Here is a 72,089-nt window from a genome sequence, read left to right on the forward strand (position 1 = left end):
AGAACCTCCTGGGGAATCGAGTCCCAAATCTCATCAGGAATGACAGTCAGATGCCATTCCTACTGCCATGCCTCACAGCTCAGCTCCATGTTGAAGGTTTCATAGTTCAAAAACATATTGTAGTTGACCATGATTGTGTTGGTATGAAGAAAAGGAGATTGAGTTTGTTAGAAAAGAATTGATGTATAGGCTGATGTGAAGTGTTGGTTTATATAGGCAAGAGAATGCCAGGAGACGCAAGGAAATTTAATGCTAACAGGTAGAAATAATTCTACCTCGTCTCCCTAGACTTGGAAGAAGAAAAAACAGTCATTGGAAAGGTAAAACAGGGTTTAATGCGCACAAGAAACAAGTAAAAATTAATGTGCATGTACGTGTACCACTATCCCTAATTTTATTGACTGTTAATATTCTGCCCAAACATATTCTGATTTAAAATGAGACTGTTTTTAAATTTTATCCATAAATAAGTCAAGTAAATGATCAGAATTTTAATATCAGAACTTAGACTTATATCAGAACTTAACAGTCATCAGAACATGATTTCTTAACTCAAAAAATGAATGTTTATCTTTGTAATTCTTCACACAAATTCTGATATAGATTCTTCAGAACTTAATCATCAGAACGTTCAATAGAACTTGTCCTCAGAATTTATGCAATCTGACACATAAACTGTTCATCTAAAATAACATAGATCACCACAGTAATTTTCATCATTCATATGGAGTGTTTAGTGTGTGCATTAAGCTAAATATCAGACAAAGAGTAAAGTCTGATTCGCTTCAGTACATCTTAGAAATAAGGCATAACTAAAACTTTACTAAAAATCTGTCATTATTCTGAAGCCTACTATTGAATGAGTTCATGCTTGAGTCCACCTCAACTGTTTTGTGCTAATTTTGTGCATGTTTTTAAATTCCATGTTACAGTGGCTTCTCAGTGTAAGTGAGTCACGACTGCTTATCAGAATTTATGCTATTATCAGAGTGTTTCTCCAGTAATCATAGAGTGTGAAAAGTCACCAAGGAAAAATGTTTATTTGCTTTTCTGATGCATATTACTTAATACCAGTAATGCACCTGGGTCGTCCCTTCCACATTTTTACTCTAGACCTCAAAGGAGTACCTGATTTTTTTTTTCTTTTGATAAGTGAGGTTTATCAGCACTTAGCACATTCAGCAGATTTACTAACATCAGAACTTAACAGATGAGAAGCATTATTCTAGTTTTTGACTTAGTAATAAGATAGACAGAGTAAACTTAACTAAGCTCAATATCAGAATTTGCTTGTGTCAATGGATTTCAACAGAAATAATTACTTCTAACATGGGATCTCTAGTATATTGAAGACTACTAGGTCAGCATCTAGCACAGGTATGCTCATAGGATTGAATAGTTACATAAAAAGTCATATCACTATCAGAGTTTAGAAGTTTAGAAAGTCACATAGACAACAGTCAGTACTTAAGCAATTTTTAATTAAGCACAGAATACACAAAGAGAGTAATTTCTGTAAATACTGATCATAAAGTCTGATGCATTAGAACAAAACTAAGCAGATTTAGAGAAAGAACCTGAAACCATTCCAAGTTCATTTACCAATCTTGTAAAAGTAGCTTCACACAGTGGTTTTGTGAAGATCTCTGCTAGTTGTTGATCTGTTGGAACAAAGTGCAATTCCACTGTACCTTCATCCACATGTTCCCTTATGAAGTGGTACCTGATGCTGATGTGCTTTGTCATTGAGTGTTGAACTGATTACCTATCATAGCAATAGCACTTTGATTATCACAGTAAATAGGGATTTTAAAATATATTAACCCATAATCCAGTAACTGATTCTTCATCCAAAGAGTCTGTGCATAACAACTTCCTACAGCAATGTACTTTGCTTCTGCAGTTGATGTGGAAATTGACTTTTGTTTCTTGCTAAACCAAGAAACTAATCTGCCTCCAAGAAATTGGCAGCTTCCACTTGTGCTTTTCCTGTCAATTTTACAACCTGCAAAATCTGCATCTGAGTAACCTATTAGTTTAAAATCTGATTCTCTGGGATACCACAATCCCAGATCAGCTGTTCCCTTAAGATACTTGAAAATTCTTTTCACAGCTGTTAAGTGAGGTTCTCTTGGATCTGCTTGAAATCTTGCACAAAGACAGGTAGCATACATGATATCAGGTCTACTAGCAGTTAGATAGAGTAGTGAGCCAATCATACCTCTGTAATTAGTAATATCTACTGATTTACCAGTATCCATATCCAGTTTTGTTGCAGTGGCCATGGGAGTGGATACACTTGAACAATCTTGCATTCCAAATTTCTTCAGCAAATTTCTGGTGTACTTAGTTTGACAAATAAAAGTGCCTTCTTCATTTTGTTTGACTTGAAGGCCCAAAAAATAGCTAAGTTCTCCCATCATACTCATTTGATATCTTGACTGCATCAGTTTGGCAAACTTCTTGCAAAGTCTGTCATTTGTAGAACCAAAAATGATATCATCAACATAAATCTGGACCAGAAGTAAGTCCTTTCCATGGTTGAGGTAGAACATTATTTTTTCTATTGTTCCTCTATTAAATCCACTTTCTAGAAGAAACTGAGCTAAAGTCTCATACCATGCTCTTGGAGCTTGCTTAAGTCCATAAAGTGCTTTATCAAGCTTGTAGACATAATCTGGATATTTGGAATCTACAAAGCCTGGAGGTTGTTCAACATATACTTCTTCCTCCAATTCTCCATTGAGAAAAGCACTTTTCACATCCATTTGCAAGACAGTAAACTTTTTGTGAGCAGCATAAGCCAAAAATATCCTTATGGCTAATGTTTCATCATAATCAATTCCCTCCTGTTGAGAATATCCTTTTGCAACCAGCCTTACCTTATTCCTTGTAATTATGCCATCACTATCAGTTTTGTTTCTGAATACCCATTTTGTACCAACAACAGATCTGTTTTTTGGTCTTGGCACTAGGGTCCAGACTTTGTTTCTTTCAAATTCATTTAACTCTTCCTGCATTGCTTGCACCCAATCAGCATCTTGAAGAGCTTCTTCCACTTTCTTTGGCTCATTCTGAGAAAGAAAAGAATTGTAAAGACATTCACTTGAAGTAGCTGTTCTAGTTCTGACACCTGCATCAGGATTTCCAATTATCAATCAGGTGTATATGATTTAGTCCACTTCCTTGCAGATGGAAGGTTCTCTCTAGAACTGGATTCTCCCTCATGATCCATGTTGTCTTCATTAACATTTTCTGATGCTCCCCCTGAAACTATGCTCTCTGAGTTGGATTCTTCAAAATTTAGATTTTCAGAACTATCAGAACTTGGCTTATCAGAACTTGACGAATCAGAACTTGAAGAGCCAGATGTATGTTCTGATGCTTCTTGAGATGTGGTTAGATCTTTAGTATGCTCCCCCTGCATAGGTGCATCTTCCTTTGGCGTAGTCACCACAGTTTCAATAACATAAGAGTTTAATCCATCAGAGTTTGCAGTATCAGGATTTAGATTGTCAGGATTTTCAGTATCAGAATTTGAGTCTTCATTTTCAAATCTCAGCTAATCATGATCAATAAAATCTTCAAGTCCAGTAATCTTCTTATCATCAAAAGAGACATTGATAGATTCCATGACCACTTTTGTTCTCAAGTTATAGACTCTGAAGGCTTTTGTGGAAAGTGGGTATCCAACAAAGATTCCTTCATCAGCTTTTAGATCAAATTTGGATAGCTGTTCAGGATGAGTCTTCAGAACAAAACACTTGCATCCAAATACATGAAAATACTTCAGATTTGGCTTCTTTTTCTTCACCATCTTATATGGTGTCTTTCCTTGCTTGTTAATGAGTGTTGCATTCTGAGTAAAACAAGCAGTCTGCAGAGCTTCAGCCCAGAAATAGGTTGGAAGCTTTGCTTCATCAAGCATTGTACGTGCAGCTTCAATGAGAGTTCTATTCTTCTTTTCAACAACTCCATTTTGCTGTGGAGTTCCAGGAGCAGAGAATTCCTGGTTGATTCCATGGTTTTTGCAGAACTCTTCCATTATCAAATTATTGAACTCAGTACCATTATCACTTCTTATTATCTTCACTGAGTCTTTGACCAATTTATCCAGTTGCTTGACATGATCAATCAAGAGAGATGCAGTTTCACTTTTTGTGTGCAAGAAATACACCCATGTGTATCTGGTGAACTCATCTACTATGACCATAGCATTTTCTTCTTCGCAATAGACATGACATTTACTGGACCAAATAGATCAACATGTAGAAGGTGATAAGGCTCAAGAATTGATGATTCAGTCTTGCTCTTGAATGAGGATTTCCTTTGTTTAGCCTTCTGACAAGAATCACAAAGGCCATCAGGAGCAAATACTGACTTTGGCAGTCCTCTCACAAGATCTTTCTTGACTACTTCATTTATATTGTTGAAATTTAAATGAGAGAGTTTCTTGTGCCAATTCCAGCTTTCTTCAATTGATGCTCTACTCATCAGACAGATTGCAGAACCATTGATACTTGTTGAAAGCTTGGCTTCATAAATGTTACCATGCCTGTATCCTTTCAGAACAACTTTGCCTGTAGATTTACTTACAACTTCACAGTGTTCTTCAAAGAAATCCACATGATAACCTCTGTCACAGATTTGACTGACACTTAGCAGATTGTGTTTAAGTCCTGAGACCAGAGCTACTTCTTTAATGATGACATTCTCAAGATTGATATTGTCATATCCCAATGTTTTTCCAATGTTGCCATCTCCATAAAAAACACTTGGGCCAGCCTTCTCCACAAAGTCTGATAGCAGGGCTTTATTTCCAGTCATATGTCCTGAGCATCCACTGTCCAGAACTAGGATGTTTTTCCTGTTGCCCTGCAATCACAAAGACCACTAATTATTAGTTTTAAGGACCTAGACATGCTTGGATCATTTGGCCTTATTAAGTCTGTTAACATATGCAGCGGATTTAGCATCAGAGTTTATGTTAACATTTTTCTTATCAGAATTTACACTATCAGACTTTGAATCAGAACTTACACTAGAAGGAACAATGGTAACTTTCTTTAAAAAAGGTTTTATTTGATAATAATCATAGTACAAACTATGATATTCCTTACAAGTATAAATGGAATGCCATAAACTACCACAATGAAAATAAGGATTTTTTGGCTTATATCTAACAGACTGACTCTTAACTCCTGACTTTGAAGGTAAGGATTTTATGTTCTCATTCTTCCTGCAAAAAGAAGCCAGATGGTTAGAACTTCCACAGTTATGACACATTTTCCTAGGAGCTTCAGGAACAGGCTTATAATCATTGCTTTTATTCACACCTTCATTTCCATTCCTATTTTTCCTAGGTGATTTTACCTTGTTTGCATTCTTAACATCTTTCAGCTTATGCTTAAGCTGCTTCTTAGTCATTAAGCCTACGTTTACTTCAGTTGTCTTTTCCTGTTTTAGTTTGTTAGAAGTTAATTCCTTTTTAACTTCCGATTTCTCATTATCAGACTTTACAGCTACAAACTTAACAGGTTTTAACTTTGGCTTTTGTTTAACAACTACAGGCTTAATATCTACAGTTCCTTTATCATTCTTATCCTCTCCATAACCTAAGCCCTCTTTCCAGTTTTCACTACTTAACAAATTCTGAGTTGTTCTGCCAGAGTTAGTCCAAGTCCTGATAATCTCTCTTTCCTTTTCTAACTCAGCTTTTAGAGATTCATTCATTTTAAGCACTTCATCCCTAACATAGAAAGCATCATCTCTATTTTTCTGAGTTTGATGGAACATGACTAACTCTTTTTCTAAATAATCATTCCTCTTTTTGCAAGCAAGATTTTCAGAAGTTAATCTTTCACATGTTAAAGTTTGATCTCTATAACTAATAAACATGGTTTTAAGATATCTTCTCAACTCATTAATATCATCAGTATGAAAGGCATAAGTAGTTTGAGGTACCTTTAATTCAGCGGCTTCAGAACTGCTTTCAGCACTTGCCTTATCAGCATTTGCCATCAAGGCATAATTCTCCTCACTTTCAGAATCTGAGGTGTCTATCCAGCTTTTCATCTTTGTGACAAGAGCCTTGCCTTTGTCACTCTTCATTTTCTTGCAATCAGGAAATATGTGGCCTTTCTCACCACAGTTTTAGCATTTGACATTTGTATAATCTCCTATGTCAGACTTTCCAGCTCAGCCCTCAGATTTTCTGAAATTCTTCTTATCAGAACTCTTGTCTTTCCTGGAAAACTTCTTTCCCTTCCTGAACTTCCTGTATGCAATCTTTGTGATCCCTTTCACCATAAGAGCACACAACTTCATCATCTCTTCATCAGCATCCGTCTCAGGCAAGCTTTCAGATTCTGAGTCATCATCACTTTCAGAACTTGATGACTCAGTATCAGACTTTGTGAAGAGAGCTTTACCCTTGTCTTTCCTTGAGATAGCTGCCTTGGGGGATTCTTCTTCAGCCTTAAGAGCAACTGTCCTTGACTTTCCTCCTTTCCTTTTGCTTCTTTGTTCCATCTCAAGTTCATGAGTCTTGAGCATTCCATAAATTTTATCAAGAGTTATTTCATCAAGATTATAGTTGTCTCTTATTGTTGTTGCCTTCAAATCCCAGCATTCAGGAAGAGCTAACAGGAATTTAAGGTTTGAATCTTCAAGATCATACTCCTTATTAACCAGTGACAAATCATTCAAGAGTTTGACAAATCTATCATATAAATCAGTCAATGACTCATTAGCCTTTGAGTCAAAGTGTTCATACTCTTGAGTGAGTATTGTCTTCCTGTTCTTCTTAATCATATCCATTCCCTGACATCTTGTTTCCAAGGCATCCTATATCTCCTTTGTAGTCTTGCAGTTTATTACCCTGTTTGACATTACATTATCAATAGCACTATGCAGTAAGTGTCGTACCTTAGCATCCTTAGCAATTGATGCGATATCTTCAGCAGTGTAATCACTCTTCTCCTTTGGTACAGACTTTGCTGCTTCACCTGCAACTGCAACAGCGAGCTTGGTTGGTTTGTGAGACCCTTCCTTGATTCTATCAAGATATTTAGGATCTGTAGCTTCCAGAAACATGGTCATCCTCACCTTCCATATGGCATATTCAGATGGTCTCAATATGGGAACTCTAATAGTCTCATATCGGCTTTGAATTTGTGTCTTTGGAGGTTCTTTAGCTTTGGTGGGCTTAGTTGGAGTTTCTGCTTCAGACATGATTGTATTTGGATCTTAAACTGTTTGTGTGTTAACAGATAGGCTCTGATACCACTTGTTAGGTCACACACACACTGTAGAGGGGGTGAATACAATGTATAGCACAATCAAATCGAACTTTAATAACTCAAGTAACAGAAAACAAACTTTATTGAAACAATAAACTCTGTTACAATATGGAATTGTTCTCTCTCAGTGATGAACAAATATCACGAGAGCTGCTAGGGTTACAATGAATAATCTTCTCGATTGTGATAACACTTTTAGTGTAAACCCTATGTCTGTGTTTATATACTACATAGTTACAAGATAATCACTAATTGATATGGAACTTAATTCTGCTTCCTAAAATATATCAATCAGATATCTTTTCTTCCAAGTATTCTATTCTTCATAGAATTCCTTCTTCATGCATATCTCTTCTTATATTTGTCTCGATCTTCTTTCCTTTAACCAGCTGCCTTCCTTATCTGAACGTCCTTCAGTACTTAAGTTCTGATATCCATCTTCTGATGATTATCTCCTGATAATATAAGTACTGATATCCTTAAGTCCTGACTTCCAGTAAGTACTGATTTATCCTGTTTAAGTAAGATCTGAAAACTAAACATAAATCACATTAGCCATGACATTATCAAATATATCTAACATAAGAGCTCTAGTAGTTTCTAGTAAATGCTTGTGTTTTCTCTCAACCCTACCATTCTGTTGAGGATTACCAGGTGCAGACTTTTGATGAATGATTCCTTTATCAGTAAAAAGAGAAGTACAAGATTTCTGAACAATTTCTGTACCATTATCACTTCTTATTATCTTGACTGAAGTTCAAAACTGGTTTTCTATATGAGCAAGAAACCCAGCCATAATATGGGGAACCTGTGTTTTATTATGAATCAAATATGTCCAAGTAGTCCTAGAATGATCATCTAATATTGTGAGGAAATAAGATGCCCCATTCAAAAAAACAGTTCTGTATGGACCCCATAGATCAATGTGCACTAATTCAAAACATGTGAAAGCTCGGGAAAGTGATGCAAAAAATGGCAATTTATGATGTTTGGCTAGCATACAAGCCTCACAATTAAAATCAGAAATTTTATTAGTAGAAATAAAGCCAGACAAATGCTAAAATTTAGTCATAGACATATGCCCAAATATGGCATGAAAAGTATCAAAAGAAAGTTCACAATTATTACATTGTTTGATAAAAGATTGTTAAGAATCTGAAGATACTAAGGAAGCAGAAGAAATACAATGTTGAACTGATATTGCATCTGACAAGAGTTGTATAAACCCCCATGTCTGATGCCAATAGCTTTGACATTAGCAGAAAGGTCCTGGAATGAATAAGAATATGATTGAAAATTAGCAACTAATTGATATTGATCAAGTAGTCTTGCTACAGAAAGCAAATTATGCTTGGATTCATGAATATAGAAAACATTTGATAATGTGATAAAAGAGTTTAAAATAACAAAACCATTATTATGAACAAGTCTGATACTACCATCTGGTAATGCAATGTGCAAAGGTCGATCAAGTTTTTGTATGCTTGAAAAAACATCTAAAGAAGTTGCCATATGATCACTTGGCCCATTATCAACTATCCATACATGTTTATCATTGAAAACTGATGCACAAGATATAGCATTAAAGGCTGAAATAGTACTGCAAAATTAATTGCAGAATCAGAAGATGTAGCTTGTTGTTGATTCATGAACTTGAGAAATTCCTTGTATAAAGTTGCATTAGTGTCATCAGATGAAACTGTAGAGGAATTCTCTTGATCAAGAGGAGAATGTTGGAAAGGAGCCTGTTGGACCATTGTGTCTTGAACATTAGCAGCAAATCTTGAACCAATATTCTTCATAATATTTGTAGCTTTCCCTTTGTACCATTCTGGATAGCCAATCAACTTAAAACACTGATCCTTCAGATGCCCTCTCATCTTGAAGAAATCACGGAACCTATCAGTCTTATTCTTCCTGTACTTGAAATCTCTCTTCTGTGACCAAGCCTGATTTGGTTTAAAACCAAAAGAATTATTATGAACACTCATTAAAGCACTCATTTCAGTAACCTGAGAATTCACCAATGAATTATGTCTCTCAATCTGCTGTAGCATGTGATAAACCTTATTAACATAAGGCAATGGATCTAAACTCAATATATTAATCTTAGCCTGGTCATATGACTTATTTAAACCAACCACAAACTGTATCAATTTTCTGGGTTGATCAGCATCATTTAACTTCTTTATTATACCACAAGTACATTTCATCAAGACCCCATAAGAATAATCAGGCAATGGCTCCAATATTTGCAATTGATCCCATATTTTCTTCAATTTGTTATAATACTCAACAATTAACTCATCATTCTGAACAATTGACATCAAAGATTTATGAATCTCATAAAATTGAGGCGCATTAGAATGTCCATACCTTTCTTGAATTTCTAACCACAAAGCTCTTGCAGACGGAGTAAAAATAAAACTTTCAGCGATTGATTTGTCAATAGAGTAAAGCAACCAGCCTGCGACCATATAGTCATTACGTATCCATTTCTATAAATCTGGAAAATCATCAGCAGGTCGAGATAATGATCCATCGATGAAGCCGATTTTATTCTTCGCACCGAGAGCCAGTTGAACACTACGGCTCAAGTTCACGTAATTGTTACCAGTAAAGACAATTTGTCCTAATTGAGCATTCAAGTTATCACTCGAGGAAAGAAAATAAGGATCGTTGTAATTGATGGCTGAATTCAGATGCATCAACAACCATAAGTGTTTGATGAAATGTCCAAAAGAAATTCAGACAAATTGAAGCAAAACAATGAAACAAATCAATCTGATATTAATACAGATGATCTTAGACAAACAAAAAACAAGAAGAAATCTGATATTGATGCATATTTTTAAGCAAATAAAATAAAAATAAGAACGAAGATGGAATAGTAGAATCAAAGCTTCAAACCAGAGTTTTAATGGCAGAAACAAATAAGAACTATTACTTAATCTTCCTGCTCTGATACCATGAGAAGATGAAGCTCATCCTTCATCTTCATCTTGAGAAACAAGAATCGAAAACTGTATTAAACTCATATTATTGACAATCTGAAATGTGATCTGAAAAACTCTCAGTCTTCTAGACTCTACTCTAACTGCTTATATACAAGCTGAGAAGAAAGAGAAGAAACAAACTAATTTCCCGCTTTTTCTAACTAACTTTGACCATGCTATATCTACTTTGACTGACTAAATATTTACAAAATAAACTAATCTATTTACAAATTAACAAGGTCCTAGGATCAGATTTATTTAGTCTATCCCCCTAATTTAAATAACGCCACTTCATGTGTTGCTTGAAGCGCATTTAAGTTTTCCAAGCTTTTTATCCATGGCGTGTTGTGCACAAGTTATAGTACTGTTAATATTGACTTAAACATGGTAAATTAAAATCCGTTAGTAACAATATTGACACCGGATTTATTAGTTTCCAATACTTGTAAATAAAGAGGATTCGTACTTGAAATATCGATAGCAGTATCATCGGGCTCCATGGGCATTATCCGATCAATCCTTTTGAGCATTGCCATTAAGTTTGCCTGCCGTTTTAGAAGGCCGTGCCAAATGGAGTTTCAGAACGCTTCGGCGTGCTGGGAGCTAAACCAGTAATCCATTTACGTAGAAACATTTTGGCCTTCTGGATTTCATGATGCTGTATATTTTTTGAATTAAGCCTTAAACCAGGCATGATAGAAATAGTTGGGAAGCAATTGTGGTTATAGGTTGTGAATGGAAGGTATTTAAGTATTAAGAGTAATACCAAATTTATTGAAATCCAAATCGATGTCTATTGGAATGAAGTAAACAAAATGCATTTCTTAATATCTTTGATAGCGTAATATGAAATGCATATAGCAGCATATATACTTTATTTCGAACTCCGTAGTTCTTAAAATCTTCAAGCAATCTTCTGCTTTTTCTTCACATTTTCAACCGTACCATGATCTGGCGATTTATCAACAACAGGTGGAATCTCTAAGACGCGGGTAACAGTATATTCCTCGCAACTGTGGTTATATTGTAGGTAGTAACCTTAATCTGGAAAGCACATGTTTTTCCAACAATGTTTTTGACAATGACAGGAGGTGTTGTCATGCTTGTACTCTGCAATCATTGAAGTTGTTATTAACAGTTGTGGACATGGAGGTCAATTTTAATATAAGTTTGAGAGTTGGTTACCTCGTCAATGTCGGCCATGACTTTCTGTAGAGGAACCCCAATTAGTTGTTCTGCTTCCTTGTTGAAGAGTGTTGAAGTTGTTGTTCCTGTGTCGTCCTCAACGCTAACCACAACCCTATAACTACAGTTGGAATAATCATAGCGAATTAGAAAGTAAGCATTCCCTTAAGTTGTACTGGAATGATAGAGGAAGGCAAAATGAAGTAAATAAATTTGATATACCAAAGAACACGATCATTTCGATAAGTCTGTTGACGGTACTCAGTTGAATATATGTTTAAAATCATGCTTGAAAGGAGTAAGTTTGTATTATATCACAATGTTTATATAGATGGGCGAGAATGCAATACTCTGGATTAAGAACATAAAATCTTTACATTATTTTTAATAGTGTTAAGTCTTGGTTTAAGATACAGTATTGTTTTTTAGTTTTTTTATGGTTCCATGTTTCCTGTTGTGTAAAATTGTGTTGAATAGTGTAGCTTGAAAGAAATGTCTAGTTAGGACTATCATTTACATAAAATGAGATGTGTATGGTGTATGAGGAGCAGTTACCGTTTTGTGATGGGAGTTGCATATTCAGTGCAGCTATTACAGCGATAAGTACCTTCCAGAAGACGCACTGCCCGAGTACATATGGAGCAACAGTTATAGTACCACCCATTTGTTAGTGTTTGTGGCCTCGGGACAACACTATTATGTTTATATTATAAAACATTTGAATTATTAATTATGATTCTATAGAATATTCTTTAGTAATTTATTTTATCTTTATTTTCTGCGATAAAATGTTAGATTAATAAATATCCTTGGAATATGATATGTAAATCTATATATATACGTACGTGACTTAGAAATGAGATTAAGAGAATAGTATTGATATTACTAAAGGTCCCTAGTCAAGTATTATTGTTAAGAGACAATAATAAATACATTGAGACTAGTGTGTTTGTTGACTGATGATCACATCTCACTGATCATAGGTATGGTGATACTAAAGTCAAAACGCAGGCACATGTATTAAATAGATGGTGTTGGATTAACCCGTTGTGAGATACTGCATGTTTAAAGTGTCATAAGTTAATCTCACAGTGATAATGATGTATTGGTCCTTTGACCTGAAATCATTATATTTTTATACGAGGATTAATATACTTTGATACTATTAAAAGTTATCCTTGACTGGGTAATAATAAAATTAAATATTGGTATATTATGAATCATATGAATGATCTAGATGGGATTTAGCCCTCCTTTATTAAAGGAATGATATTATTGGCCTCTTGTTTGAGTAAGACTATAAAATGCATGGCCGTGCTCAAATACTGATTTGTTTAATAGTTTACTCATTGATCAAGGAAAGAAGGATTAAACGTTAACATGGGATGACACAATGCATGCCTCGTGTTTGATCTATAATATAAGGCTAAAGGGATTATATTACATTGTACATTATTCACGAAAGGTTTAATTGAATCACCAATTATTTTTATTATTACTTGGGGATCAATGATGTATTACTAGATGCCACTCATTGTTTATAATTTTATTATTAGAAAATAAAATTATCGCCAACGTAATAACCTAAAGGGTCACACACAAAGAACGTTAAAACGGAATGTTATTTAAATTATAAATTTATATTTTTTATTGTTGTTAATTCAAATTTAATTATTAAATTAATTAATTGAGACTTGATTATTGTATATATATGAGAATTCGAATTTAATAAAATATAAACCCAAAATCAGAATGGGTCCTTTGAGAAGCCCATTATGATCAGGGTTATGCCCGAATCCCCTCTCTCCCTATATATACATTAAGATGAATATTTTAGGTTTTGAAAGAAATATCATGTTTTTGTGAAAACCCTAGCAGCTCTACATCTTAGAGAGGCTAGAGAGAGAGAGAGAAAGAGGCAATCGAGACAAGAAGAATGAAAACTTGTAATTGTAATTGTATTTATATTTTTAACCATAGATTGACCTTGATTCTTTCATTAGCTTGAAAGGATCACATCGGATAAAGGCCATAACCAAGTACGTTTACATACCGCACTTTACATATTGATGTATAAATGTATGTATAGAATAATTAATGATGCATGCTTTAATTAGATTAATCATGCATGAATGTATGTATTAAATGTGTCACCCATGCCATGCCTGCTAAACAAGATAAAATCTGTAACGACTCAAGATTTTAAAATTTACAAATAATTATGACATTCTCGTGTTTATGAAACACAGATTGAAATGCAAATCTTCTTTATTTTCGACATGGGGCGATTTTGTCAACAGCGGGTTCATTGAACTTGTAAGGCTGGGGGTTTTAAGCGAGACCGGTGTGACTCCTCCACTACCTGGAAATCAAACCATTGACGAGTATTGATTTGAAGTATTTTATTCAAGGAAAAATTGGGAATCTCTTTATGATGGGATCATGATCGTTATAATATTAACAAAAACCTAATGTTTATATTAAGTTGTTTAGATGCCTTCTAATATGTCCAACGCGTTAACCCCTAGATTGATAAGGAGTGGGTTCGCTAGAGCGAAGTACTCCCATCTATCGTGGGACGGCGTGTTGAAGTATATGATACTTTTTAGACCTTTGGGTTTGACTTAACTAAGTTATCACAATAGGATTGTGAACTTAGAGGCATAGAGTTTGGTGAGATTTATTAGATAATATGAATAATAGTTGTTCCACTAAACTATCCAAGAGTTATATAGTTGATATAATTGACAAATGTTGTGTATCTTATTGAATCTTGGATCTTAGCTCACTAGAAAGTATATAGAAGATATTTTTTCCGAATTAATAGTTAGGGCTATTAATTTGATAAAAATAGTAGGAGATATATATTTTGAATATATATGAATAATCACTTAAATATAATTTAATAATCATCTGTAGACTAATTTATCTTATGCATTTTAAACATTGTAGATATCAAATGGCAATCAATTCAAACAACTTCTCTATTCGATCAGTCCTTGAGAAAGAAAAGCTGACGAAACAAACTTCCTTGACTGGCAGAGGAACTTGAGAATTATCCTCAAACAAGAGCGCAAACTCTATGTAATAGATCTCCCTCGCCCTGCACCTCTCCCTGAAGAAGCATCCCGTGCTCAACATAATATTTATCAGAAACATATCGATGATGACACGGATGTTCAGTGTCTCATGTTAGCGACCATGAGTGCAAAACTTCAGAAACAACATGAGAATATGGATTATTGAGCACCTTAAACGTATGTTTGAAGGACAAGCTCGTCGGGAGAGGTTTGATACTTTCAAATCATTGCATGCATGTAAGCAGGGAGAACGTGATCCGGTTGGACCGCATATTCTAAGGATGATAGGGTATATTGAGTACCTTGCCAAATTGGGTGCCCCGATTGCTATGGAGCACCAGATTGATCTAATTTTGTAATCTTTAAATAAAAGTTATTCTCAATTTGTGATGAATTATAATATGAATGAGATAGATAAGAACACCACTGAATTGTTGGCTATGTTGAAAACTATTGAGACCAATGTTCAAAAGGCGTCCCCTGCTCTCATGTTGAAGGTGAATAAGGGGAAGGCCAAATGAAAGGGTAAATGGAAAGGCAAGAGGAAGATGGGATATAAATCTAATTTCAATCCAAAACTTGATCCGACCAAGGATTTGAAGACAAAAGGCGGTGTTCCAAAAGGTTGGTGATTGTCACTATTGCAAAAAATCAGGTCATTGGAAGAGGAACTGTCATGCTTATTTGGAGGATCTGAAGAAGAAGAAGGTTGTTCTTGCTGCTTCTGATTCAGGTATTTATTTTATAGAATTCAATTTGTCTACTTCTACATCTTGGATATTAGATACTGGATGTGGTTCTCACATTTTTATAAATGTGCAGGAATTGCAGGGAAGTAAGACATTGGCGAAGGGAGAAGTCGACCTACGAGTTGGAAATGGAGCAAAGGTTGCTGTTTTGGCTGTAGAAACTATCATTTATCGTTGCCCACTGGGCTTGTTTTAGAACTAGATAACTGTTTTTACGTGCCTGCAATTTGCAGAAACATTATTTCGGTTTCTTGTTTGGACAAGAAAGGTTTTTCGTTTTTGATTCAGAACAATAGTTGTTCCTTTTCATTCAATAATGTTACCTATAGGGTTGCACGTTTGTTTACTGCTTTATATGTTCTTGATTTAGATACTCCTGTCTATGACATAAATAATGATAATAAACGTATTAAGATGAAAAACTCAAATCAAACAAACCTTTGACATTGTCGTTTAGGTCACATAAATGAGAAATGCATTTCCAGAACACATCAAGATGGTAACTTGGATAAGTTGATTTTGAATCATACGAAGAATGCAAATCTTGTCTCATTGGAAAAATGGCTAAAGCTCCTTTTACCGAACAAGGTGAAAGGGCCACCGAACGATTAAGACTTATACATAGTGATATGTGTGGTCCAATGTGTATGATGGCAAAAGGTGGCTTTTACTACTTCATTACATTTACTGACGATTTCAGTAGATATGGATATGTATATCTTTTGAAGAACAAATCCGATTCTTTTGAAAAGTTAAAAGAATACAAAGTTGAAGTAGAAAAGAAAACAGGGGAAAGTATAAAATTCCTACGATCAAATCGTGGAGGAGAATACTTAAGCCTCGAGTTTAAAGGTTTCTTGAAGGAGTGTGGTATCATATCACAGCTTACTTCTCCTGGAACACCTCAATGGAATGGAGTTTCTGAAAGGACAAATCGTACCTTGTTGGACATGGCACGATCGATGATGAGTCTAGCAGATCTTTTAATAAGTTTCTGGGGTTATGCTCTAGAAACGACTGTATATATACTAAACCGAGTTCCAACTAAATCGGTTCAAAAAACTCCATATGAGATATGGACTGAGAAACGTCACAGCATGTCATTTATGAAAGTATGGGGATGTGAAGCGTATATGAAACACTTGGTATCTGAAAAGCTAAGACCAAAATCGGATAAATGTTATTTTTTGAGATATCCTGAAGAAACTAAAGGGTATAGTTTATATAATCCTACCGAGAACAAAGTGTTTGTAGCTCGAACCGCTGTATTTCTCAAAAGAGAGTTACTTTTCAAGAAAATTAGTGGGAGGACTATAGATCTCGGTGAAGATCGAGTTGTACAAAATAACATTGAACTAGAGTTGGAAAGTGGGCACGAAGTACATCAAGATGTTCCTGCTCCGGAAACACAGGTTGTTCGTAGATCTAGTAGGTCTCGTCATGAGCCAGAGAGATATTTTGGAATTCTCTTGACTCAAGATGATGATGTAATGCTCATAGATAATGATGAGCCTTTTACCTACCAAGAAGCTATAAACAATCCAGAATCCGAGAGATGGCTAGAGGCCATGAAATCCGAAATGGAATCCATGTATCAAAATAAAGTATGGATTTAGTTGATCCACCTGAAGGGGTAAAACCTATAGGGTGCAAGTGGGTTTTCAAGAAGAAAACTGATATGGATGGTAAAGTACAGACCTATAAAGCGCGACTGGTGGTAAAAGGTTTCAAACAAATTCATGGTATAAACTATGATGAGACCTTTTCACCAGTTGCTATGGTCAAGTCCATCAGGATTTTGCTAGCAATAGCTGCTTACTACGACTATGAGATTTGGCAAATGGATGTCAAAACCGCTTTTTTAAATGGTAGCCTTGAAGAGGATGTATACATGATACAACCTGAGGGTTCTATCGATCCCAAGTTTTCTAAGATGGTCTGTAAGTTGCTTCGATTGATTTATGGATTGAAGCAAACCTCAAGGAGATGGAATCGTCGTTTTGATGAAACAATCAAAGAATTTGGCTTTATTCAAAATGAAGATGAACCATGTGTTTATAACAAGGTTTGTGAGAGCCATGTGGAATTCCTAGTACTATATATAGATGAAATATTACTAATAGGGAATGACATACCTTCTCTACAGGGTGTTAAGACTTGGTTGGGAAATAGTTTCTCGATGAAGGACTTAGGCGATGCTACCTATATATTAGGGATCAAGATATATAGAGATAGATCAAGGAAATTAATCGGCCTAAGTCATAGTATATACAATGACAAAGTATTACATCATTTTGGCATGTAAGAGGTAAAATGAGGATATGTCCCACTGTCTCATGGGATATTGATTTCAAAAGACAACTGCCCTAAATCATTAGATGATAAGGGCCGTATGAGCAAAGTTCCATATGTTTCGGTAATTGGATCTATAATGTATGCAATGATATGTACTCGTCCTGATATTTTGTATGCCTTGAGCATGACGAGCAGATACCTGTCTAATCCAGGTGAGGGTCACTGGACAGCTGTCAAAAATATTCTTAAGTACTTGAAGAGGACTAAAGATTCATTCTTGGTGTATGGAGGAGATGAGAAGCTGGTTGTAAAGGGTTACACTGATGTCAGCTTCCAGACAGACAGAGACGATTCAATATCTCAATCAGGTTTTATGTTTTTCCTTAATGGTGGTGCTGTAAGCTTGAAGAGTTCAAAACAAGAGACAGTAGCTGATTATACAAAGAAAGCTGAGCATATTGCTGCCAGTGAAGCAGCCAAGGAGGCTGTTTGGATACGGAAATTCATAACGGGACTTGGTGTGGTTCCATCGATCACAGATCCAATTGATCTTTATTGTGATAATAATGGAGCCATTACGCAGGCTAAAGAACCAAGGTCCCATTCCCGGGAAAAGCATATACTTAGGAGATATCACCTTCTTCGAGAGATTAATGAAAGTGGATATATACATATATGTAAAGTGCATATTGATGATAATGTTGCAGACCCACGGACTAAGGCTTTGTCGCAGCAAAAGCACGAAGGTCATACTAGTTCCATGGGTATTAGATACATGGGTGATTGGCTCTAGTGTAAGTGGGAGATTGTTAGTGTTTGTGCCCTAGAGACAACACTATTATATTTATATTATGAAATATTTGGATTATTAATTATGATTTTATTGATTATTATTTAATAATTTATTATATCTTTATTTTTTACGATAAAATGTTAGATTAATAAATGTCCTTGGAATATGATATGTAAATCTATATCTCTAAGTACGTGACTTAGAAATGAGATTATGAGAATAGTATTGATATTCCTAAAGGTCCCCAGTCAAGTATAATTGTTAAGGCACGATAATAAATACGTTGAGACTAGTGTGTTTGTTGACTGATGATCACATCTCATTATTCATAGGTATGGTGATACTAAAGTCAAAACCCAGACACACGTATTAAATACATGGTGCTGGATTGACCCATTGTGAGATACTACATGTTTAAAGTGTCATAAGTTAATTTCGCAGTGATAATGATGTATTGGTCCTTTGACCTGAAATTATTATAATTATATTCGAGAATTAATATACTTTGATACTATTGAAAGTTATCCTTGATCAGGTAATAATAAAAGTAGACATTATGTATATTATGAATCGTATGAGAAATATGAATGATCTAAATGAGATTTAGCCCTCCTTTATTAAATGAGTGATATTATTGGCCTCTTGATTGAGTAAGACTATAAAATGCATGGTCGTGCTCAAATACTAATTTGTTTAATAGTCTACTCATTGATCAAGGAAAGAAGGATTAAACGTTAACAGGGGATGACACAATGCATGCCTTGAGTTTGATCTATAATATACGGCTAAAGGGATTATATTACATTGTACATTATTCACGAAAGGTTTAATTGGATCACCAATTATTATTATTACTTGGGGAGTAATGATGTATTACTAGATGCCACTCATTGTTTATAATTTTATTATTAGAAAATAAAATTATTGTCGATGTAATAACCTAAAGGGTCACACACAAAGAACGTTAAAACGAAATATTATATAAATTATGAATTTAAATATTTTATTGTTGTTAATTCGAATTTAATTATTAAATTAATTAATTGAGACTTACTTATTGTATATATATTAGAATTCGAATTTAATAAAATATAAACCCAAAATCAGAATGGGTCCTTTGAGAAGCCCATTATGATTAGGGTTATGCCCGAATCCCCTCTCTCCCTATATATACATTAAGATGTGTATTTTTAGGTTTTGAAAGAAATATCATATTTTTTTGTGAAAACCTAGCAGCTCTACATCTTAAAGAGGCTAGAGAGAGACAAAGAGGCAACCAAATCAGCTAGTACCGCCTCAGGTGATCGTTGGACGATCGGACGTTCGTGTGGATACCTTGGAGAGCAGACCTTCGAAAGGAGGGCTGTTGTGTTGGTTCATCAAGATCAGAACGTTCATCAAAATCAGAAGAAAGCTTTATTAAGGTAAATATCTATTCACCATAATTATCCAGTCATTATACATAGATCTTGCGGTAGGGATTTAAAAGTTTTTGTTTTTCCGTTGTTTTATTGGTTGAATCCATAACACCATTCCCATTTAGCAAACCGATAATTTCCCCCCGGAAGAGGCAACGTATAAGATGCACAAGAAACAATAGTATATTAGTGATACGTGTGTTGTTCTCCCATTTAGTTTATTTTATGAGTGGCAGAAATTGGTCTGTGAATGTGGAGAGGTCTTTGGCATGTTTTTGTTACATCGTTGTCGGGGGGATTTGGAGATCCAAAATAGATTGAATATGTAGTTCTAGCATAGTTTTGTCATCCATGGTTACAAACTGCTTGATTGTTGGCGGGGAAAGTGAGTCGATGTCTTTCCCGGCGTTTGTTGCAACCTTATCCTTTAACTCAAGAAGAGGTGGGTATTTAATGTTGAAGTAAGTCTTTGTTACATCAGTGCTGGACAGTGATGCATTATCTGCATAAAATTGAAGGGGAAGTGCTATTTATGGGTTATTGAACCTTTTGAAAAAGCTTTTAGCTGGCAAAAAATGCTAGGTGGTGCACAAACAGTGTACTGCACTATAGTAAAAGTAAAGAAATATAGGATTATATTGTAATGTTGCATACCAGAAATTGTTTTTGCTAGTAGTCCAATAATGACAACAAACATTGCAGAATCTTTGATCTCCGTGAGCGAGGTATGAAATTGGATCGCCCGTTCTTCCCAAAGGGTGAAAATAGTCTTTTCATGCCTACAATACAAAAAATCAAATCATAATGTGGTAAACGTAAGGCATCAAGTAGAATGCTATGAGAAAAACTGCTATACATAGTTTACTTTTATTGGCAAGCAATTTTCGAATTACGTCAAATACAGGTCATATGTGGTGCCAACTCTATTTGTACTAATTTCGGTAAGTCTAATGCTACCTCTTGTGTCTGTTCGTATGGTTACTGTAGCAAAGTAGATGGCTCCTGTGAAGGGAATAGTCCCATAAATGTCCCAATAAAGAAAAAGTTCATTCGGTTGAAATATGTTCTTTTCAGAGGCAGTTCAAACCAGACAGACGTTAACGCTTGGAACTGTGCAAACTGTGAGGCACAATGTATGAGAGACCCGAAGTGTCTCGGGTTTTCATTCAAATATGATGGTTGTGGTTATTGTGTATTATAGTTATATAGGGCAGTACATGGATACTGGTCTCTAGGTATAGAGGCCATCACTGTTCTCAGTGAGTCTAGCTCTGAAAATGAAAATTCATCCCTCATTGGCATGACGAATGTGCTTGAGACAACATGCACAGTTCGGTACATCCTGCCTGAATGATCAGAAGAATCTAGTTCTACAGCCCGGAACATAGTGACATTAAGTACTCTTTTTGTTGATGAGCTTATTAGTGGAGAGTTTTATATTTTTGGGCTTTCCTGAAGAAGTATGTGAAATACATTGACATGGGTCAAAATTTTGGGCTTGAATTTTTACCAGCTGCTGTACGAAAAGGGTTCATTATGCGGAACTCAAATACGCTACCAATAATTTTTCCAATATTATTTGTAGAGGTGGGTTTGGAGATGTTTATAGAGGAGAGTTACCTGATCACCGCGTTGTAGCAGTTAAATGCTTGAATAATATTAAAGCAGCTGAAGAAAAGAAAGGAGAGTTTCATGATTTTTGGGCCGAGGTCACTATTGTTGCCATGATGCAACACCTCAATTTGGTTCGGCTATGGGGATTTTGTGCTGAATTGGGTCATCGGATACTTGTATATGGGTATGTGCCTAATGGTTCAGTTGACAAGTACATATTTTGCATTGAAAAAAACAGGTCTTCAAGCGATGAGCCAGAAAAAGATACTTATGCAGATACTGAGAGAAAACCAGTACCGGATTGAATTATAAGATACCGAATTGCTTTAGGTGAGGCAAGAGCAATTGCATACCTCCATGAAGAGTGTTTAGAGTGGGTAATACAGGGTGACATCAAGCCAGAGAACATAGTTTTACGGGATGTTTTTTGCCCCAAGGTAGCAGATTTTGGATTGGATAAATTTAAAAAGAAAGAGCAAGAAAACGTTGTGAACATATCCATAATTCAAGGGACTTCCGGGTACATGGCACCTGAATGGGCCAAATCACACACAATCAACTGAAAAGCTGGTGTTTATATTGTTCGAATGGTCCTGTTGGAAATTGTTTGTGGAGTGAGGAATAAAGAGATACAAGGATCTCGGGAGGACAGAGAATACTGGTATTTTCCTGTGGGCATTCGATAAGGGTTTCAAGGAAATGAATGTAGAGGATAATTTGGACCGTCAGATCAAACACACATATGTTAGTCGGGCATACTTTGATATGGAGAACCGGATGGTGAAGACGGTAATGTGGTGCCTACAGGATAGACCATAGATGAGACTAGCGATGGGGAATGTGGCTATGATGTTGGAAGGGACGGCTGAGATCAGAGAACCAAAAAAACCAGCAATATTCTTCAACAAAGATGACCAGTTACTATATTTCCCTTGGCCTAATCTGCAGTATAATTTTGGCTATATTTATGTAGGCAGTTGTTAAACATCCCAATGTGATGTCTTGTACCAGAGTAAATAATATTCATATAGCGACATACACGAATGATATCGAACACACTATGTTTTTTAATTCAGTTAAGCTGGCTTTTTAGGCAAAAAACTTGTTTATCTTGCTTTAAGAACACAATTTGCAAGCTCTCGGGTCCATTTTCATCCATTAGCAACTACGTCATAGTTGATTATTTAAACGAACTGAAGGCACATATTTGGAAAGTTATCCAAACTTAATACACACTGACATGTAGTTGGGACTATCTGGCCTATTTATTTTTCATAAGCGGTGCTAGTAAAACTTATGGCCAAAGGGGTTTTCCTAATAATAGTTTAAATCTCTAAGCATAAGTTGTCTTGCAAATGAAACTTTTGGCAAGAAACATTAAACATATTTGTTTCTAAAATTTTGACAAGCGCTGGCCTCTGAAATACTTAAGTCTCTAGAGCTTATTACGGAGGATAAGTGTGATTTACTTTTCATTTATCATGACAACATCCAATTTTTCAGCCCCATTTGATCTCTTTTCCATTTGTCCATAGCTAATTGTTAGTCGCTAAACACGCGCTAATAATTCACGCAAGTATACGCGATCGTAAGTAATATAGAATTATTTCTAGTTCGTTTCCACAGAGACTGGTTAAATTAACTATGTGATTTATGCACTTATACAACAATGATATGACTATTATTCAATGCTAAGACGAATAACAATTTGGGTTTTGATTATACTATGATTAACTATTGAGAATTATACTAGAGAACATTAACTAAGAGATTAAAGAGAGTTGAAGAAATATATGACACAAACATGGGATTCTAACTTCATTAAGTACTTCATTCAATAGCCTTTTCGTTCTTAACATTAGCATGTAATGGTGATGACACTAATCAGATAACACGAAATTGATAAATGCCAACTTTCATTGTATGAATACCCTAATACCAGACATCCACAAAAGAGATAGAAGCTGAATAGACACCAATTATATTGAGACCCTATATGTCTATAAAATTTGACAACATAACGGTTTAATGCACAAGTTATCTATCGTGATTACATAGGGCAAGTAAGATGGTTAAAATTACTTACGAATCATGCATAATAATAACACATTAACCTATGCTAGCATGGCAAATTCTAAATCCTTAAATTCACTGTCTCTTCATTAAGAATTAACACGCTATCTTATAAGTTCGCGACGCTCATAAGACGAATAAGCACAACCAATACTAGGTTATCATACAATCACCACACACTAAGGCATCGAAACAAATCAACTAGAGAAATCCATAAATAAATCTGCTAGAATCCTAAGATAACGATTAGCCCGTAATTGGACTCATCATTGTAGCGACTGAGAATTTCGCAACGTAATTAAGTGAATAAAGTATGACTTCTGTGGTGTGATTATAGATTATGTGACTAAGTGATGGTTAATTGTCTTTATTGTATAATAGTATCTAGGAGCGTAGATAGATGCGTTCCAATTTAAAGTGTCAGCAAAGGGGTTAAGCTGTGTTGTCGGGCCGTCTGGTAGAACGGAACCCATTTTAAAAAGGGATTAAAGTATTTACAAGCGAAATATGTGTTGATATGTGAAATGGAATGTTTAAGTGAGGATTATGTTCTAGTTATGTGTCAATTGGTAAGATAATTGATTGTGAAGCTTAAATGAAACGCTGAGCGTTGGGCCGTCAGGCAGAATGTGACCCGATACGCGAAAAAGGATAATAATAATAAAAAGGGGAAATTGTATGGTTAAATATGAGTTGTGATGTGTGGATATATTTGTGCTTGCTTTCCTGTATGCATGATTACGTGATCTATTAATTTTAAATGGATATAAGGGATTTATTTAAATTAAAATAAGGTTTTTGAACCTTTATATATTTCTATAAAATTATTCGAGAATGGTCAAGGCGTGAAATTTGTTTTGTTCTCTTCAAAATAGTCCTAGAGACTTTCTAAAAATGATAGACGGATTTATTTCGTGATCGTCGCATTTCAAAATGATTTTATGGTGTTAAAATGCTATTTTCAGCGCAATCTTATAAAATCCGTATTTAATCAACCGTTCGCTCAAAAATTATTCTGAAAATATGGCTGGAAAGCTAATTTCGAGATCTACGTTTTAAAATTTTATTCTTTGCTTTCCCATATTTTCCGAGAGGGCTATTCATTTATCAAAATTATTCTTAGATAAATCCGAGAGAAATTGGAAATTAGCTTAGATATTGGAATTAAAGAATGAAGGGAAAATCCAAGAAGCTAGTGGGTAAAAGACCTTTATACCCTTGGCTACTCACTATATATAACCTCACTCCCCTCCCCTTTTTGTTTTTTCTCACCGGGTTCACTCTCTCTTTTTCTCTCATCTCTCTCGGCTTTCTCTTCTCTCTCTCTCGGTATAATCCCTCTCTCTTCTTGTTCCTTCCATAAACTCCATTAAAATTCAATCTTGAATCAAGATTTAAGCTTCGTATACTCTAAAGATGCAAGAACACACTTGCATGTAGGTTTATGTGCGTTGTGTGTGTTCGATGTTCACCGAGAACCTCTCGGTTCTTGTTGTTCTTGTTGTTACTTTGTTTAAGCATGATTCCTTGCAAATGAATGATATCTAAGTTGTGCATATTAGTTATTTTGAGGAACTGATGAAAAATTGGGGTTTTGTGGTTGGGAACCCTCGAATTAAGGCACCACCGTGAAGCCACCACCACCGGTGATGAACTCCGGTAAACCGATGGTGAGTGATGATCTTATTAGTGAGCTCTAATATTCATAAAACTTAATTTCGGTATTTGCATGTGGTGATTGCCTAAAAACCGAATGGGTTTTTGATTTTTGAAGTTATTAAATTGATTTTTGTTGAACAAAATGATTGTGGATTATTCTTTTAGAATAATAGTGGGAATTTAGAATGGTTATTGGTTTAAAAGAAGTGAATTGATGATTGCATGTAAGATTTGAGTATAATCGAGTAAGTAGGTTTGATTTTTTTAAGGGAAATGAATTGAATGTCCAAGTTAAGGCTTAAAACAAGTTGAAATTGTGATTTAGAACTTTGCATGTCAAAACTTATCTATGCATGTGTGTTTCTTTTGAAAACCCCGAATGGGTCTTATGGCTAAAAGAAGATTGAGTTGATTTTGTGAGTTTATGTGCTAATTGCATTAGTTACTAGTGAGAGTCGAAATAAAAACTTGGATGGATGTCAAGATAAAGTTTTGCATGTAAGCGTTTAGGCTAAAAGATGATTTAAAGGAATGGGTGGTGAATTGATCCCAACTTTTTATGAAATTGTGATGCTTGTATGTTGATGTTTGATTCTTGGGTTGTGTTTTGTGGTTATAGACGAATGGAATATAGATATAAAAGTGATTGATTTGATGCTAAGTGAATGCATGTGTAATTTCTAAGAGATATGTGATTTGTTTGATTGTTTTGGGTTCGAATTAAGTATTGAAAAAGGAAGGATTAAGTCGTCTAGTTATAAGGGTATATAATTGATATGATAACTCAAGTATAGAGTTGAAAATGCAAGGATTAAATGATATGTGTCGTTACTACACCATATATGGCCTCTAGCAACACCCAAAAAGTGTAAAAATGGCCAAAAAGTGTTACCTAAAGCAAAAAATTGGGCTATGGTTACACTTTTTGAAAATTTGATGGTGTTGGATTTGCTTGTGCTACAATAGGGGTTTATAGTAAAACTTTTAGAACCTTTAGTAACATAGGTAAAAGTGTAACCAAAGACCCCCTATGGTTACACTTTGTGTATCGATGGTAGAGATGCACAAAAGGCCCACCAGGACGGGCTTTGACCAGGCCTTAAAAAGCCCGGGCTTTGACCGGGCCGGGCTTTCCGGAAATGTCAAAGCCCGTTTGGGCCCTCGAGGCGGGCCTAACCGGACTTTTTTCGGGCCGGATCGGATCGGGCCGGGCTTTTTTCTAATTTAAATCGGATATGGTATTATTAGAGATTCCGAAGAATACATGTGTTAGCAACTAGATCATCGTAAAAATGTATTAGTTTACATGGAATATTTTAGTGAAACATTACTTCGTTGAAAACATTTAAGTTCAGCAAAAAATAAACATGTTTATATAATATATTTTATCATTGTTATGATAACAATGATATCATTGTTATGATAACAATGATATCCAAATATTCATAATAATGATATCCAAATATATATAGTATACTTATTATATCTTCTTTCATTATTTATGCAACGAAGTATATAAATAATATTATTAATCACAAATATGTAAATATATATGTGTTTAAAGTATTATTTATATTTATAATAAATGTGAATTTATAAATATATAAGAAAATATATTAGAATAATCAGATTATAACCGGGCTTTTTCGGGCTTTTAATCGGGCCGGGCCGGGCCGAAACCCGAGCTTTTAACCGAGCCGGGCCGGGCTTTGCCTAAAAATATAGGGCCCGTCGAGGCCCGAAGCCCGGGCCGGGACCGGGCCGAGCTTTGACCGGGCCGGGCTTGACCGGGTTTTGACCGGATCAGGTCGGGCCAGATTTTCGGGCCCGTACTTTTTGTGCATCTCTAATCGATGGTAACATCGTACAGGTGTAACCACAATTTTATTACAACACCCTTAAACTTTTAGCAACACCAAAAAAACATGTTACAATAAACTCTTTTCCAACATTATTTTTGCTATTGTAACACAATACTGTAAAATAATTAAATTTTTTTGGTTACATATTTATCGCTTATTGTAACACCTTATTTTATAAACACTCTACTCTTATCTCTAGTGTAACACTCTTGTATTATAATATTTTTTATTGTTTTTCCAACATAAAAATTTCATTTGATGACACTTTACAACCTTAAAATCTTAAATACATATTTAACTTAATATCGTTACTCAAAGTTCAAATTCAACAAATACAAAGTTCCAACTCAACAAAAATAAAACAGCTTTGGATGCAGGTTCTTCTTGAGAAGTAGACTTTGAGAATTTACTCCTATTTGTAACTTTCACCCGGACATTTAAAGGTTTCCAAATATCAGCTTTCCCCTCCCTTATGCTAGCTCCATCATCTGTTCCTATATAATATTATACATAATATATAAAATGTTAAAAACAAGAACACAAAAGAATGCGTGCTAACACTTTTAGAGCTCGAAAAAGTAGAATTTTGTTACAAAAATTTTCTGCTGAAACAATTAATAACAATTTTTATACAAAATTGTGAGGTACAAGTTGATACGATTGTAAAAAGAAGAAGCTGTAGATAATTAATAATTAGTTTATAGTCTAAATATATGTCTACTATTCAATACACGACATTCTTAGGTACTAAATCTGTTCTAAAGCTTCAAACTAATGCAATTTCTTTAATATTTTATGGTCAAGTATTTAAACATGTCTAGGAAAACAATTACGCTAAATAATAAAAAAGATGATGAAATCATAATAGCAAATACATGAATGGACAACCTAGGAAACTAAAAGAATTGTTTTGCTAGGGGGATATAATCAGATTTAATTGGGACAGAGGGCATAAATTATTTTGTTAACAAACACGACGGCATACTTGAAACTTTGCAAGACGAAAAATTTGGTATAAGTCGTCATGATATAAATATTTGACACCGAATTTGATGTCGTGTAAATTTTACACTCTTAAAGTGACGGGTTATAGTTGATTTTACGCTAATTGTGCAAATTTAAACAGTATTTTAGTATTGGGTTGGGGATTCCCTAATTTACCATTAAGCTTGAATCATATAAGCGCTTGAAAATAAATTGCTCGAAAATTGAGAAGGAAAGAAAAACATCAGGGAATGTGTGTGAGAATACCTTTTTCCATAACAATCGATTCTTTCTTTCTTTGGAAGAGAGAAGATGATCTCGTAACCATGAAACAACTATCCAAGGTTCAACCTTTCTGTTCACACTCCTCGACTTCAATGCAGTCTCTTCAAGTATGTCGCGAACATCCACAACCTGAAGTACTGAATTTAGATTATTAATCATCCTTATTTCCAGTAGTTGTCCAACAGTCTGGATAGCTCTTTGCTTCGCAAGCATATAGATGGAGGTATCTAAACCATAATGCGAAAAATTTCAGTACTTTTAGTATACTTAATATCATATCTACTATATAGTAAACAAGAAATCCTGGTTTTTTTTGTTTAAATAACTTTATAATGATATTGATATGGTTTTTTTTGTTTAAATAACTTTATAATGATATTGATCACCGATCTCAACCAAAGATAACCAAATTAACATTACCAAGTTTGTGAACTAATTGAGTATCCATGTTCAACTTGTATGTACTAGAAGTTTGAGCAAATCTTGGTTATAATATTACGATATCTACCTACCTGTGGCCTATGACAAATCTCATTATAATTTCCTTTTTATCTTCAAGCTTCTTTAGTTTATCACCTGCATCAAATAATTAAGAAAAAAAGCTGAAGAAACAAATATTGTCATAAAAGAAATAGGCACTCAAAAGGGATTTACTTAACCTTGTTGCATCCATGTTCCACGAACAGAGTCTCTTCTCTTTCTACTACTGAAAGCTGTGTTAATACCAATAACCATCAAATACTTTCTTCTCTTTGTCGATTCAACTACACCCACATCATCAGAAATAGGTTTGCCTGTGAGTATAGAATCTTGCACGACCCTTGCTGCAGTTAACTCCATTTCCAAATCAGATATTACTTTATCTAAAGACCTGCACGTAGGCATTTATGGCATGAAAATATGAACCTAACTGCTTTTTATTATTTTACCTGGAAAAAAACCTTACTTTATAGTGTGATGTGTTTTCGGAACTTCCTCATAAAATTCCTTAGATTTCTTTGCCTTATCCTGATCCAAATAGATGGATTACATCGTGACTGAAGTAGCTGAGGAAATTCTGATTGATCAACTGGACAGACAAAGCAAAAAGACGAGGCCATCCTGATATCAAAGTGCATCATGTTTTTTAGTATGTATAGAGTTCTTCTTTTAATTTTAAGGCACTTACCATTCTTGAATCGCAATCCCCTGCAGCAAACTTTAGCTTTTCATCTTCGGACCTAGTTGACCTTGATATTCCTTTAGTTCTGGCACTGCCCACATTCTACCAACAACTACAAGTCCCATAACATAGATTTTGTGCATATGCCTCATATATATGAGCTTCCACCGATCCCAACTGATAATAAGTCATGTAACAGTAGCATATGAGAAACTAAAAATGCAAAAAAGTTTCAATTCATATCATTCATCATATGAGAAAAATAACAATCATATTTTACTTATGCACAAGTTTCTTAGTAGTTTCATTGATATCTCCATATTCAACACATATTGTACCTAGTTTTCTGTAGCCAGTGGCGTATTCCAATTTGCCTTGATGACATACCCCATTCTTTGGACAAGGGGTATAGATATCTATAAAAGTGAGACTGAGTTATATAAAGAAGAAAATCATGTAATGTGATTTGTACAAAACCCAAGTAGTTACCACGAAACTTTTAAGCACATTAAGTAGATTATCATTTGCCATAACAATAGGTTATGATGCGAGATTATAAGTTCTTACAATATTGGCTCAAGTTTATTGTACTCAGCTGAGACCATGAAGTACTTATTGTTGAAAAGCTGAACTCATTTCTCCGCAATCTCTTTGTTGTCTCTATACCCAACTATTGCTTCTCTAAATTTCTCGATAGCAATCTGCATAGCCAACATTCCATAGTTAATTAATCTACATTTTCAACAGCTTCGTCTAAATACTCAAACAGAACATCTGTAATAAAAAAATACGGTTCACATTACTTCATCAGCAATATTGGCCCCCAAAAGCACATAACAGTTAATCCTCCTTAAACTAATGCAGGTAAAAAATACTAACATGGTTGCATCTTTCACCGCATAATTACCCCAAAACTAGTTTACCAACATTCTTATTATCTACTTAAACATATACACTCACAATTAAAGATATATTTTAATCGTAGTACTAAATCAGTACCTACAATTTCAAGGTCTGGAAGTGCAAGAACATTTTGGCTAAATCAATATAAGATTCTAAAAAGGTATTCTTATAATCATATTAAAAAATAGTTAAATCACAAAAATCATGCATTAAACACAATAATAGATATAAAATCAAACAATTATAGCAAATAAATACAAACTTTGGAAAGTTAGATAAATTAATAATACAAACCATGAAAAAACTCGAACTTTAAAGTGTGGGAAACAATAAGTTTAGCAGCTACATTCCCCCAACTGTCAGTCCCAACAAATTTAACTCTTGATTTTGTGGGCATTTCAATTTGGGAAGCAACAGCTTCAGTAAGAGCCATGAAATTGAGAGAGGGAGAGGGAGAGAGAGGGAGAGGGAGAGAGAGAGAGAGAGAGGGAGAGGAACCCACATCAGTACGAGAAATATTCGGCGATTCAATCACGATTGAAAGCCCCAATTACTCAAACCCTAAACCCGACTGAGAAAAGCTCGATTGAAAAGAAAGCCCCAATTACTCAAACCCGATACCGGACTGAGAAAACCCCAATTTTCGAACCCTAATTCACCGCAAGCCCAACTCAAACCTAACAACTATAACCCAACTAAGAAGACTCTGATTAGCTCCGAACCCTAATTCATTTTCTGCAATAGCTCTGAACCAACTGTTTGAAGAGAGTTTTGTGTGTTTTTTTGAGATGTGTTTTTGATATTTAGGAAAAAATAAATGAGCGGGGTATTAGTTAATTAATTTTGGGCCGCCCAAAATATTGGTCCAAAAAAAAACCGCCTAAATGTTTTCATAGAGAAAAAAAAGAACTGCCTAAAATTTCAGTTCTATGGTAACACATTTTTTGATATCAATGCTAACATTTTTTTAATGTTACAATAGCTATTTCCTCCTGCCTATGGTAACACTTTCTAATCTCTACTGCAACGTTAAAAAAATATGTTAGCTTAGATCAATTTTGGGGGATGTATGGTAACATTTTTGCTTGTAACACCAAAAAAAGTGTTGGGAGAGGCCATATATGGTGTAGTGCGTATTTGCATCGTAATGCGTGAATCAAAGTCTATATGGTTAAAGTATACGAGTTATCGTATAGACATGTTGTGTGATTATAATTGAGTATATAAATACTCTTAGGGTATTGCGATTAAGGGAAATGTTAAAGCGTTGGGGGAACGTCAAGTGGTTATCTAATTAAGGTTTTGGTTTTTGGATTGTAAATTCGGAGTGTGAGGGCATTCAGGCTAGGAAAGGGAAAAGTATACTAGGTGACAGTAGTTCAACCTTTGTGAAACAGGAAAGCGAATTCAGGCAAGTAACTCTACTTACTTGTGTAAATGGTTATAAAGAGGATATTGTTCATGCCATGTAGAGTATTGAACTTTTATAGTAATGTGCCCCTGTTATTGAATCTTGAGATACCCTGTCATTGTTCTTGTGAACTTGTTATTGATAAGATTATTGTTCAAATCCTTTGGTAACCTTTTCTTATCCTGATTACTTGTTAATACCATGAACTGTTGTAAACCCTATAAGAACCTTTACGAACCCCCTTGTGTAATGATCCTTCATACCTTTGTTTACCTTAAACCCTATTAATCCTTGAAACGGTTTTGATTCCCTAACTTGAGTACCTTGTTATCATTTAATCAAGATCCCTAGAATTGAACTTTGCTTATCCTTGATTCATTTCCTTATCTTTGAATTCTTGAAATTTGAACTTAAGAATGAGTTTCGACTTGAAAGAGTCCGAATGATTTCATATTCTTGGTAATGATAAAATGAATTTAGTAAAACCTTTCTTTTCCAACACAAGGTTTTCCAAACAAATTCCAGATTGATTGGATTGAGATGTAAGAGACTAGTGGGACTAGTCCAGTCATGTTAAGAGGCTAGCGGGGCTAGTCCAGTTTAAGGCTGAAATTATGCCATAGGTACCTTAAAGACCGGATGAAGGTCGGTACAGGCTGATAACCCGTATTATTATGAATTGAAAGTTAAAGAAGTCCAATCAAGGGTTCCATAAGTATTTAAAAAGGAATTGAATTTCCTATTAAGTAATTGATTCTTTGAAAATGAAAAAGGCTTATATTATTTTGAAAAGAGTTGATTGTGATATTGTGAAGCTTACACCTTGTGAACCCTGATTTTGATTCTGTTGATCATATAATTGATTCCCAATGATGAAAATATTATCGTTTTTCATTTAAAAGATCATTTGTGATCCTGTTAATGATTTGTGATGAATGTCGGTTTTCACCCTATCTTGAGTCTTGTTCCTTGAAAGCCCAAAGCTTTTCTTCATAACCCTTTCATAGCCCAAAAGATAGAAATCTGCCACCTAGAAATGTTAAAGCAGAATGCCCTGAAAACAGAAGTGGTACATTGTGGATTTTGTATCATAGAACTATTTTATAGTTACTTGCTGAGTTTTATACTCATATGTTTTGTTTAAGCTAACCATGGCAGTTAAGCAAGAAGATGGCCAGGCTTAGGCGCACTGCTTGTAAGAGCGTACCTGGTGGTCCCTACCGTGTTGAGGGCTTCTGGTTGCCAGAGTAGGTAGTATAGGTTTTGAGTGAGCAAGCGCTTAGCTGAAAGGTTGTTAAGATACAATGGGTTATCTGTCGATTCCAAGTCAGGATCGACTATGTAAATTTGGTTTTATTTTGGGTTGTAAATTATATTTTATGGTTGGTAGTTGTAATATTGTCTTAAACTTTATCCTGTTTGATCCTGTTAGTAGTTAATCGGGGTTTATGCTTATTTAATTCATAGATTAAAGGTGTGTGGGTCCTCATTTCCAAATCCCGAGATTGAGGGATTCACAATCATCAACGTGGGTTCCGATGAAAGCATGGTATAATAAACGTAGTCTTTATAAACAAATAATAAATAAAGTACATAATTTAGAGTATTAGGTTCAACAAAACAAGAAACGAGCATCCAAGATTACAACTTAGAACAAATATTCATAAGAATAAACTTGATCTTCTTCGCCTTCGTTTAATTGTGCTATAGGTCTTCTTGTCATCTTCTCCTTAAGCTTCGCTATAAAAAATGTCTTTTTATTGTCTATAAATAGCATCTCAATTAAGCCAAAAGCCCAGAAAAATAGTCTTCTAATTGAAACAGGAAACTGGATTCCCGACCTGGCGCGGCCGCGCGCTTCACCAGTGTGGGCGCGCTGAAATTCTGCTTCTCTGGCGCGGGCGCGGCGGTCTTTTGGAAAAACTGGAATTGCCTTCTTTTATTGTTGCAACGAGCTGGTCTTCACGAGCCTTTATTCCTTAGACACCATCCTAACACCATATTAGCATCAAGTCAATGCTAATTCACCTGAATCCTGGATTAATGCCTGAAATATAAAAACACTAGAAAACACATTAAAACACCAAAAACTTGAGTACAAATACACCAATTCAAAGATTAATGGAGCGTTATAAAGTGTCATAAATGCCACTCAACATACCCCCAAACTTGAATCGATGTTTATCCTCAAGCATAAACAGACTCAAAGAACAAGAACTAAAAATGCATGAATGCAACTAATTGAATGCAACGATCCCCATAGAATAACTAAACCAATCAACAAGCAACATCTCAACAAATGCAGTTATTTGCATAAAGATCAATCAAACCTTACAAATCAACTTACAAACCAGAGAGGTGCATGTGTGCAACTGCTTACAGATATACTATCGTAACTAGATCAATAATCATGACCCACTACTCATCAAAGCAATCGCAAGATAATAAATAAAATAAAAGCTAGAAAAAATAACTTATAACACTTCAATTCTTATATTGGATGTTGTAAAAGACATGCTTGTACTTTAACAAGACTAAGACATTTTGTCAACCCTAAGTAAGTTGTATTGTTATCTTAGTCTGTATTTTGTACTTGTAACACTTAAAGTCTGTAAAAATTCAAAGGAGCAGACTGGAGTCTTTTTCCTGAAATAGTATCAAACTTAAGGATTCTATCTGGAAGAATATCAAGAAGATCATGCCTTAGAAGAATTTTGAAGAAGCTTGGAGTTGAATAAATCTGTTTGGAGAAAAATACTCTAAGTCAAAATCTTTACAATTCACAGATTTAATATTATAGAGAAGTCATTCAAGAACTCCAGAATGGCTTATCAAGAAGTCAAGAAAGCTACTAGAGAATTCAGAAAGATATCGACAAGCCAAGTTGAAGACATGAAGATTGGAGATATCAACAAGTCTACATTCATTAGAGAACTCTGAGTTATCGATATGTCAAGTTCTACTAGAGAACTCAGAGATATCGATAAGTCAAAATTCACTAGAAATCTCAGAGATATCGACAAGTTAAAATTCACTAGAGGACTCTGAGATTTTGACAAGTTAATTTGACTAGAGAACTCTGAAAAATTGACAAGTGAAGAAGCCACTAGAGAACTAAGAGTTATCGATAAGTCAAAGTGAAGATGTGAAGACTAGAGATCTCGACAAGCCAAAATTCTCTTATAGAGAACTAAAGACCTCTACAAGCCAAACTAAATATAAAGTACTAGAGATCTCGATAAGCCAACATACCTATCGAGATGTCCACTGTTCTATAGACCTAAACTGGAGATCTCGATGTACAATCTCAAAGTACAAGGTTGTAGATCAGTTTAATATCCAAGATAAACAATCAACAAACAATCTAATAGCTGGATTGACAAGTCTACAAAAAGCAGCTTGAATAATGTGCAAGATCAATGGTAAAGATCAACTGACAAAGGAAGATTAAAGTGAACACGGGATGCTAAAGATATGCTAAGCCAGAAATAGAAGATCTGCTTTTTTATAAATAGAAATGACAAGTGACAGTTTAGAAAAGCTAATAGCATGTCTTATTACACACTGTGTAAACCAACAGTTAACTGAGTTATAAAGTTAACACTGGTCCTTAGTCAGTTGTAACAATTTAGATCAAATTTCTTGCAACACTCTCAAGAAGAAGCTAAGCTCTTAATCAACAAAGAGCCTAAAAATTTTGTAGCAAAATAGTCATAATTTTAATTTAAAATTAAGTGAGTTTTGAAGATATTTGTTCTTTATTTTTCTGCAAGTTTAAATTCTGCATGAACACATTTCACTATAAGAATTAATTTACTTTGTTCAACCATAAACATTCAAGAAAAGCTCAAAAACAGTAAAACACATTCACCCCCCTCTGTGTGTTATTCATTTCCTAACAAGCGGTATCAGAGCAAACTCTTTAAGTAAACAGATTTAAGATCTTGGAAGAATGAATACACAGAAAATTAGTAGCATCAAAATTCCTACCTTTGACAAAGCTAACTACACTCTTTGGAAAAAGAAAATGATGTTGTTCATCAAGATGGCCAATCCACTCTACAATCAGATCCTCAAGAATGGGCCCTTCATTCCTATGGTTAGAGTTGAGGAATCTACAGATGGAGACATGGTTATCCCAGCTCATTTTGCTCCAAAAGATCCTTCTGAGTATTCTAACCCTGAGACATGGAGTCACTTGACAATGTCATGTACAACAATATTGTCAACTGTGACACTGCCAAGCAAATATGGGAAAAGATTGAGATACTTTATGAAGGAACTGAAGAAGTTAGGTCAAATCAAAGAAAAATACTGATTTCATAATATGAGGGTTTTATGGCAAAGCCAAAGGAAAGTATTACTAATGTGTTTGAAAGGTTTAACAAGCTGATAAATGATTTGCAGCTTCATGACAAATATTATGAAGCTGAAGAAGTGAACTTGAAGTTCTTGCTTACTCTCCCTGATCATTTGTAATAGAAAATCTCAGCAATCAGGGAAGGGAGAGACTTGAGCAGAATAACTCTGGAAGTTCTATATGGAATTCTCTAAACATATAAAACTAGAGATAATTCAAAGGCAATCATTGAGATCTGGTCAAGGACATGTTGTGGATGGCTCAAGTGCTTTAATTGTAAATGAAAGCCAAACATCTAATGATGAACAAGGATCTCAAACTCCAGTTACCTCAACAAGTGAGCAAATAACAAATGATTCATATGAGCCAGTCATTCTGGAATTGGAAAAGGATGAGTTCTATTATCTTGAAGAACTGGATAAGCTAGGTCAGTCAATGGCCTATTTAGTTAGGAAATTCTCTAATATTAGAGTAAAGAAGCCAAGATACTTCAAGAATAAAGGACAGTCCTTCAACAAAGACAGCAGCTGGAAGGAAAAAGGGAAGTACAATTTTGATAGCAAGAATGCCTACAAAACTGGATCTGTTGACAAATCTAATATAAGATGTTTCAATTATGATGAACAAGGCCACTTTGTTACAGAATGCATGAAACCCAAGAAAGCAAAGAAAGACAAGGCTTATCTTGAACTTGAAGCAAAGTATGAAGCTCTTCTAAGAAAACAGTAAAATAAAGCTTATATTGCAGAGGGTAAAAGTTGGGATGACTCTGAGAATGATGAAGATGAAGAATTTGGTAATTATGCACTCATGGCCCTGGATCAAGGAGAATCATCCTCATTTAAATCACAGACACCAACTCTTACCACTATTGATTTAAATATTAATCAATATAAGGAAATTGTTGAAAAGATGAGCACAGAAATGTTTCACATTCACACAAGCATGGTTGCTGCTAATGAAGAAGTTAGCAGACTAAAAAAGATAAATGAGAAGCTTGAAAGTGAGAAGCAAGAAACTGAATTGTTGTTGGTGGAGCTTGAAGCTTTAAAACAAGAAAATGCTTATCTAAAGAACAAGCTCAAGTGTGCAAATGAAATTGAAGCAGTGCTAAGGGAGAAGCTGGAAAAGAATGAAGTGAAGATGAAATATTTCAGAATTTCATATGAACTGGTCAGACAGTATCATGAGAAGAATAAGCCATGTGCAAATATTACTATTGGCCTTGACTATGATGCCATGAATGACAAAAAGAATACTGTAGGTGAAAAAGGGAAAGCAAAGAAAACTGAGAATGCTCCAACCTTTTTGAAAGAGGTTAATGCACCTATATTCAAAGAATGTAAAGTCAACTTCAGTGAAGAAGAATTTATTATCAAGCAAGAAATTGTTGATGAAGATAAAGAGAAGAAAACTGAAGAATCAGTTCAGTCTTCCAATACAGAAGAGAAGCTCATGAACAAACAAAGTCCCAAGACTCCTGTTAAAGAAACCAAAATTGAAGATGCAAGAAAGAAAAGGAAAAATAGAAATGGGAAAATAGGGATAAACAAAAGCAATAATTTTGCTTATGTTGCAAATGCTCCTAGAAAGAAGTGTGAAAAATGTGGATCTGCAAATCATCTAACTCACCTTTGTAAAAAGGTTGTTAGCAAGCCAACTGAAGGAACTTACAAATACAATGAAGCAGATTCAAATAATCCATGTTCATTCTGTGACAAGTTTGACTGCATTCCTTACAACCTGAAAGTAATGAATAGTTGCCATAAACTGAGAGTAGACCTTAAAGAAATAAGAAATGAGTCCACATCAGAAGGAAAACATGCACAACAGTCATAAAATTCTATTTTTTCTAAAATAACTCATTCTACTTCTGCTGAACAAGTTACTAAGAAGAAACTACCTAACACTGCTTGGGTTTCCAAACACACTTAAGACTCATTGTGTGCAGGGCATAGTGTAGAGAGTCATATGGATCATAGGCAGTAGATGTTCCAGGAATATGACAGGTGATAAGGCCCTGCTATCATAGTTTGAGGAGAAAGCTGACCCTTTGGTGACCTTTAGAGACAACAGCAAAGGTTTCACAATGGGTTATGGCAAGATTGTTTCTGAAAATGTTGTCTTTGATGATGTAGCACTAGTAGCTGGTCTTGAAGTGAATCTTCTCAGAGTTAGCAAATTTGCAGACAAAGGCCTTAAGTCTTACTCAACAAAGAAAAATGCACTGTTATCAGCAAGAAAATTGGTGAAGTTGCTCTGAAAGGAGCAAGGAAATGAAGCTTGTTTGTTGCAGATTTTGACTCAACAAATAAGGATGGCGTTTGTTGCTTCTACACCAAGGCATGCGAAGAAGTAAACAAGCTATGGCATAAAAATCTGTCTCACTTGAATTTCAAGGAAATTAACACCTTGTTAAAAAGGAGTTAGTAAGAGACATGCCTAAGCTGGAGTTTGCTCAAGTTGAAGTTTGTATAGTCTGTCTGAAAAGAATAATGAAGAAACTACTCAACAGGAAAATCTTGAAAATGGAAGCTCATCTTATACACCTGAATTTAATTGCACAAACTCAGGAGGAGAAAGAATATTTTCAGATACTTGAAGGAAACTCCAAACTTGGGATTATGGCATCCTAAGGGAACTGGTTTTGAAGCTGTTGGTTACACAGATGCAGATTTTGCTGGATGCAGGGTTGACAGAAAGAAACCTAGTGGAAGCTGTCAATTTCTTGGACAAAGAATTGTATCACGGTATTGCAAGAAACAATAATCTGTATCAACTTCTACAGTTGAAGCTGAATATTGTACCAACAGAAAAACAATTAGCTGACATTTTTACTAAACCTTTAGATGAAGCAACTTTCACTAGACTTGTAGGTGAAATTGGAATGCTTAACTCTTCATCCTAAGGCAAGAACTCAGCTAATATTTTGCAGCAGATTAATCTCCAGTAAATCAAAATTAATTTGATTAAATTTGAAATTAACTGAAATATGAATTATAAATATTTCAGAAATCTCTGCATATTTGTTTTTCAAATTCAAATTCAACTTGGAATTTTTCAAATTCTAAGTAAACTACTCAGTTGTTAATTTACATTCTTAATATGTAAAATTAACATAAGGCAGAATTACAAAAACCAAAAGTATTTAGAGAACTGAGTTCTCGCTAAGTAAAAATTGACTTTTCGACAAGTCATTTTAGGACTTCTCGAGTGAGTCCTCGATAAGTCAATTACTGACTTCTCGAGTGACTTCTCGATAGGCGTAATATGACTTATCGATAAGTCTTTGTAGAGTTCTCTAGTAGTGTTAATTCATAAAGTTCTCTACAAGTGTAATTTTTGACTTATCAATAACTTAGAACTGAAATAATTTAATTTAATAAATTATTTTGGTAAAATACTTTTGGAAAATTCATTCTAATTTTATTTTGAATTTATTCAAATAAAAGTTGGAATTAATTCAGTCCACTTTTTGGACAAACTGGGTATTTATTTGACATCTCGATAAGTCAATTTTGAGTTCTCTAAAAGAGTAATTTAAAATGACTTCCCGATATGTATTTCATTTCTTAAAATGACTTCTCGATAGACAAACTCCAAACGTCTATTTTTGAGTTCTCGATAAGTTATTTACTTTTACTATAAATACCCAGACTTCTCGATACATACACATACTTACAACTTTGAGATCTAAATTGACCTAGCCTTTCAAGCAAAAACCCATTTCTCTCTCGTTTCTACTCCTTTTCTAAAAAATTCTTCTTACCCATTCTCTCTTACTAAACTACAATGGTATAAAACACTATTAGAGCAACTATCCCAGAGAAAGGAACAAACATCTTGGCTTTTACTGATGCTAACCAAGCCCCTGACAGTATCAATGGGTTTATAAAATTTATGTCTGAATCGTACATTGCAGGAGCCTTGACTTCTAATCCAGTGTTGTACCTGGATGTGTTGCATGCTTTTTGGATTACAGCTGTGGTGAGGATTGTGATGCGTGATGTAACACCCCCAAATCCGGGGTCGGGGATCCGGGTTGTCACGAGTTCCATTTCCCTTAATAACACTTAATCTTAATAACCAACTACTGCATACTGTGACCCCACAATACACACATACACACTACAAGTTATAGTCTCAGAGATAAATACAAAAAATAACACAAGTCATTTTATTCCACAATTGTAAGCCATTACACCTCAAAAGGGTTTCTGATTAAATTTATATTTCCTTTGCCATTATTACAGTTCATAAATATACATAAGTCTAGTACATCAAAAGTTGAAAGCCTAGCCTATTGGTAGATCCTACCTCAGCTACAACGCCATCAATGCCTACAGGAAACTGCGGGACATTTCCTATCCGCTCATGAATTGGGAGCTTGGTCATTTTCATCTTGTCTAGCTGTTGTTGTGTGATGAAAGAATAAAGCAAGGGTGAGTAACAAGCCCACCAAAATAACATGTACAATAATTAACAATATATGAGCATTCTTATAGTACTCATGAAAGTCTTGGTCAAGCAAAAATGAACCAAGTTTGATATCTTAACGCGACCAAGTCGCCAAATATTCAGTATATATGTATATATACTTTTCAAAATCTTGGAAATCCTCTTCTATACATAATATATATGGAGTTTTAGTTTATAACTGTATAAAATTATTGTTGCAAGGTGATCTCATATATCTAACCTTGTCTCAACATTTTTCTAAAAATCTTTGTCATGCATAAGATAATCATTAAATAGATAAAAGTTGAGAAGATGAAGTTACAAGATACTCCAATATACTTATATCTTTTCCAAATACTACTTGAACTACCACCGTTCAAGGTATAATCAATTTCAAAAGTTCATCACATAGATGAGACTACAAGATAAGCCTTGAATAGATTCAATCTTTGAAATATCATTTGAAAGAAATGAAGTTATAAGATACTTCATTAAGTCACGATATATATATATATACATATATATATATATATCTCATACATTCCTTGAAAACCTTTGTTATGAAAAGTATATATAGAGTTATAATACCCAATGAATTTGGGAAAAGAAAACTTTGGCATAAACCCGATATCTTGTTGATCAGGCAAAAATACCCATTAAGTAAACTTTTCTACTAGTAGATGGATGAATTCCTCGCCGGTCATCACCCTAGCCGCATTAGGAACTCGCGCTAGACCGTTACCCGGCCACTCACGCGTTGATGGACTGTCACCCAGCCTCTTACACCTTCAAAGACCGTACCCCGGCCTGTCGCTTATGCCGACTCAATTAGATGGACTTACTTCCCGAACGTTGGAAAAGTAATCAAATTGTTTTCTCAAAACAACCTCGTTGCGAATATAAAATTCACCACAGAGCCGGATCCCTCAGATTTTTGAGCGAGTATTCAAGTCCTCTTCGAATAGAAGATCTTAAATTTGAAAACGAGTTTTGGGATCCGCTCTAGCCTTTAAAATCATTTTGAAGACTTGAAAATATTTTTGAAAGCATTTGGAATAAGGATGATTTAATAGAATAAATCAATTCCAAGATAATCAAAGAATATCTGAATGTTATGCTATAAATATTATTCCAATAACGAAGAGCTTTTGTCAAAGTAAATGAAGTAAAAGTTTTGAAAATAACTTTCTGAAAATATTTAAAGTAAGATTGATTGACGATATCAATCATTTCTCGAATACTTGGCGAATAACGAAACATTAATCTTTAAGAAAATAATAAATATTATTTAATAAAATAAACGGAGTTGTAAGTCCTCGAATGAATATTCAAACTAATATTCACTTATAATTTAAAACTATCGAATAAACATTATTCGATTAATAGTTTTGAAAACTATATATATATATATATATATATATATAATATACTCGGGAACATCGCCTCCCGGTTTAGAAAAATGTTAACCTTTGGGTCTCCTATACTAAGGGTATACGCAAATAATGTATATATCTAGCATAGGTATTTTGTAGTGTATAAATAATTGAATCGATAACAAGATATCAAGATTACAAAACAGGCATGCATATATATATATATATCATATCAACATTCTCCAATATATCGCAAGATTTGCTAATAAAAATCATGAACTTATCACAAGACAATGCATATACATATATACATCACAACAACAGTTATATGGGTAGAAAACTTGCCTGAGTATTTCGGGGTAGAATTAAGCTTAGAGTGGGTTCGGTAACCTATGAACAACAACATAAGCCAGAATTAAACCATGGTCGCTTAAGAAACTAGACTTTATCCACTTAGACCCTAACGTTCGCTTTTGCCCTTAACGATTTACATAAGTCGCTCAAGTACCCTCGACTCCACCATTTTTATGAAATTAACCATTAAACGTTTTAAGGCGACTCTTTTGCGATTACTTTACCAACTGACTAATCCACCTTACATAATTCTCTCGTGATCCGATCAGTCTTTTAAGGGCCTTAAACATGGTCTCAAAGTTACGTGAGGGGTAAGGGTTCGTTCGTGAAATGCCGTTACTTAAAACGGTCATTTCTCCTAAACCGTAAATCGGATATAAGGGAATCACATTTCAAAATGAAGCTTGAATCATAAATTATCTAAGCATGGTAATGGTCATTTCATGGTAGTGAGTTTTCGGGTGTAAAAGTTATGCACAAAACAGTTAAGTAAAATCGGGCATTAGGACGGCTACAAATTCATGATTTCCAAATTTAAACAACATCAATTCATCATAAATCCAACAATCCACCCAAGCCAATCAACCATTCAATCATCAATAACATACCATCACCTAATCCACCAATTTCTAAGTCAAAATATTCAAGATCCACCACTTTAACTTTAAACATAATCATAAGATCAATACATGCTACTAAATCTAAACTACTCCTCCAAAACATATCATTTAGCACATCATTCATTCATAATCTAAAATTACACAAGTACATAACTTAAATCAAAGGGTGGAAGCTTTGTTATACCTTCTTGGATCTTGGTAACACAATACAAGAGCTTGGAATGCCTAGGAGAACCTTGATCTAAGCTTAAACAACCTTGAACTTCCAAAAGAAATCAAGAAATCAAAGTTAGTTCTTGAAAGTTACTATTCATCACTATTCATCATCATCTTTGATGAATTGTTTAAGCTACTTAGGAATGAAATTTGGAGCTTAAACTTCTAGGATAACTAAGTTACAATACCAAGAAGCCATGGGAATTACCTTGAGAATTACGAATGAGCCAAGCTTGAGTTTTGAAATCCTATTTTTCCATTTTCATGAAAAAACGAAGTGAACAATGGTGGGGGAGAGAAGATGAAGTTTGATTGGTTATTTTGATATTTGTGATGAATTGGTTGGCTGAATATTAACCTTGGTTAACCAAGTGGTTAAAATACTTGGTTGAGAATGAATCTTGCAAAAATATATTCTTAACTTGCTTACATCATCATGCTTACTTCATTCCATTGCCACTTGTCAGTATCTTGTGGTTTGATGATGTCATAATCCCTTGGATTCTTGTACAAGCTTGGTTCTTGGTCGCTTATTTGTTTTACGGTTCGCCTAACTCTCGTTCTTGTTGATCGTTCGAGAGATCATATTCGGGATCTTATTACTTGGGCTTCCCTAAACCTTTCTTAATATCTTATCTTCCTTTAATGATCCTCTGCTATAATCCTTAAAGAAAAATCATTTTAATTATGTTACCTTATACTTAATCCTTTCGGTATCTGGTGGATTTTCGGGGAAGACCAAAGTGTTCGAATTCGAATCCTGACGACATTTACATACACTTATTTACTTTATGGAATACTAATACGATCTTAGAATTTCCATAACAGTATTTCTATATAGTGTGGTTTGATAATTTTCCTTAATCAACATCATTAGCTAAAAGTTACTATTCATCAGGGTTTCAAATATTTCTAAAAATTGGGGTTATAACAGTCTCCCCTCCTTAAAAGGATTCCGTCCCGGAATTAGATAGAAAATAGTTGGGGATGCTTTTCTAGCATTGCTGTTTCTAATTCTCAAGTCAATTTTTCCCACATTGTGGTTTTACCATAAAACTCTGACTAGTTTGATAACTCTGTTTCTAAGCACTTGCTCCTTTCAGTCCATAACCCTTTCTGGTTGTTCCATATAGGTCAAGTCTGGTTGCATGTCTATGCGCTCGTATTCTCCTATATGTCCCACATTCGGATTAAACTTCCTTAACATTGATACGTGGAACACGTTATGAACTTGCTATATGTTCGGGGTAGGGCTAGTTCATTTGATAACTTCCCATTCGTCTTAAATTCTCAATTGGTCAATTGTATCTTGGGCTTAGCTTTCCTTTCTTTCCGGACCTCATCAATGCTTTCCAAGGGGATACCTTTAATAGTGCTAGGTTCCCTAGTTCATATTCCTTGCCCCTTTTGGGCAAAACCGTCATACTTCCTATATCGATCTTGGGCTACTACTAGTCGTCTTTTGATTAAATTCACTATACCCTTGGTTCTTTGGACCACTTCGGGCCCGAGCATCTTGCTCTCTCCAACTTCATCCCGATACAAGGGAGATTGGCATTATCTTCCCTAAAGCGTCTCATAAGGCGTCATCCTGATACTGACACAAGATCTATTATCATAAGAAAACTCGATCTGTGTTAAGTGATCATTCCAAATTCCTTTCAGGTCTATTGCACAGACCTTCAACATATCTTATAGCGCTATAGCTTTTTCTTCTCAAAAACCCACTCTTTTCCAGTCTGTAAGTGTTACTATCTTCCATTCATAATACCATTTTGGCTATACTATTAGTTGCTAGCGTTCTATAACCTTCTACTAATTTCATCGACGTTAGTACCACGAACACGTTTTGATTTCGGAGACAAACGCACTTACAATTAGGGGTGAGCAACGGGTCAGAACCGGACCGAACCAAACCGGAACCGAAAAAATCGAGAACCGAAATAACAATATTTCAAGAACCAAACCGGACCCGTTTATATGTAAGAACCGAACCGTAAATTTCGGTTCGGTTCGGTTCCGAACCGAAAGAACCGAAGTTATATTTTATTTTATATTTATTTATTTTGCATATTATTTTATATTAAATTTTGACTAGTTTTGATTATTTATTAAGGGTAACTTAGTAAAAAACTAGTTTTTGACTCAGTTACTAGTTTTATATTAACTTAGTAACTGAGAGATGCTCAAGTAGTTTCCTTCCCTGAAGCATATCTACAGCCAAGCAAGGGTATAGCATACATCTGTCCAACCACCAGACAACTCAGAAAAGCTAAGAAAAAAAAAGAACAATGATGGTATGGAAATGATAAAGCTACTGAGGAGATATCTGGAAAATGCAAAAGCCAACTTGCCCAAAAGATAGTTCAACAAGGATGACTTGGATGATGATGAGCAGAAGAAGAATGATCAAAATCCTTTTGGCTAAAATCCTAGTTAGTCCAGTAAGCCATCTGGGAGCAGGGTGGAGAGAAGAAGAAGGAGGATGACAAGAAAGATGAAGAAAAGAAGAGAAGAGGTGAGAGGAAGAGTAGAAATCCTCATGATGATTCAAAAACTCAAACAACCCTAAAAATCCGAACACAATCAACTCAAACCTCAGCTCAACCTACAACATCAACTATCTCGAACATCAAACCTTCCCAAACATCTAAGCCAAAATTTCTATACAAATAAATAGCAATTTTTTCCCTAAAAATTCCAATCACCTCAAGCCAAACTAATCTCAAGAAAATGACAACCCTACCTTTAGCCAAAACTTCACTAAAATTCAAGCACAAATCTGTTGGGAGAAAGCCTAAGAAAGTCAAGCCTGCAAAGAAAGTGGAAGTTACTGAAAGGGACATCTGGAAGTGTTTTAAAGAATCTGACTTTCTACCTCTAAATTGGTGCATCTCAGATGAAGACAATTTCCAACATCTTGCTGAGGAAATTGTTAGAGTCTGGATTGTATCCCTTAAAGAAGTTAGAGTTTATTTTAAGGATGGTACATTCACTCTTCTAGACAAAAAGTTAATGGACTCTTTGGCTCCCACATAAATCAAGAGAGTAATAAGTTTGTTAAAGGACAAGGATACTTCTACAAGGGCATGAAGATCATCTCTAGCTGAATGGTTGATTTAAAGGGAGGAAACCAAGAAAAGAGATGAGGCTGAAGCTAAAGAAAGAAGAAGGAGGCATGATGAAGAAATAGACATGTACATAAAAAGATCAGAAGAGTTGAAAGCAAAAAAAATGAGCAGAATTTCTAAAGATGGGAGATTTCTAAACATCAGAGCTGGTGGATTCTCAAGATTCTGCATAGAGGTTCTGGACCAAGGTTATCCTAAGGCAGCAAGACAAAAACTTGTAGAAGCTCTAAGTGGAACACCTATCATAGAAGAACTTGAAATTCTTGACAAATTGAAGGATCAACATAGAAAAGAAGCAGATGTAAAAATTGTCTTTACCTAAGTCTTGTAATCATTGAACCTTGTGAATCTTATGTTATACAAGTTGTAATTCTACCTAGATATATGTATTAATTTTATTCTCCATCATTTCAAACTTGGGGTTAGTCTTGTTAACAAGCATGAATTTGTGTTAAGCAATCTTCTCACAGATTGGGGGAGATTGTTATAAAAGACATGCATGTACTTTAACAAGACTAAGATATTTTGTCAACCCTAAGTAAGTTGTATTGTTATCTTAGTCTGTATTTTGTACTTGTAACACTTAAAGTCTATAAAAATTCAAATGAGCGGACTGGAGTCTTTTTCCTGAAACAGTATCAAGCCTAAGGATTCTATCTAGAAGAAGATCAAGAAGATCATGCCTCAGAAGAATTTTGAAAAAGATTGGAGTTGAATAAATCTGTTTGGAGAAAAATACTCTAAGTCAAGATCTCTACAAGTCACAGATTTAATGTTATAGAGAAGTCATTCGAGAACTCCAAAATGGCTTATCAAGAAGTCAGGAAAGCTACTAGAGAACTCAGAAAGATATCGACAAGCCAAATTGAAGACATGAAGATTGGAGATATCGACAAGTCTACATTCATTAGAGAACTCTGAGTTATCAATAAGTCAAGTTCCACTAGAGAACTCAGAGATATCGATAAGTCAAAATTCACTAGAAAACTCAGAGATATCGACAAGTTAAAATTCACTAGAGGACTCTGAGATTTCAACAAGTTAATTTGACAAGAGAACTCTGAGAAATCGACAAGTCAAGAAGCCACTAGAGAACTAAGAGTTATCGATAAGTCAAAGTGAAGATGTGAAGAATAGAGATCTCGACAAGCCAATATTCTCTTATAGAGAACTAAAGACCTCTACAAACCAAACTAAATATAGAGTGCTAGAGATCTCAATAAACCAATATACTTATCAAGATGTCAAGTGTTTTATAGACCTAAACTGGAGATCTCGATGTTCAATCTCAAAGTACAAGGTTGTAGATCAGTTCAATATCCAAGATAAACAATCAACAAACAATCCAACAGCTGGATTGACAAGTCTATAAAAAGCAGCTTAAAGAATGTGCAAGATCAATGGTAAAGATTAACTGACAAAGGAAGATTAAAGTGAACACAGGATGCTAAATGCTAAGCCAGAAATGGAAGGTCTTCTTTTCTATAAATAGAAATGACAAGTGAAAGTTTAGAAAAGCTAATAGCATGTATTATACACACTGTGTAAACCAGCAGTTAACTGAGTTATAAAGTTAACACTGGTCCTTAGTCAGTTGTAACAATTTAGATCAAATTTCTTGTAACACTCTCAAGAAGAAGCTAAGCTCTTTATCAACAAAGAGCCTAGAACTTTTGTAGCAAAACAGTCTTAATATTAATATAAAATTAAGTGAGTTTTGAAGATCCGTGTTCTTTATTTTTCTGCAAGTTTAAATTCTGCATGAACACATTTCACTACAAGAATTAATTTATTTTGTTCAACCATAAACATTCAAGAAAAGCTCAAAAACAGTAAAACACATTTACCCCCCCTGTGTGTTATTCATTTCCTAACATTGGAGTTTTACATGGATTCATGCTTTTATTTACAACATATAAACAACACAAGTATGCTTATTTGACCATGCAATGAGTGAGGTCCACAAAAGACTTATTCAATAGTACCCATGTAACGAGCGTTAGGTTAGCGAATCCCAGACTGTAAAAGCCTTAGGTCACTAGGCACAAAATCACCTAAGAACTTAATAACTCGAGTACTAAATAGCCCACTCGTGATCAATTATACATAACACTTATATTTTCTTTTTTTTTTCTTTTTTTCACAAATTTCTTAAGGAGTGCGTTTCGCTCTGAAAGGCATATGTCATAGCCTATTTGTTTATTCGAGGATTTAACTCAACTCAAATAAGAATGTAACAAGTAAATAGTGGTTCTATCGTCAGAGAGATCTCTCATAGTAACATATGTCAAAGGATTAAGTAACATTGTTTGTTTACAAACTTGATGACTTAATTCACTGGAAGAAGCTCAAGAAATTGATCAAGCCTCAGTGATATAAATCAAGATTGTGGATTTAATTAAGTGACAGAGATCTCGTCAGGGTATCAATTAATTACAAGGATTTAGTCTGAAGAAAATCAAGAGTATCAAAGTCAAGGCATGAAGAAACGTCACGGAAGTTAGTCACTCATGAACCAGACAGTACATCGAGTGTCAACATTGAAGTGATGGAATTGATTCGTAATTGACAGAGATTTTCAGAAGAATGGTTGCTGCTCAAGATTAGTAATAATTCTCTATTAATTAATTAAGTCATATAATTTAATTAAGAAAATAAATTATATCTGCAAAGAATAATTTATTGATTAATTGAATTAATTGATTAATTAATTCAGAATTAATATTAAGGTTTTTCAAAATTTAAATTGGATTAAAATCTATTTAAATTCAACAAGTCAATCTGATTTTACTAATATGACAATCGGTATGACAATTGATAGTCATACCGAAAGTCATGCTAGTACAAATAATTGTCTTGCCGAAAGTTACACTGGGAGGAGGATAGTCTTGCTAGTTCATTTGATAGTCCTACCGAAAGTCTTACCAGTTAAAAGGATTGTCATGCTGAGCCAAAAGAATTGTCTTGCCGAAAGTCTTACTGATTCAATAGAAGTGTTTTGTTTACAAAACCAACAGAAGCAGATCATTCAACAGATAGCAGAGTATTGAATATCATTCAGCAGAACACAGAACAAAAGAAACCTGCAGAGAATTTATTGCAAATTCACAGATCATTTATTTCTAGTATTTATTGTTAAATCCAATCCACTAGAAATACCTTTCTTGTTCTTGTGTAACTATCTAGCGGATCGAAATCCCTAGAACTTAATCTCAAATCGCTTTTAGCATTTGATCTTTTTATTGCAAAAATAGAAAAAGTTCATGTCGAATTTATTCTAGATTTGTGATAATTGATTTGAGATTAATCCCTTGTAAACGATACCGTTGTTGTAACACCTTTCAAGTTTAATAATAATTTATTTAACTTGAATCTTGTTTCACTTTTTTATTCCGCATTTTATTCGATTAAACGGTATTGTTTGTATTCAACCCCCCTTCTACAAACATATTGAGACCTAACAATTGGTATCAGAGCCTTTTGATTAACGAACAAATCAAGATCCTAGACTTTTGTGTTTCTTTCACTCCTTGAATTTTTATTTACTCAAAAATTCATAATGATTACACAAAAAGTTGAAACCGTTAAAATTCCACTATTCGATAAAGAAAATTATGTTATGTGGAAGAAGAAGATGCTATTGTTTTTACAAGTTGCAAATTCCAAATATCTGGAAGTGTTAAAGAAGGGCCCTAAAATTCCGATGGTTATTAAACCAGAGGTAATAGAAAATGATGTGGTGATTACCAAAGCAAGAACTTATGTGAAAGATCCTGAGGATTTTTCTCCTGCTGAAAAAGAAGAAGCCTCCCTGAATGCTAGCCTTCAATTAATTTTAGTAGATTCCCTTGATCCCTTGATGAATAGACATGTGATGAACTGTAAAGATTCCAAACATATCTGGGAAACTATTGAGGTTATTAATGAAGGCACAGAGGAAGTTAGGGAGAACAAGTTAGAAATCCTAACCTCTGAGTATGAATACTTTAAATCCAATCCAGGAGAAGGAATCACTGAAGTGTTTGAGAGGTACAATGCATTGATCAACAACCTGAACATTAATGGTAAATACTATTCAATCAGGGGGGTCAACAAAAAGTTCCTTTTAACACTGCCAACTCATCTCGAACATAGAATCACTTCCATAAGAGAAGCAAGAGATCTGAATGAGATTTCTTTGGAAAGGCTCTATGGTGTGTTAAAGACCTATGAGTTGGAGCAGATTCAGCAGAAGGAAGTCTACGGGAAAGGAAGAGTGGTCAGCACGTCTACTGCTCTAGCAGCTGAAGAACAACAATATCATCATCAACAACAACAACAACAATCTCAACAGTCAGAAAGAATGGTACAGTCTTCCAAGGTTGAAGAAAATGTGATAGTAGTAGAATTTGATCCTCCTACTACAAATCAATCAGGAGATGATTTTTATTCCTTGGAAGAACTGAAGCAATTGGAGGATGAGTCAATGGCCCTGATTGTCAAGAGATTCTCAAATGTCAGATTCAAAAGGAATCCCAAGTTCAAGTACAAGTCCAACTACAACAGATTCCAGAAAGGTGGATCTTCATCCTCTAACACCAGCAGTGGTGGGTACAAAACAGGGATGGTTGATCGAAGCACCATTCGATGCTTCAACTGCAATGAGTTGGGACACTTTGCCACAGAATGCAGGAAGCCAAAACAAGTTAGGAAGAACTCTTACGATTCTAATCAGAAGAGTAAATCTGAAAGGGCTTACCTGGCAAAGGGAAGAAGCTGGGATGATACTGACAGTGAAGATGAAGAAGTTGGGAATCTTGCTCTCATGGCTAGTGATGCAAAAACCTCATCATCAAGAAAAGAGGTAAAATTTACTGATGCTGAATTAGTTTATCATCTAGGAGGTTCCTTAGATTGTGCTCATCGTGATAATGAATTGTTAAATCAACAAATCAAAGACCTTGAGAAAGAGGTCAATAAATTAAGACTTGTGCACATTAATCAAGATAAATTAAAAGAACAAGTATCTTTTCTAGAGAATAGAGTTGACTGTTATAGACAACTCGAAACTATTCTCAAAGACAAGATCACCGGTCTTGAGGCTAGGGTTAAAGCTTACTTTAATTCTTGTTCGAAGTCCAAAGAGTTTTACAATAAGCAAGCTGTTAATCAAACATCTGGAATAAGTTATGATTACAATGTTGCTATTGGAAAATTAGGCATAAACTCCCCTCCTCATGTCTGTGCTAAAGGCAGGGAAGTACCACATGTGCTTAAAGGTGTTGATGAACCCCTCTATAAAGAATCAATTGCTGAACCATTTGATGAGACCTCATTTATTATTCAAGAAGAAATCCGTGCTGAAGATAATGCTAATGAGAAAGTTGTCTCCAAGTCAAGTGTGTCAAAGGTTCCAGTCAAAGTTGTGAAAGCAACTGAGACTAACTCAGACACACATGAGTTGGATAACATAAATGCCATGTCTACCATGCATAAGTTGACTATTGTTAATCCCTCTCATAAAGCATGTGGTGTTTCTGATTGTATGTCTTGTGCTTTTAATTTGATGTATGCTTATTTTAATGGTAAGCATGTTTCTAATGATAAGACTACTCCTCGTCAGCATGTTAATAATAGGAAGCATGATAGGTCTAAGACTGCTAGTCCTCCTAAAGCTAGAAAGGAGACATTTGTGCCTAAGCCTAAACAGAAATTTGTCAAGGCTGTTCACAAGGTCAAATGTCCAGTCATTGAGAAAGTTGAGAACATTAAAATTAAGAATGTTGTTTTGCCTGATAAAGGCCAATTTTACAAGTATGCCGGACCCAGCCAAGCTTGGGTTCCGAAGAAGGTCTAATCCATTTGTATTGTAGGGCATTAAACAGGTACAACCGGTAGTGTGGATTCTTGACAGCGGATCGTCAAGACATATGACCGGAGATAGAGCCCTGCTATCAAATGTGGTTGAGAAAGCTGGCCCAGTGGTTACCTTTGGAGATAACAGCAAAGGTTTAACGGAGGGATATGGCTGTTTGCTAGCTGGAAATGTTATCATTGAAAATGTGTATGTTGTGCAAGGACTTGAACACAATCTGCTTAGCATTAGTCAGTTCTGTGACAACGGCTACAATGTTTTATTCGACAAGCTGAAGTGTCAGATTCTGCACAAGAAAAATGAAAAACCCTCCTTGATGGGAATCTGGAAAGGAAATCTGTTCGTAGCTGATATAAACTCTGGAAGCAATCCTGAAGTCAATTGTTTCTATGCAAAGGCATCGTCAGATGAGAGTTGGCAATGGCACAAGAGACTTTCTCATCTCAATTTCAAAACAATAAATTCTCTTGTCAAAAGAGAATTGGTCAGAGGTCTGACTCAGCTGGAATTCTCCCCAGAAGGACTATGCGAGGCTTGCCAGAAAAGAAAGTCAAAGAAAGCAAGTCACAGAGGCACTGACACATCCTCCATAGCTGGTGTTCTGCAATTATTGCACATGGATTTATTTGGACCAATTAATGTCCTTTCGATGTCAAAGAAGTGTTACTGTCTTATGATAGTTGATGACTATTCCAAGTATACGTGGGTTTTATTCCTTCACTCTAAGGATGAAACACCACAAGTTGTGATTGATCATATCAAGTTGATCGAGTTAGATTCTAATGTCCCTGTTAGAGCAATAAGGTCAGATAATGGAACAGAATTCAAGAATTCACTTCTCAATGGATTATGTACAGACAAAGGGATTACCAGACAATTTTCAGCTCCTAGAACCCCTCAGCAAAATGGAGTGGTAGAAAGGAAGAATCGTACATTGATTGAAGCTGCAAGAACGATGTTAAGTGAATCAGGTCTTCCAATATACTTTTGGGCTGAAGCTGTCAATACTGCATGTTATACTCAGAATCGAACTCTAATCAACAAAGACTTCATGAAAACCCCTTATGAGATTTTGAATGAATAGAAACCTTCTATCAAATACTTTCATGTATTTGGTGCCAGATGCTTCGTGCTCAAGGATGGAGATGATCGTCGTGGTAAATTCGAGGCAAAGGCATATGAGGGTATTTTTGTTGGATATGGAAGAAGATCATACAGAGTGTATATCATTAATCAACACAAAGTAACTGAAAGTGTCAATGTTACATTTGATGACACTAAACTCCCTAGTATCCAAACAGAAATCCTTCTGAGAAACTGAAGTTTGATGATATGTCAGATTCAGAATCAGAACATGGTCAAGAACCTGAGATTGTTGCTGGTGAAGAACCTGTTAATCATGATGATACTCAAGGTAATGGTGATGGAAACTTTGGAAACAATGGAGATACCACTGCTACTGACGGAGAATCTTCAAGTCAATACAGCAACAACTCAGGGAGAGATGCTGAAGGATCAACTAGTAGGACACAACATCCCAATGAATTTGAAGGCGAATCATCAAGAATAAATCTTCCAAGACAGACTGTCTGGAATAAAGCTCATCCTTTTGAGTTAATTATTGGTGATCCAGATGTTGGAGTCAGAACTAGACGTGCTACTCAAAATGAGTGTTCTCAGGATTTCTTTCTGAGATGGAACCTAAGAAGATTGAGGAAGCACTGACTGATCCAGATTGGGTGATTGCTATGCAAGATGAACTCAATCAGTTTGAACATCAATAAGTCTGGAAACTGGTACCTAGACCTACACACAAGAAAGTTGTTGGTACTCGGTGGGTATTCAGGAATAAACTAGATGAAGATGGTGTGGTTACAAGAAATAAAGCAAGAATGGTAGCTAAAGGGTATTCTCAAGATGAAGGCATTGATTATAATGAAACCTATGCTCCAGTGGCTAGACTAGAGGCCATCAGGATATTTCTGGCATTTGCAGCATTCTCTAACTTTAAAGTTTATCAAATGGATGTCAAGAGTGCCTTTCTGAATGGAAAGCTGGATGAAGAGGTATATGTAGGGCAACCTCCTGGTTTTGAAGATCCAGATCATTTGGATTTTGTCTACTTTCTTTTTAAGGCTATCTATGAACTCAAACAGTCTCCGAGAAAATGGTATGACACTCTCTCTGAATTTCTTATTGAAAATAGCTTTATTAGAGGTGTCATAGACAAAACTCTCTTTTCTAAAAAGCATAAGAATGATACAATATTAGTCCAAGTCTATGTGGATGATATAATATTTTGGTCTACTAATGATAATCTCTGTAAGAGATTTGCTAAGTTAATGCACAGCAAATTTGAAATGAGCATGATGGGAGAGCTGAAGTTCTTTCTTGGATTACAAGTAAATCAAAGGTTAGATGGAACTTTTATTTGTCAATCCAAGTATCTCAAGTAACTCCTCAAAAAGTACAATCTAGAGGATTCTGCATCAGCAAGGACTCCGTCAACTACAGCTGTCAAGCTTGGACCATGTGAAAACTCCATTAAGGTAGATGTCACAAGCTACAGAGGTATCATTGGCTTGTTACTCTATCTTACTGCAAGTAGACCGGATATTATGTATGCTACATGCTTATGTGCATGGTTCCAAGCGGATCCCAGAGATATTCATCTCATTGCTGTTAAACGAATCTTAAGATATCTTAAGGGAACACCAAATCTAGGTATTTGGTACCCTAAAAAATCTGGTTTTAACCTTGTTGGATATACAGATTCAGATTACGCATGAAGTGTTGTTGATAGGAAAAGCACCTCAGGGAGTTGTCAATTCCTAGTAGCAGACTAGTCTCATGATACAGCAAGAAACAGCAAACAGTTTCAAATTCAACGGCCGAGGCTGAATATATTGCTGCTGCAAGCTGTTGTGCTCAGATCTTATGGATTAGGAATCAGCTACGGGACTATGGCTCTGTATTGAACAAAATACCTATTCTATGTGACAATACAAGTGCAATAGCCATCACCAACAACCCTGTGCAGCATACAAGGACCAAGCACATTGACATCAGGTATCATTTTATTAGAGAGCACGTCATGAATGGTACTGTTGAACTATTTTTTGTTCCAACAGAAGAACAAATAGCAGATATTTTCACTAAACCTCTTGATGAATCCTCATTTACCAAATTAGTTGGTAAATTGGGTATGTTGAATAGCTTTAGTGATTAAACGTGTGAATATCTGAAATATGTTCTTGAGTGAATTTACAAATGAATTTTTCATAAATGAAAAATTCATTTGCAAATTTATTTTATCATTTTCCAAAATTTCTTGCTTATTTCTATATAATTTTTATTATCTTATCTCATTTATTTACTCAATTTGTTAATTTTAATGTCTCAGAATATTTTATTTTCTCTAAAAATATTTTTCTATGAATTTTATTTGCTAAAATTCAAAAGAAATCTATTTTTGGACTGAAAATATAATTATCTCTGAAATATTTTAATTATGTAAATATTTTCTGCCATATTCATTTCAGTTTTCTGTAATTGTAATATTTTCTATATTCTGTGTTTTTATGTATTTTTAACTGAAATGACAATCGGCAAGACTATTACAATTGTCTTGCTGAAAGTCATTCCAGTTTAACAGTTTTATTTTTAATTTTTCAGTATATTTATATAAATACTTAATTTATTTTATACTAGAATGACAATCGGCAAGACAATTGAAATTGTCTTGCTGAAAGTCATTCCAGTACAAATACATGTTTGTTTTTAATTCAGTTTAATTTTATAACTGGCAAGACAATCAGTATGACTATTGATTGTCATGCTAGTAATAAAATTAATATCAGATATTTTATGTTTTATTTTGTACTGGTATGACAATCGGTATGACTATCAGACTGTCATACCAGTTATATATTATTACTATTTTTGTTTTTTGTTTTTGTTTTGTTTTTGTCTTCTCAAATTGCCTGGTATGACAATCGGGAAGACAATCGGTATGACTTTCCTCGATTGTCATACCAGTTGTCTTCTTAAATGTTTTTTTTGTTTTGTAAATCATTCAGTTCAGTTTTTCTTCAAAATTTCAACAGTCTTCATTTTTTTTTTCTCTCTCTCTCTATTCGATCAAACTCAAAACCATCTCCATTGTCTTCCTTGCTCGAGTTTTTACTCAGCAAACTAAAACATCACTCCTGTGATATATACATACACGTATATACATACAGAAGTGCTGTCGGTTTTTTTTTAAAAAAAATCAGTTTATGTTTGTTTGATTTTGGGTATTTTTATTTTAATTTTGTTTGGTGTCTTGTGCGTTTTTCAAATTTGCTTTTGTGAGTTAAGAACTTTAACGAGATACATTTCTTTCTAAATTTTTCGAATATAATTGATTTAATTCGAATTGTTAAATTAATTTAATTAATTCGAATTTTCTTAATATTACTCTTAAAATTCTGAAAGTGTGTGTCTTATTATTATTTTTAAAATGGCTCTCAATTTCCAAATTGTTTCGCATAATCTTGTTGGTTATTTTAATCCAGATAAATGTGATATAGAAAAATTTAAGCCGTGGATTAGATTTTTAAATGACCATTCGATTGTTAGCTCTGCTATTAAATCAAATGTGATTTTAAATGTTGATCTGCTCAGACTGATTTGCACAACCTCTACTGTGGCCGATGATTTTAAATCTTTTTCATTCACCGTGGCAAACACACAGTATGTGGTTGATGAAACAGTCGTCAATCGAGCGTTAAATTTTCCTATGGACAATTTCTGTAATTTGCCCTCTGAAAATGATATTTCAAACTTTTTCCATGTTATTAACTATCAGGGGTTAATTAATTTAACCAAGTTATTAAAATCCAATTTGGTTTCTGAATGGGACATTTTCTTCGATACTCTTTCTAAAGTGTTTGCCAACTGCACTAAATCCAACTTTCACAACATCACTTCCACTCTGCAGTGTATTGGTCTTGCGGTTGTTTTCAATCAAAGGATCAATTTTGGCAAACTACTTTTACCCATTCTTTTGAGACGTCTCACTACTGCTTTACGTGATCATTCTACAAATCGTAGGGTCTCGTGTTACTATGCTCGTTTTCTCATGCTCATAGCAGAACATATTCTCTCATCTGAGCATAAAGCCCTTTTTGCTAACTCCTCAGTAACCGAACCCCCTCCAGTAAGCAAAAAGATTTACACCCGCCAAGACACAACTTTCAAATTCATGCAAGTTCCAGTACTTGTATCTGCTTTCATGGCCACTTATATTCCCTTACCTATCTTCAATCTTCCCGGTCATGAACAGCAAGCTCAACCTCCAGTGGTTCAAACCACCCAGGCTCAAACATTAGATGTTCTTCCTCTACAGGTTATAGTTCCTCAAACTCAACCTATTTCTACTTCTGTTGAAGGACCCCCAGTGGTTGATAGGACTGACCATGAAGTTGTAGAACCACAGCTTCAATCCCAGGTCATAGAGCCAAACACAGAGTCACAACCTATCTCAACCTCTCCCCCACTGTCTAAAATGTTGCCTAGAAGGTTAGTAGGAAGTAGTTTGTTAGTGGATGTGAATGAACCCTCAGCTCTGCCTCCACCCAAGAAAAGGAGAACATTTACTGAGGCATCTGAAAGCCCATCCTTGTCCTCCCAACAGGACATGGACTTTGAAATGGCCACGGAACAGTTACTAGAAACATTCTCTCAACAGGATGAATCTATTAAAATTCTCCATAGGGCCATGGCATCTTGTACTGAGTCAAGCACAATTCCATTACTCACAATGGAAGCATACAGACCAGTAGATGATACTCAGGACACGGAGCGAGGAGTGCACATAGAGTCGGTTACAGTGCCTGCCATAGTTACGACAGAAGAGCAGTCACATGCTTTTGAGGGAAAATCTGACTCTCAGCCACCTTTAATAGAGTCATTTTCTCCCCTCCCAGATCCAACACCTCTGGCTCCCTCATGGGATTCTCCACTCGCAGATTTATCTGGAGAAAATGGAGGGCAACTCGGTCAATCTATCCCTGAAGCAATTCAGACATCTATTTCACATGAAATGATAGGTTTGACTGAGGATCGGGACTCGCAATTCCCATTGCACCACCACTGACCTCTCTTGAAGAGGCTAGGATGATTTTAACTGCAGGTACAGAAGATCAGCATCAGGAAGACTCCTCACGGGCAATTATATTGAGAGATACACAAGCACGTGAGTTGAGTGAATCAAACAGGAGAGATATTCAGGTGAGCGCACACACAGACACAAACACTGAAAATCTGTTAGCTCAAATTGCTGATCTCAAGGAACAACTTGCAAAAAGTCAGGCTGAAGCTCAATCATTCAAAGCACAAGTGGTTGAACGGTCTTCTTCTTCCACCTCTGTCAATAATCAGCTGGCTCTCATCAGGACTGAAATATCAGATTTGAAGACATCTGTTGTACCAAAGCTTAACTCAATCCAGGCATCTCCAACGTTATCAGCTGACGACATTTCAAACTTCTGCTCTCTACATACAAGAATGACTTCTCTTGAAGACTTGGTTGAAATGAATCATTCACCGGATTCCTCCAGATTTCTGAAGATAAAGACGGGTATGGAACATCTGAATGAAGGGATGAAGCACTTGTACTTCATGATCAAAAATTCTCAGTATCCCAATGAAGAACAAAGGACTTTCTTTGAAGGGTCTTCTGGTGGAGGCTCAGGCTCGGGAGGTGATGGAGGTCATGGAGGATCTAAGGGAAAGTCTGTAGAGGATTCCTCAACTAAGGGGGAGAAGAAAGGGAGAAGTGAAAAGGGAAAAGAAAAAGATTCGACTGCTGGAGGCACAGGGAGGCCTGATGATATCTACTATAGTGGAGAACAGGATGACTTTGATATTTGTGACGTTCCCACTGAATCAGTCTTGGGAGATAAAGATGGTGTCTTTGAAGCTGAGGAGGAAAGTGATTTTGGAGAATGGGAAGAGGAAGCTACAGTGGATCCTCTGTTTGAGAAAGAGTTTCAGCAGCAGCAGTCAGAGATGAAAAGAAAAGAAGCTGAACTCAAAAAGGTATCCCAGATCATTGACATGAGGAAAGACATACAAAGAACAGAAACTCTTCAAAAGTAACGTCTTCATGACATTAAAGCTCAAGAAAGGAGAAGAGATGTCAGACTGAAGATTGGTGAAAAATGGGATGAAGCTAGGAGAGTACTTGATATGCCTCAGCTGAGCACAAACAATGATAGGCAGTTTCTACATCTTCTGGACAAGCTGGAGATCTCTAATCCAAACAATGACATGTACACGAATGCTATAAAGACTGAAGTCTCAAGGATCACAGCTGCCTTTGACAGATCCTTAAATGAGATGAGCATATTTGTATATTATCAGAGCGAAAGATCTTTCAAGGTGTCACTTCATCTGTTTGAGAATAGTTCTTTGTCAGAGATTTGGGTTCTTCTCAACAAAGCCAAAAGAAGCTCAGAATTGAATGAAGTTCTTCGAGAAAGACTCAAAGAGTTTACCAGCAGGGCTAGTCCTCAAGTGGTCAACAATCCTCATCAGGTAAGATTCTTTAAGTCTGACTGTCTTCAAATCTGCCAGCTCGATTCACAATCTCTTAAAGACTACTCAGCTAAGCATCTAGTCTGGATGGAACATCACTTAAGAACTGCTGGATATTCATCCATGTTGAAAACTCAAGCAGCTGATCTGATTCAAGCTTATTGTGAAAAGAATATTAAAAGGTACAATCAGTTAAAGAATAAGCTAAAGACAGTTGGAGTTCAACCAGTCAGGCCAGACAGCTTCACTTCTGAAAAAGAATCGTGTCTTTGACAAGGAGTTGCTTCAAGATTTGGAAGAAGGTGAAGAGTTGGAAGAAGGTGAATTCGGAAGGGAATACAACTGAATTCAATTGGCTCAAAAATCAATGTAATATGATTAGAGCTTTATGAATCAAGATAGACTAATGTAGTTATATGTTCAGGCTAGAGGAACATCTATCTTGTATTCACTTGTAAATTTCTTTTAGAATCTGGAAAATGTTAAATATAATCCAGAACTTTTCTGCTATTTACTTTGCATTACTGTTTATATCTTTTTCTTATTTGTTAGTTGACTTATCCTCTAGGTATTTGTTGTTATTGTCTAACAAACAAATAGGGGGAGATTGAAAGGCATATGTCATAGCCTATTTGTTTATTCGAGGATTTAACTCAACTCAAATAAGAATGTAACAAGTAAATAGTGGTTCTATCGTCAGAGAGATCTCTCATAGTAACATATGTCAAAGGATTAAGTAACATTGTTTGTCTACAGACTTGATGACTTAATTCACTGGAAGAAGCTCAAGAAATTGATCAAGCCTCAGTGATATAAATCAAGATTGTGGATTTAATCAAGTGACAGAGATCTCGTCAGGGTATCAATTAATTACAAGGATTTAGTCTAAAGAAAATCAAGAGTATCAAAGTCAAGGCATGAAGAAACGTCACGGAAGTTAGTCACTCATGAACCAGACAGTACATCGAGTGTCAACATTGAAGTGATGGAATTGATTCGTAATTGACAGAGATTTTCAGAAGAATGGTTGCTGCTCAAGATTAGTATTAATTCTCTATTAATTAATTAAGTCATATAATTTAATTAAGAAAATGAATTATATCTACAAAGATTAATTTATTGATTAATTGAATTAATTGATTAATTAATTCAGAATTAATATTAAGGTTTTTCAGAATTTAAATTGGATTAAAATCTATTTAAATTCAACAAGTCAATCTGATTGTACTAATATGACAATCGGTATGACAATTGATAGTCATACCGAAAGTCATGCTAGTACAAATAATTGTCTTGCTGAAAGTTACACTGGGAGGAGGATAGTCTTGCTAGTTCATTTGATAGTCCTACCGAAAGTCTTACCAGTTAAAAGTATTGTCATGCTGAGCCAAAAGAATTGTCTTGCCGAAAGTCTTACTGATTCAATAGAAGTGTTTTGTTTACAAAACCAACAGAAGCAGATCATTCAACAGATAGCAGAGTATTGAATATCATTCAGCAGAACACAGAACAAAAGAAACCTGCAGAGAATTTATTGCAAATTCACAGATCATTTATTTCTAGTATTTATTGTTAAATCCAATCCACTAGAAATACCTTTCTTGTTCTTGTGTAACTATCTAGCGGATCGAAATCCCTAGAACTTAATCTCAAATCGCTTTTAGCATTTGATCTTTTTATTGCAAAAATAGAAAAAGTTCATGTCGAATTTATTCTAGATTTGTGATAATTGATTTGAGATTAATCCCTTGTAAACGATACCGTTGTTGTAACACCTTTCAAGTTTAATAATAATTTATTTAACTTGAATCTTGTTTCACTTTTTTATTCCGCATTTTATTCGATTAAACGGTATTGTTTGTATTCAACCCCCTTCTACAAACATATTGAGACCTAACAAGCTCCATCTCGTTCAACCCTAGACTACTCATATAAAATGAGCTGGCTACTAGCCATTTGACACCTAGCCACAACAACTAGCAATGAAATCCGATTTTCTCCAATTTATAGAAATCCATGTTATTTTATTATTAAGAGAATACCCTAAATTCTAAATATAAACAAGCGATTAAACCTCGACAACAAACAAACCATGATCATGATCTAGCACTCAAGCAACCTATAAGACTTAGTGAAATACAATTATCTCTAGCATGCAAATCAATTCGACAAGATTTACATCACTAAATACAACATCACTACACTAGCATCAATATCACTAATCAATAGGAAAAATCATCTAAAGGGATCATGTTATTATGCAAATGCATGAACTATATGAACAAACTATCATAAAAAAAACTACATGGAAAAATATGCAACTATATGCAACTCACTCAAAACATATTCCTTCAACTACTACCCCCAAACTTAAATTTTTCACTATCCTCGGTGAAGGTAATAGTAAGGGATCAGGCATACCTACTCGGAATCAGGATCCTCACCCTCAACGGGTGGAGTTTCAGGCGTGTCTGGAGGTGGATACACGGAGTCCTCACCAAATACTGGCCACTGGATGTCAACTCATGTGGCTCTGAATGTAGTCCCTAGTGCCTGGGTGAGATCATATGCAAATCTACTATGAATGTCATGCATCGCATCCATCCTCCTAGCTAGACGCCTATATTGCATCGTGCTCAAACAACCTCCAACATTTGCTCCTGCTTCCTCCTGCAGCTGCTGCTGCGATCCCGAAGGACCAGCCTCTTCTCCCAAATGAGCTCTCCAAGCTGCTCTCCTAGCCTGCTGCGTCCCACCAACAAAAGTCTGATCCGCTGGCCTACCACCTGGCAGATGATCATATGAATAACCAAGCCCCTTGGGATCGGGCTTCCCACCACATCACTCAATCATGTTCAATAGTGTAGAACTCTCAATAGGAGCACTGGGAAGCTGCAGCTGCTCATGTGCGGGCATATAAACACCAACTGCCCACAGACAGCTTCGTCACAATGGATGCATAGGGTATAGGCCCATGTAGTACCTCCACGCAAGAACCTCAAAATACCTTGGTAGATCACCATCCCAAGGTCCACATAGTCACCCTGAAGAATACCCTACAACAGACGAGCATGCTCCACAGTAATCTCATGCACATGAGAAGATGGCATGATGTTAGCACAAATAAAATAATTAAAAGCACGTGCAAACCTGTTCATGCACGAAGCAGGGAACATGGAATAATCATTGGTGCCCCTCTTGAACTTCCAATGAGTCTCAGGCACACACAGAATAGCAACTATCAAATTCAAATCAAAGTCCTCCGGAGTCTTATCGTTCCAGGTGTCCTGACCGAGCTTCCTCGCGGGCTGCTCAATCACCCTCCTTATCGCATCCGCACTATACTCCACCGTCATCCCCCTAACCATAGTGAAACCATTCTTCTCCGCCTTGGCATTAGCATAAAATTCTCGAACAACACTCATGGGCACAGCAGCGGGTGCCTCACAAAAAGCAACCCAACCCATATCCAAGATCATCTCCAACAACTTACCATCCTTTCCTGATGGCAGAAAACCTTACTCCTTTGCTATAGGCTTTGAGCGAAGCCTAGTATACTCCGCTTCAGCCTCGGAAGTCGAAAACCTCATCCTCAGACCACCTGCACTCGAAGAATCAGTGGTGCTGCTGCTGACTTGAGTTCTTTGTCTCCTGGGTGCCATTGGGATTGAATTGGAGAGAATAAAAGATAATTGTTTGAGAGAGAATTGTGTTTGAGAATTTGAGAAGTGGTGGAGAAGTTTGTGTATAAGTGTAAGCATATATAGGAGGTGAAAAGAGAATTAGATATAGAATAGAAGTGGGAATTGATTATGGGAATAGAGGGAATAATGGGTTTGATTTAGAGATGGAAATTCGGGATGTGAAAGAGTAAAGTTCGGGTAGAAATTGATTTTTAAAAGAAGTCCCCGATTTTCTCTTCACAAACTGCCTTCTTTTTTTTATGAATCAGGACCCCAGCGCGGCCGCGCGCTAGAACAGTGCGGGTGCGCTCACCTTCTGCCAAATCGGCGCGACCGCGCGCTAGATCAGCGCGGGCGCGCTTGGTTTCTGGAATTCCAGTGCAGCCGCGCGCTAGATCAGCGCGTGCACGCTCAGCTTCTGAAGTTGGCCATGAAATTTTCTGTTTTTCTGATTTTTTATGTTTTTCTCTTTTCTTCTTGCTTCCTCTACCTACTAATGTACAACAAACTTGGGTTGCCTCCCAAGAAGCACTTGTTTTACGTCGTTAGCTCGACGTAGAAATGCATGATCAAACGGACAATAAAATGGCACTAAGCAGCTCGCGATTTTCCGCGTCACCAGAGTAATGCTTCAACCTCTGGTCATCTACCTTGAATGCTTGGCCCGGATAATTCTCAAAAATCTCCACCGCTCCATGTGGAAACACAGTTTTGACAACAAACGACCCTGACCACCTTAACTTTAACTTTCCAGGAAAAAGATGGAGATGAGAGTTACACAAAAGAACTTGTTACCCCAGCACAAATGATTTGAGCACTAGACCCGTATCGTGCCACCTCTTGACTTTCTTCTTATACATTTTGTTGTTTTCATATGCTTGAAGTTGAAACTCGTCGAGTTTATTCAATTGAAGCATCCTCTTCTTTCAGCTGCATCCAAGTCCAGATTCAACTTCTTCAAAGCCCAAAATGCTTTATGCTCTAGCTCCACTGGCAAATGACACCCCTTACCATAAACCAACTGAAACAGCGACATTCCCAATGGAGTCTTATATGATGTTCTATACGCCCAAACAGCTTCGTCAAGCTTCAAAGACCAATCTTTCCTTGATGGACACACAACCTTCTCTAAAATGCGCTTCATCTCTCTGTTAGATACCTCAACTTGACCATTCATCTGAGGATGATAGCAATGCGATGATTCATATTATACCTTTGCATCATACAGTAAACTTGCGATTGCAAAAATACGACCCCTCATCACTGATTTTGACTCTTGGAGTTCCAAATCTTGTGAATATCTGCTTGTGAAGAAAATTAAGCACTACTTTCGCATTGTTTGTTGGAAAAACCTTAACTTCAACCCATTTCGACACATAATCAACTGCCACAAAGATATACTGATTGTTACAAGATGAGACAAATGGCCCCATGAAGTCAATTCCCCAAACATCGAAGACTTCAACCTCGAGAAGCACATTAAGAGGCATCTCATCCCTCTTGGACATATTACCCACACGTTGACATCGATCACATTTCAAAATGAACTGATGAGCATCTTTAAACAAAGTCGGCCAAAAAAACCTGCTTGAAGAATACGAGCTTCTGTCTTTTCTCCACCATAATGTCCTCCATAAGCCGTTGAGTGACAATCTCGCAAGATCCCCCCCACCCGTTTTTCTGTAAGGAATACATCTCCCGATGATTTGGTCAGCTCCTTGTCGAAAAAGAAATGGCTCATCCTACATATACCACTTCACTTCATGCAGAAACTTCTTCTTTTGAGCGTATGACAAGTCGGGAAGCATGATATTACTCACAAGGTATTTCACAATGTCTGCAAACTACGCTTCTTCCTCTTGCACTCCAAACAGCTGCTCATCGGGAAAAGACTCATTTATTAATGTCTTATCCAGTGAAGTTGCACTTGGATCCTCTAAACGCGAGAGATGATCGGTGACTTGATTTTTAGTCCCTTTTCTGTCCTTGATCTCTAATTCAAACTCCTGGAGTAAAAGAACCCATCGAATCAATCTAGACTTCGAATCCTTCTTCGAGACGAGATATCAAGTGGAAGCGTGATCAGTGAAAACTGTCACCTTTGTCCCAAGCAGATAAGATCGAAATTTCTCAAAACCATAAACAATAGCCAAAAGTTCTTTCTCCGTAGTAGTGTAATTCATTTGAGCACCATTAAGAGTCTTACTAGAATAGTAGACTACATGAAATATGTTGTTCCTTCTTTGCCCAAGAACTGCTCCAACTGCATAGTCACTTGCATCGCACATCATCTCAAATGGTTCACTCCAATCAGGTGCAGTTATGACAGGCACCGTGACTAAACTCTTCTTTAAGAACTCAAAAGCAGCCACGCACTCGTCATCAAACTTAAATGGGACATCCTTCTCCAGAAGAGTGCACAAAGGTTTAGAAATTTTTGAGAAGTCCTTGATGAACCGCCTGTAGAATCCCGCATGACCAAGAAAACTGCGAACTCCCTTAACAAAAATTGGTGGGGGAAGATTTTTGATGACCCCCACTTTAGCTTTGTCTACCTCAAGACCCTTACTAGAGACCTTGTGCCCAAGAATAATGCCATGTCACACCATAAAGTGACATTTCTCCCAATTGAGAACCAAATTAGTCTCAACATACCTCTTGAAAAAGTTGCCTAAATTATGTAAGCACTCATCAAGTGAATCATTAAACACAGAGAAATCATCCATGAACACCTCCACATTCTGACCAATCATATCAGAGAAGATAACCATCATGCATCTCTGAAATGTGGTTGGTGCTCCACTTAACCCAAAAAAACTCTCTGGAATGTAAAAGTACCAAAAGGACATGTGAATGTAGTCTTTTCTTGATCTTCTGGAGTGATACAAATCTGATTATATCCCGAATAGCCATCCAGAAGACAATAGTACTCATGCCCCGCCAATCTATCAAGCATCTGATCAATGAAAGGAATAGGGAAGTGATACTTCCTTATAGCCTTGTTTAGCTTTCTATAATCCATGCAAACTCTCCACCATGTGAATCTTCGTGTAGGAATAAGATCATTCTTCTCATTTTCTACCACAGTGATACCTCCTTTCTTTGGTACACACTGAACTGGGCTCACCCATGAACTGTCAGAAATAGGATAGATGATCCATGCATCTAATTACTTGAGGATTTCCTTCTTCACAACCTCTTTCATGATCAAATTTAGCCTTCTCTATTTCTCCACGGTAGGCTTGCTTCCTGGCTCTAGCAGAATTTTATGCATGCAATACGAAGGGCTGATTCCCTTAATATCTGCTATAGTCCAAGCAATTGCCGATTTGAATTCTCTAAGAATTCTCAAAAGCTTCTCCTCATCGCTACCTGAAAGATCAAATACAATAATAACAGGCAAAGTAGATGCATCACCTAAAAACGCATACCTCAAATGTTCAGGTAAAGGCTTAAGCTCAAGAGTAGGAGCTTCCTCAATAGATGGCTTGAGGCGCTTAGGAGCTTTGTTCGGCTCCTCCAATCCAAGAGATTCAAAAGGCATATCCATCTTTCATTTCCATGGAGAAGCATTCAAATATTGCAACTGCTCGTCCCCTTCATCATCTTCACTATCCAAATTCCCCAACAAGGGTTTTTCTAAGGCATCGAACCTTAGCAATCGATCGAGTTCAGAATTGACCACAGAATCGATATCGACCATCTCCACCTTAAAACACTCCTCATTTTCCGTAGGGAATTTCATGGCATTGAACACATTAAAAGTTACATCCTGATCCATCACTCGCATGGTTAGCTCACCTTTCGGCACATCTATCAAGGTTCGGCCAGTAGCCAAGAAAGGTCTTTCCAAGATTATAGGAATCTTCTTATCCTCCTCGAAATCAAGAATTACAAAATCAGCAGGGAAGATGAGTTTATCCACCTTGACCAAGACATCCTCCACAATACCTCGCGGATATGTAATAGAACGGTCGGCCAACTGCAAAGTCATATAAGTAGGCTTTGGATCAGGCAAGTCCAACTTCTTGAAGATTGACAAGGGCATCACATTGATGTTAGCTCCCAAGTCACATAAGCATTTGTCAAATGACACCTTTCCAAAGGTGCATGGAATAGTGAAGCTTACAGGATCTTTAAGCTTCGGAGGCAACTTTTGTTGCAGCACAGCACTGCATTCCTCCGTAAGAGAAACGGTCTCTAAGTCATCAAGATTCACCTTCCTAGAGAGAATACCTTTCATAAACTTCGCATAACTAGGCATTTGTTCAAGAGCTTCAGCGAAAGGTATGTTGATGTGAAGTTTCTTGAACACCTCCAGAAACTTCTCAAGCTGCTTATCCAGCTTTTTCTTCTACAGCCTCTTAGGAAAAGGAGATGGAGGATAGATCTGTTTCTCCCTTGTATTACCCTCAGGTGGAGTGTGCTCAATAGTAGTCTTCCTTGGTTCCACATCTGCTTCCTTCTGCACTTCTTCTTCTTCAGCCTCAACTTCAGATTCTGGAGTCTTTATTTTTTCAGGATTTGCAACCTTACCAGACCTCAATGTAATTGCCTTAACATGCTCCTTAGCTTCCTTCTTGCCTGGCACTTCAGTATTGCTCGAAAGCATGCCAGGTTGATGATTCAGTAATACATTAGCAATTTTCCCAATCTGATACTCCAAGGTCTTGATAGACATATCTTGGCTCTTGCACATGAGCCTCAACTCCTCCAATTCAGATTTTTCATTTGCTCGCGGTAGCTGCTGAAGTTGAAGTTGTTTCCTAGGGGCATATTGCGGTTGCTGATGAAAACCAGAATAACTATACTGCTTTGCTGTGTATGGCTGATAAGATTGTTGCACCGCATTCTGATTGTTACTCCAGCTGAAGTTAGGATGATTGTGGTTATTTGGATGATAAGTGGCTGGAGCTTGTTGCTGTGATCTCTGAAAGTTGCTAACAAATTGAGATGATTTGCTAGAAATAGTGCACTGCTCAGTTTTATGCACCCCCGCACAAAGCTCACAAACACTAGTGATTTGATTAACTCCATATTTAGGCTTTAGCCAAAGTGTCCACCTTCATCGTCAAAGCCTTAAGTTGGGCAGCTATAGCAGTTGCTGCATCCAACTCCAAAATTCTTGTTACTTTACCCTGAGTTAGCCTCTGAGAAGGATTCTGGTATTCATTAGCAGCCATCAGTTCGATCAATTCATAAGCTTCATTGTAGATCTTAGCCCACAAGGCTCCTCTGGATGCTACATCGAACATAGGTCTAGAAGTAGCACCCAATCCATTACAGAAACAGTTTATAATCGATCCCAAGCCTCACATAAAGATTCTCCAGTTTGCTGTGCAAACTGAGTAAGAGCATTCCCGATTGCAACAGTCTTTGCCATAGGAAAAAACTTAGTGAGAAAATTTTGTGCAAGATCCTCCTATGTGGTGATAGACCCTGGTGGTACAGAATGCAACCAGCACTTAGCCTTATCCCTCAAAGAAAATGGGAAGAGTCACAGCTTGATAGCATCTTCAGTCACCCCATTGAACTTGAAAGTGTCACAGATCTCGATGAAATCCCTGATGTGCATGTTGGGGTCTTCTATCAGAGAACCTCCAAACTGAACTGAGTTCTGTATCATCTGAATCGTGCTCCACTTGATCTCAAGAGTGTGAGCCGAGATGGCTGGTCTGATGATGCTCGACTAAATATCATTGATCTTAGGCTGAGAATAGTCCATCAAAGCCTTAGGAATTTTTGTTTGATCTCCCATCACTACTAAAGCTAGTTCCTCGACTTTCTCTTCTTCTTCTTCTACTTTCTCTTCATCCTCAAAAACTTCCCTTCGAATCACTACAGCTTCTTCCTCGGCTTGATCCAGAGTTCTCTTACGAGCCCGCGAATGCGTATGCATACACGCTCGCTAGAGTACCTGAAACACGACAACGAAAATAGTAGGTAAGTAACAATGTCCGAGTCAATGAACTTTAACGATCAATGATGACAAACACATAAACTAAAAGTTAACACCGAGTCCACGGCAGCGGCGCCAAAAACTTGTTAGTCGCTAAGCACGCGCTAATAATTCACGCAAGTATACGTGATCACAAGTAATATTGAATTTTTTCTTGTTCGTTCCCACAGAGACTGGTTAAATTAATTATGTGATTTATGCACTTATGCAACAATGATATGGCTATTATTGAATGTTAAGATGAATAACAATTTGGGTTTTGATTATACTACGTTTAACTATTGAGAATTATATAAGAGAAAATTAACTAAGAGATTAAAGAGATTTGAATAATATATGACACAAACATGGGATTCTAACTTCATTAAGTACTTCATTCAATAGCCATTTTGTTCTTAACCTTAGCATTTAATGGTGATGACACTAATCTGATAACATGAAACTGATAAATGCCAACTTTCGTTGTACGAATACCCTACTACCAGAAATCTATAAAAAGATAGAAGCTGAAAAGACACCAATTATATTGAGACCTTATATGTCTATAGAATTTGACAATATAATGGTTTAATGCACAAGTTATCTATCGTGATTACATAGGGAAGTAAGATGGTTAAAATTACCTACGAATCATGCATAACAATAACACATGAACCTATGCTAGCATGGCAAGTTCTAAATCCTTAAATTCACTGTCGCTTCATTAAGAATTAACACGCTATCTTATAAGTTTGCGACACTTATAAGACGAATAAGCACAACCAATACTAGGTTATCATACAATCACCACTTACTAAGGCATCGAAATAAATCAACTAGAGAAATCCATAAATAAATCCGCTAGAACCCCATGATAACGATTAGCCCATAATCGGACTCATCATCAATGTGGGTTCCGATAAAAGTATGGTATAATAAACGTAGTCTTTCTAAATAAATAATAAACAAAGTACGTAATCCAGAGTATTAGGTTCAACAAAACAAGAAACGAGCATCCAAGATTACAACTTAGAACAAAGATTCACAAGAATAAACTAGATCTTCTTCGCCTTCATTAAATTGTGCTATAGGTCTTCTTGTCGTCTTCTCCTTAAGCTCCATTATGAAAAACGTCTTTTTATTGTCTTTAAATAGCATCCCAATTAAGCCAAAAGCCCAGAAAAAATAGTCTTCTGATTGAAACAGAAAACTGGATTCCCGACCTAGCGCGGCCGTGCGCTTTTCCAGCGCGGACACGCTGACATTCTACTTCTCAGGCGCGGCCGCACGATAGCACAGTGCGGGCGCGCCGGTCTTCTGAAAAAACTGGAATTGCCTTCTTTTATTGATGCAATGAGCTGGTCTTCATGAGCCTTTATTCCTTGGACACCATCCCTACACCATATTAGCATCAAATCAATGCTAATTCACCTGAATCCTGGATTAATGCCTAAAATGCAAAAACACTAGAAAACATATTAAAACACCAACAACTTGAGTACAAATTCACCAATTCAAAGCTTAATGGAGCGTTATAAAGTGTCATAAATGCCACTCAACATACCCCCAAACTTGAATCGATGTTTGTCCTCAAGCATAAACAGACTCAAAGAACAAGAAATAATAATGCATGGATGCAACTAAATGAATGCAACGATCCCCATAGAATAACCAAACCAATCAACAAGCAACATCTCAATAAATGTAGTTATTCGCATAAAGATCAATCAAACCTTACAAATCAACTTACAAACCAGAGACGTGTATGTGTGCAACTGCTCACAGATATACTATCGCAACTAGATCAAAAATCATGAGTCACCACTCATCAAAGCAATCACAAGGTTATAAAGAAAATAAAATCTAGACTCAAAATAACTTATAACACTTCAATTCTTATATTGGAGTTTTACAGGGATTCATGCTTTTATTCACAACATATAAATAACACAAGTATGCTTATTTGACTGTGCAATGAGTGAGGTCCATAAAAGACTTATACAATAGTACCCATGTAACGAGAGTTAGGTTAGCGGATCCCAGACTGTAAAAGCCTTAGATCACTAGGCACAAAATCTCCTAAGAACTTAATAACTCGAGTACTAAAGAGCCCACTCCTGATAAATTATACATAACACTTATTTTTTCTTATTTTTTTTTTTTTCACAAATTTCTAAACGAGTGTGTTTCGCTCCATCTCGTTCAACCCTAGACTACTCATATAAAATGAGTTAGCTACTAGCCATTTGACACCTAGCCACAACAACTAGCAATGAAATCCAATTTTCTCCAATTTATAAAAATCCATGTTATTTTATCATTAAAAGAATATCCTAAATTCTAAATATAAACAAGTGATTAAACCTCGACAACAAACAAACCATGATCATGATCTAGCACTCAAGCAACCTATAAGACTTAGTGAAATACAATAGTCTCTAGCATGCAAATCAATTCAACAAGACTTAACATCACTAAATAAGACATCACTACACTGGCATCAATATCATAAATCAATCGGAAAAATCATCTAAAGGGATCATGTTATTATGCAAATGCATGAACTATATGAACAAACTATTATAAAAAATAAAAAAAACTACATGGAAAAATATGCAACTATATGCAACTCACACAAAATATATTCCTTCAACTACTACCCCCAAACTTATATTTTTCACTGCCCTCAGTGAAGGTAATAGTAAGGGATCGGGCATACCTACTCGGAATCAGGATCCTCACCTTCAACGG

General features: G+C 35.8%; 1 protein-coding gene and 1 pseudogene across 7 annotated transcripts; one reads left to right on the forward strand and one right to left on the reverse strand.

Annotated features, from left to right (window-relative positions):
• Positions 1 to 20,658: 20,658 nt before the first annotated feature.
• LOC141692355 (G-type lectin S-receptor-like serine/threonine-protein kinase At5g24080) lies at positions 20,659 to 22,480 on the forward strand (annotated as a pseudogene).
• A 4,816-nt stretch (positions 22,481 to 27,296) lies between these two features.
• Positions 27,297 to 31,146, reverse strand: LOC141665339 (putative beta-1,3-galactosyltransferase 2). Of its 7 annotated transcripts, none has more exons than XM_074471331.1 (9): positions 30,862 to 31,146; positions 30,024 to 30,157; positions 29,795 to 29,872; positions 29,463 to 29,633; positions 29,241 to 29,302; positions 28,954 to 29,165; positions 28,807 to 28,870; positions 28,277 to 28,423; positions 27,297 to 27,519 (listed from the first exon to the last, which is right to left on the reverse strand). In XM_074471331.1, the coding sequence occupies exons 4-8, from the start codon at positions 29,463 to 29,465 to the stop codon at positions 28,384 to 28,386; spliced, it is 381 nt and encodes a 126-aa protein (XP_074327432.1). In that variant the 5' UTR covers positions 29,466 to 29,633; positions 29,795 to 29,872; positions 30,024 to 30,157; positions 30,862 to 31,146; the 3' UTR covers positions 27,297 to 27,519; positions 28,277 to 28,383. The 7 variants fall into 7 exon arrangements, with proteins under 7 accessions (XP_074327432.1, XP_074327436.1, XP_074327420.1 ...); XM_074471335.1 differs by having other exon boundaries at positions 28,277 to 28,431; XM_074471319.1 differs by having other exon boundaries at positions 28,277 to 28,521.
• Positions 31,147 to 72,089: the final 40,943 nt, after the last annotated feature.

The sequence above is a fragment of the Apium graveolens genome, chromosome 1, assembly GCF_009905375.1.
Source record: "Apium graveolens cultivar Ventura chromosome 1, ASM990537v1, whole genome shotgun sequence".
NCBI lineage: Eukaryota > Viridiplantae > Streptophyta > Magnoliopsida > Apiales > Apiaceae > Apium > Apium graveolens.

Bases quoted from the DNA above. Each gene is read 5' to 3' on its own strand.
- LOC141665339 (XM_074471325.1), bottom strand. The intron at 28,871-28,953 runs GTTAAGTAAATC...TATTTGATGCAG, and splicing joins TGGAACATGGATGCAACAAG to GTGATAAACTAAAGAAGCTT. The intron at 28,522-28,806 runs GTAGGTAGATAT...ATTATGGTTTAG, and splicing joins AGATTTGTCATAGGCCACAG to ATACCTCCATCTATATGCTT.